The sequence below is a fragment of the Diadema setosum genome, chromosome 17 (genome assembly GCF_964275005.1).
Source record: "Diadema setosum chromosome 17, eeDiaSeto1, whole genome shotgun sequence".
NCBI classification, from domain to species: domain Eukaryota; kingdom Metazoa; phylum Echinodermata; class Echinoidea; order Diadematoida; family Diadematidae; genus Diadema; species Diadema setosum.
Window position 1 is genome coordinate 25097828 of NC_092701.1, and position 72089 is coordinate 25169916.

Genomic DNA, 72089 nt, shown 5'->3' on the forward strand with positions numbered 1-72089 from the left:
TTTGAAGTCGCTGCACACGATCCAATTGAGTTGAAGGAATGGAAGAGAGAAGCCCGTTACAATAATCTATACGGGATAGAACTAAAGAACGCACTGCGTTATGACATGCAGATTGATCAATAAATCTCCTAATTCTAGCAATATTTCTTAAATAAAACGTAACAGTACTACAAATTTGAGAAATATGTTGAGACATTAACATTCGACGATCAAAAATAACACCAAGATTTCTTATTGTTTCTGAGGGGGCTAATTAGTGTGCAACCAACATTGAGCTGAATGTTTGGAAGACCGCGCAGATTGTGGGCTGAAGCCGCAACAAAAAACTCAGTCTTCGAATCACTCAGTTTCAACTTATTTGCTACCATCCATTTCTTAATACCTAAAATACACGTTTGAAGTTTAGTAATGGCATTACAAGAAGCTCCTGCAATCTTCGGGTCATAAGAAATATATAACTGTATGTCATCAGCATAAAGATGGTAATTAACATCGTGATGTTGGGCTATCTCACCAACTGGAAGAGTACAAATTGAGTATCCTATGGGTCCTACTATTGATCCCGGGGAAGTCCAAACTCTAACATTGTGGGGTTTGACAAATTGCCGGCAATGTCAACTTGAGAAGACCATCCCAAAAGGTATGACTGAAACCAGGACGAGACTGTTGACCTAACACCTGTTCGTTTATATAAACGGGAAAGATAAATTTGATGGTCAATCGTGTCAAATGCGGCTGACAGATCTAAAAGTACAGCAAAAACAACCTTGTTTGAATCAATGGCAAACATAATATTATTTTTCACTTTTACTAAAGCTGACTCAGTACTGTGCCGAGACCTGTAAGCAGATTGAAAAGAATCAAAAAGATTATTAGACTCAATGTGATGAACTAACTGTTTACAAACTGCTTTCTCGATAAGTTTACCTAGAAATGTTAAATTTAACACTGGTCTATAATTTTTAAATTCGTTTTGGTCCAGGCTGGGTTTCTTCAAAAGTGGTTTTACTATTGCCGAGTGTGCTCCTTTGGGAAAAACACCTGTAGAAAGAGATTGATTGACTATATTTGTAAGCAATGGTAATACATGATTGAGGTTCTCTTTCAGGAGCCATGTTGGAATGGGATCAAGTTGACAAGATTTAGTAGCAGATGACATAATGATTCTGGACAAATCTGATTGTGTAAGCAACTGAACATTCTCAAAAAGAGGAATATTTACGTTTACAGTATCACAAAACTGGTTTACAGTGATTCTGTTGCACGCATCTACTTCATCTCTAATTTTTCTTATCTTCCCGACAAAAAACAAAGAAAATTGACTAGCTAATATGGATGCAGAATCATACAAGGGGAGATGACTTGCTTTCTTATTCAAAAGTGAGTGGATAATGCGATATACCTCCTTGACAGTGCATGAACTCAACTTGTCTTTCAAAAATTTCTCTTTAGAGACATTAATAACCCGACATGCATTTCTGTTTGCTGCAATGAACAGTTTACGATCTGAATCAAGTCTTGTTTTCCGCCATTTTCGTTCTGCTTTACGACGAAGTTGGCGAGCTACAAGTGTGGACTCATTAAACCAAGGCATACGTGATTTCAAAGGGCGAGATTTTGTCTCAGATGGAGCATAGGTATCGAGTACCTTAGTAACTCCAGAAACATACCAATCAAACAAGGACTCGCTATCTAATCCTGAGGGTTGAGACGACACTAAATCCTGCAAAGCATTAGCAAATTGAACTTGCGATAATTGCGTAATGAAGAAGTAATAGAAATTAACTCTGATTTCTGTTTAGCCAGTGAGAAACGGATCATATGATGATCAGAGATACATGTTTCAACTGTATTACAATCTGATATTACTAAATCATCTCGGGTAAAAACTAAATCTAAGGTGTGACCCAGATTATAAGTTGGACCTTGAACGTGTTGGATAAGCCCAGCAGATGCTATACTATTATTCATATGGAGCACATCGCTTTTAGACATGTCTTCCCAATGGATATTGAAGTCTCCTAATAACACCAATATCCCCGGATACAAGGATATCTCACTTACAAATTCATCGAATTCGTTCAGAAACTTAGAAGATGTGAGTCTATTTACTGAAGAGGGTGGTGGTCTATCACAATGAAAAAATTGACCGAACATGACAAATCAGTAATGTGTGCATACTCAAAAGTGGAAAAAGACAGAACAGAATTTTTCATCATCAACTTAAGAGTAGACTTGTACAATACACCAATTCCAACCCCACGTGTACTTGTATTTCGTGGTGAATTTATAAAAGAATACCCTCTAGGAGTCAACTCCCCAATTATCACATCGTCCATGGAGTTAAGCCAGGTTTCCGTGATAAACATGATATCGAAGTCATGTTCGTGAACATATTCAGCAATGCATATAGTTTTGTTTCTGACAGAATGTGCATTCCATAAACATATTGGACTCTACAAAAGAATTACTTAAATTTGGCACGACTTGAAGATTGTCGACATTCATCCCTCTCAGTTTCTTGTAGGTCAGTTTCCTACTTGATGAGGTGATCACTGGTATATGTGACGATGAAGGGGCACTTAGAATTGTGCTCACTCGTGTCCGTGGTGCTCACTCATGTCCGTGGAATCGAATGCAAATCTGATGAAATAAGGCGGGAAAACCTATATTAACCCCCTGCCTTCTGAAAGAGGCAAATCAAGTGGTCTTTTTAATGATGCGAGAAAAGTGAAAATATGTTGAAATGTCTTTATATTTTCTTAACATTGTTCTATTGTAACATCACTAGCTGTAATAGTCTTCTCACCCTGCAGTGACAGAGCAGAAACTTAACAAATTCAAAACTTTTGAACTGACTGTCCGATTTCCCCCAAACTTTCACTGATATGCTGTACTGCATGCATTCACTCAATCCTCATGAAGGTGGATTTGTCCTTTGATATTTCAAAGCCCTCAATTGTAAAAGAGCTTTATCATCCAGATTTGAATCCAGCACTCACAAAAGAAAAAAAAGCAAAACAGGCGGGTTCAGCTTCTTGCACCAATACTATCAAACATTTAAAATGATATAAAATGCACAGGCCAAAGAGATAGAGAGAGAGGGAGAGAGAGAGAGAGAGAGAGGGGGGGGGGAGAGAAAAAGAGATAATGCTTTGTGAATTTGTTAAGGGTCGAAATTAGTTATCCACCCTCAAGAGTTTTGCTTATCACTTTGGTTTACATATTTCGTGTTCAAAACATGCATCATAATACAGCACAATTCTTTATGGAGTCGTTCAGCTTGCTGGAAGCACTTAGCCAGTATAAATGTAGTCCGAAGTCATGAAAGTCTGTAACTATCACAGAAATATGATAATAGATCTATGATAGTAACATGACAACACAATATCTCAAACGATAGCGTGGGCGTTATATTACTGAAACTATAACGATTGGCATTCTCGAGTGGCTGTATGCTGTGGATCCTCCTGTATCGCTTCCTTGAAAGCCCAGACAACTTTATGAGATAATTACAATTTCATTATGCTCGAACGCATTCTTATCATGCGCACTCAGACTTTATAATACTCCAACGTCATCAATCAGTACCATCAACTGCAATCATCGTTCATTCCTATTCCACGTACCGGTTGCATGTAGGGTTTCAAGGGAACATTACACCGACTTTCAGACTTTCGTGTAATAGCGTGCTGCTATTTCGGAGTTTTCTGCAGTGGCTGTGCTATGATTCCCCCTTTTTTCGCGATGGAGGAAAGAATGATATTCCTTGTATGGATTTCTGCTCATTTCATGTTTTGCAATCCTTCTATGAAGTCCTCAGCATTGGGAACTAATACATGTAGGTATACCTTTCAATTTTATTTCCATCATTGACATATCTCGCACATTTCTCTTTTTCTCAGTTCTTATTGCATGTCAGTCTTTACACAAGAATGGAATGTTATATCAGATATGCTTGAACCTCTGTTCTAACAATTCCCACGAGTAATTAGGTTTTATTAAGTTAACCTTTATCATTTTTTTTTATCTGCTACGCTTTTGAAAGAAAAACATTATATAACTTATTGAATAATGAAGACGAATGCGCTCAAAGAATTTGGTAAGAAATACACGTAGTACATGATTCGGTGCTTTAAATCATGTCACCGAACTGACATCAGCTCGAATACTTAAGGAATGTTTCAGTGTTCCTTTTATTACTATTCTCATAATTCATTGATTTACGTGAACCCTTTGTTATCCTTATCATCACGCAGATTTCAGTCTAAATTGTTCGGGGATTCCAGAACGGGAGATAAGGTGTGACCGAACCTGCGCTGACAACCGTGATAGTTGGGTTCTGCAGGCACCCCGTGGAAGGAGAATCCTCTATACCCTCAATCCCATCAACAATGGAGTGGTGGGATTTGACAGACTTGACGAAATAGCAAACAAGAAATCTCGGAATCTGATAGTGAAAGACTCAGAGTATTCTCCCTTTTTATCGCTCACCCATCAGACGAAGCTACAGTTATTGTATATATGTCTACCCTGTGAGATTCAACATGAGCGTGAAGTGTTACGAAGGTAAGTGTAGTTTCCACATCATGAACACAACTGTTCACTGACTGTTACTTGCTCCAACACTTGTTTTCCCTCCGTTATTCGAAACCTGATGTTTCAATCTGCATGACAGAACATAAGATCTAGGGATGAGTTGACAATAATTGTAAAAAAGACGTGTGGTTTAATCATCGTGTTTTTAAAAGAGTGAAACATGAAAATCTACATCGAGGACACACTCCGTTGACACACATTACTATTAAAAACAATAAATTATTCAAGTCTTAAAACGTAAAAGACGCGATGAAACAGTGACATAAAATAGAAGTAAAGTGAAAGTATACAAAGTAATTGAATGCCGTGTCATATGCCTCATTTTCATCGAAGCCATACTGCAATGTATCAAAATGTCATTTTATGTACAGTATACAGATATTCAGTGATTGACAAACAATTATATATACAGGACAGAAATACTTGAACGATCTCCCAATACAAATTAAGACACAATTTATTGAATTATTACATTTGCGTAAGTCCATTGAAATTTCTCTCTATCTTGTTTATGCGCGTTTTGCTGCTGTACTTAGTTGTTGTCATTCAAATCAGTTGAGCCTCGCTGTTTGCGCTCTTTAATTCCTCCACATTAGTATACTTCTTCCTAATGTACAAACTTTGGAACTCATAACAGCTGGCTTTGTTGTACCAAGGAGGTTTTATACATTGGAGTTCCAACTGGCTGTGATTATTCAAGCAGTTGTCAGATTTCTATTGATGTACAAAGGAATTCCACAGGTGCACTTGTGCCTTTGATGATCGATGTTCCTTGCCACCGTCTTGCTCAGCATTCTGAAGATTAATTTTGAACGTTATCACAATTTTGGTCATATTTTGCTTATCTATTTATTAAATGAAATGAAATTTCAGTTAATGATAAAGCATGTAAAACAAAAGACGTTTCCGTCCAGAAATTTGCGCAAAAGTGTAAATCTGAGCTGTATCATGTGAAAATGTTTAGAACTGTACCATCCTGGAAAGCTGGTTTTATAACTTTTCCGCTTAGTTTCCACAAATGAAACTAATATGGAATAATCTTCAAGTATAATTCTTTATTGATAGATATATCAGATTAGTGCCCGCATATGCCCAGTCGAGTAATTTTCATCTCCATTTCAGCATTTTCTGCTCAATTTCTATTCGCGCATCCTCATGTCTGTACCACATACCTTTTATAAGAAGGGATAGCGAAAAGTAATTACCATCACAAAGAAATATCTTCCTTTGAAAGTTGCTGGTGATCATGCAATGAGACAGAAGTCAATTGTCTTCCTATCTGCGCGACAGATCCTGTTTTGCACATGCTTCAAATATTTTTGAGCGGCGGGTTCGAACATCTAGCAAAGGAAATAAGACGGTTGTGACTAAATTCTCTAGAACCTCCTTGGTTGTACTCACGTCATTGCAACTGGTACATGCATGTTCTCTCTCCCTTATTAAGGCTTCCCATGTCTCTTCTGAGGACCCACTTGTCGAATGTTTGCAGTACTGTTCAAATCGTATTATCACACCATAATACTATTGTTAACATCTCTAGAACAACTGTTCATATACGTCTGCAGAATGTGGTTATTTGTTTGTTTTCACCATATAAATTTGAGAAGAATCTGTTATTTCCCCGATATCCTTGCCTTTCAGTTTTGTTTTCTATATTTTGGTCCTATGTTGCAACCGTGCTCCTTATGCGTTTTTGTACCCTCTTTTCAGAATTTGGGACCTATAACGCTTGCTTTTAAGTAGGTTCCATCATTTTTCTCTAGCATTTATACAGAGAGCCAAATTTACGAAGAGTGACCGCCATGTTTTTTTTTTTTTTATGATTATGTTTACAATAATTTACTGTGCATCCTAGCTGGATAATTTTATTCACTTTATTTCATTATATTTGATGCACATTCCTACATTGAGAAATATGAAAATGAACTGAATTAAATTGAATTGAATTATTTCATGGGATTGTTATGGCTCAGGGGAGAGAAACATACGAAATATAATTTGCGATAGTAATTTGTCCTGGAAGATACTCGATGGCAATTACAATGCGGAGTATCGGCACATTTGACATTTTATTATTTTTTGAATACTTCGTTTGTAGATATGCTTGCCATTATTCTAACAAAAAAAAAATGCAAAACAGAAAGAGTTTATTAATGTCGTTGTACATGTGTTGTGTCGTTGCCCATGAGTGTTTCGAAAATCAGTTCACATAATAGCCATCATTCTGTATCCGTATCTGTCATAATGTATTATTGTACTGTATATTGTACTCAAATTGGTGCAAATTTTTATTTCAGTACCGGATGAACAGAAAGCCGTCAAGTAGGCTTACCGACTATTAGTTAATAGATTGATATCTCGACATTCGCTAATAATCTCTAGAATAATAAGCGTTATTATTGATCTTTAGGTCACGTATGAATTGCATGATGATGCCAGTTGACTCACGAAAGTTTATTCAGTTTCGTCATATTGTTCCCAAAATAATGTGGGGAGGAGAAATAAAGTAGACTGCGATCTGCGTAAAAAACAACAACAGAAAATTATAAATCGCATTGCTTCTTCTGTTCCTTTTGAGAAACCGTTAAGGGGAAACAGTGTATAACTCGAAGAAGGGTTTAGACCATAATTCTGATAATCGTCTTCACCTCGGATGAGCTACGACGTGAACATGGTGAATGATTGCTTATAGATTATTAGTTACCCCCAAACCATTTGCCAAGTAATATTTCGAACCTTGGTCATTAATTTTCAAGGGATACCAACAGTGAAACTGGTTGATGGATCCTCTCCCCTTGAAGGTCTGTTGGTCATCGAATCAGACCGATACGTCTGCTTGAAAGGATTTACCCCCAAAGCAGCTGAATTGGTCTGTGAAGAGCTCGGCTTCCCGACAGTAAAGGATTATACCGGTCAGAGTTTGGCGTCAATTGCGACGACAACACGAAAAAGACCTCAACTGCTGTCATGTGAAGGTAACAGCAGAAATTTAATGCTTGCAGATTAGAAGCTAATGAGGTATTATAAAGGCCTTTTGTCATTGCGATGGTTCGTTTTCTGAACGTGCAACAGTTTTAATTTCCCGATATTTCAAAACTCCTTATATAATAGACTCTCTTTTTAAACTATAATAATAGGCCTACTGCCAGTTTTCTTGCTATACAGACATACACAATGATGAAAAATAATACTTACAAATGACTACGTTCTTTGACGTTGAAATGTAGAAATCAAACGTTCATTAGAATAAGATTCGTCACAAACTTATTAATGCCCAATTGCGTTCATTATTGATATTGTCGTTATGTTTTGTATGTAGCTATTATCTTTTTACATACATATTACACATGAGAGCCGTTATCTGTGTATCAAACCTTTATGAGAAATGCGGCGTTCAAACTTTATCTATTTCATGAACGATTTGTACAATATCAATACACAGATTCGCTGCGTGTAATGGACTGCTTGACAGTAACCGAGTGTTTCTCAAACAGGATTGTTAGACTCCAATGCCGAGGTAAGAGATTCAAATGTCATATGAAAACATTTAATATATTCTGTATCATTCATAAAGTCCAGACGTTCGCAAACATATTGATACCTATTCTTATGCTTTTGTGTGACTCTATTATATACGTCGCATGGAAAGAGTGAATTAGTGTGTTTGATGTATGCGAACATAGTGTTCTTTTAGTCGCTAATTGTGTATGGTGGAATGAAACTAGACACTGTTAAGAACCATAGATGCCGCTGTCAACACACACACACACACACACACACACACACACACATATATGTATGTATGTATGTATGTATGTATGTGTTTGATATTCTCAGGCGCTAAAGATGTAAAGTAATTAACCTGTATTCAAACAGAAACACTTATCAAACTGTAATTTCAGGGATGATTTGTGACTAGTGATAGCTGTTGTTAAAATGTATTGGCTATAATGCACACTTCAAAGTATCAGGTATTGGAAGGTTGAAATAATCATAATATTCTGTCACTGCGTAGAGCCTGCATTTCTTGGGTGCTACAAAGACAACCAACCAAACTTTCAATCAGCATTTAACACCGGATTTGGCGTTGATTCGGAAAGCGAGTGCATGTCTACCTGTAGAAGACAGCCCGAAAGCAATGGCGTTGCTGTCATGCATGAAGGATTGTGCATTTGTTTTCAGTCTGAAACGTATGCGCAGATAATTTCTGGTGGAAACTTTTCTCACAATTGGGTATGTCCACTTGCGACAGAGGCTGACTCCAACCGACATCATTCATTTAACCGTGAGTAATCCGACAAGCAAAGATTTCTTGACATCAGAGAGTGAAATAAATGTAGGCAAGCATCAGTGATGATAATGACAACAGTATAATTTGTCAGCGACTGTTAATACCTGTAATATGCTTTGTCAGGTTCATATCTTTGACATGTTTAATAACAAAAATAAACTCCTATATATTTACTGTTATCGTATACAACCAATGTTTATAATTATGTTTACGTTCTGTGCTTGTCAGCTAGTCTTTTGATTGGGCAGATGAACAGGCATCTGAACCTTACCAAAAGCGATACAAAAGTTAATCTGTTTACATAATTATAGTATCTTTCTTCATAATGATTATTCCATGTAATATATCGCAATGATATGATTATTTCAAGTTTTCCCTCATGGCTCATGGGAATTCCCTGTATATGTCTCCTTTATTGAAAGTCTCTGTCGGATTTTGTGATCATCCTGGGGTTGTGCCCAATGGAAGTTGGGACTCGGATATCACGAGCTTCGGGTCGAAGATAACTCTCACCTGTGACAAAGGTTACAACGTCAACGGGAGTGCGATACTGCAGTGTGTGGGACTACCAGGATGGTCGACTTACTTCCCGGTTTGGAATGCTTCAGCCCCTTCTTGCCAAGCAGTCGAAAGTAAAACAAACGGCATCTCCTGAAATTAATTTGACAATATATTATCAGTGATTATGATTTTAAAAATCTCTGCTTTGTGCAATAGTTTAAGAGAAATAAAAAGACAGCATTTTACATTATACCTGAATGGGAGGAACTGCAAATGATATTCTATTTTTTTTTTTTGCGGATTTTGTTGTTGTTGTTGTTGTAAGCATTTATACTTTCCGAGAATTATCGTCATCTGTCATGAGTGCGGATGATAAAAATGTGTGCCATTTGAGCCTTCACCTAAAACACACCAGGTAGAACGCACCAGTGGGAATTAATACTGCCATATTTGATAGGCATGATAGGAGAAAAATTGAAAATGCCTAATTACTAGCAGTCATTCAAATGGATGGACATGAGACAATGCTTACCAACAAATTTCCCATTTCTCGGAATTATACACAATCGTGGCGTGAAGTAATTCAGGGAAATATCAATTTTTTTTTTTTTTTAAATAATCGGTCTATCTTCTTCGTGAGCATAATACGTGCTCTGAAATGCTCACTGCATGTCTTCCTTCTCTTAATTTGAAAATATGCCAAAGAGATGGACATTTTTACCACCTGATCACGTGAGATTACGACACCACAGGCACCACTGATTTCAACTCCATGAAGTTACTGAAATTCATCCTTTCTTTGCTGTACTTTCACACATCTTTTCATGAGTTTGTCATTGTTTTTGTGGATGGGAATGTTTGTTCACAGACGTAGAGTGGCGAGATGGCAATATCACCACGATGCCTACACAAAGTATAGAAAGCACTGCTCAGGGTATGTACTACATTAGCAAGTACGGTGTAACATATGAGCAAAACTGTGTGCAATGATAAAAATAATGATCGCAATGTTAGCAGTAATTGATATTTGGAATTTTCCGAAAGTGTAAGCTCGAAGGCTCCTACGTGCTTGGAATAAACATCAGCACCAACAAAAAAGATGTTAATTATGAAGTTCGCAGACATCGAGAGTAATGACGACTAGCTGCTTAAATTTCTGTTATCTGCAAAGCCTATCACTTCATTTTTTTTTTTTACTATATTAACAATTAATTTGGGACATACAATTACAAGACAATGACATGAATTCAATACAGTGCAGGGGCCATGTGACTGTATGTGTGTGCGTGCGTGTGTGTGTGTATGTGTGTGTGTGTGTGTGTGTGGTTGATAGGGCGATGACTGCGCCAAAGAGGGTCGAGGGTCAATTTTCTGTGTAGTGTATATTTCCCTTTGAGGGGAAGAATCTCATGGCGGAATTTTGGATTTTTCTTCTTTTGATTTTTGCTATCAGGATTTCTTAGTCGTCTTCCCCTTATTTTTGTTTCTGGAGAGCCAGATTTTTTTTTTTTTTTTTTTTTGGGGGGGGGGGGGATGAGGGTCGGCGACTTGTACAATGTCAACATCTCCATTATGAACATTCATGGTCTACAAATGTTCATACTTTTATTATCACCACGTACAAAAAGTCAGATGTCTTACAGATAAAGGAATTTATATTATGAACGTATTTTCCATCTTGAGAATAGGAGTTTAGGACATTATATCATCAGCATGTATACCATCAATAATTGCAGTGGGTTTATCTCGATGCACAGGGCAGACGCAGACTACCCAAGCAATTACGTCATTGCGAGCGACAACTGAAACGTCTCCGTCAGGTGAGTTTAGTAATTGATTCGACCCGTAGTAAAAATATTTTTGCTTCTAATGTTTCCACTTTTACCTCTTAACGCATTAATTGCATACGCATAATTACATTAGGACTACTTCGCTACTACTGCCTAAAATACATTATTTTTTCATCACTTTGTTTAGATGGAAACACACTAGATGTGGTTCTTCATCGTTTTTCATAATGAAATCATCATGAATCAATGAACTGGATTCAAGTTTTGAAGTTGTTACTGTCTCAGAGAGAAGAAGTGTTTAATTCTTATACAAGAATAACAAAAATGTCCATGAAGAAATGTTGCAAAGCACCGTTCTTCAACAGGAACTAAATAGAAAACTGTTATTCATTGATTATCAGTTTTTCGTGGTGATGTAACTATCATAACGCAAATATTCGTTGATCCAATGACATGATCCAAAGACGTTTTCCTGAAAAAAAAAACTTAATGAGGGAAAATAGGTTGCAAGTGCAATGAAATTACATCTTTGTCATTGTGCAAAAGGGCCAAGTGATACTGTGAAGTATAAAGTAAGCAATATCATTGACTATTTTTTATTTTGTTCCCCCGTTATTCTATCATTATTTTGGAAATTCTTAACCCGCTGCCTATAGATCAGATTTTAGTTTTCAATAGTTTATTTATTTCCATCATCACAAAGAAAAGAAAAGAAAAAGTTGACATAATCCAAAGTGATACATTTTTTTTTCATTTCTCTTACACTCGTCCGATAAAGGATTTTTTCAATACAATATAAAGTATATTATACACGAATGATGTCGTAAAAAAGAAACAATGCACTTTGTCATGACAACAAAAATAGTAAATAATCACAATGATGGAAAACAGTGTTCCACTAAAAAAGCCACGCTTGTAAAACGTGGAACACTGGAACAAAACAACAACAGATTTTGATGTAATACACTTACATTACTACTTTACTATCAAAAATATTTTTCATAGTATATGTATGTTTACATAATATGTAATTCAATTCAATATAGATGATTTATCAAACATTATAATTACATCATGTTCTTTAGTAATTGTATTGAAATAAAATGTGACATTAGGAATATACATATAAATTTTGTGTAGTTGTGAGCACTCATACTCTACAAGCAGTTACTGTTGTACTTTAATCACTATGCAAATAAGTCTGACAGATACAATAATTTTTCTGCATATGCATGTACGTATTGTCGATCTGGATAGTGTGAAAACTGTAATATTGCACAGAAAAGTGCTGTCACAAAAAGTACAAACTGATTAGGAGATTTTCCATCCACATGTAGGTCTACTAGTATACTGTCAGTATTGCCTGTGTTTTGATTAAAATACTCAGGGCACAGACGGAATATTCAAGTTCTGACGTCATTTGAAGAGACAACAGTTACTGTAAATTCTTCGTCACTTGCGTTTAGTAATATTGATTCAACCCATATAGCAAGTGCTTTTTTTTTTTACTGCATTTTCCCCTTCTCACTGGCAGTAATTACGTCAAAACTATTTTGCTGCAATTAATTGATCTACATTTTAGGGTAACCCTTTTGTTAACGTTTTTTATGGCAAAAGCAAACCATAGGTGACTATTCATGGTAAATTTAAAATCATTTTATTTGAAATTAAATTCAAGGTATGAAAGTGATACTGCTTTATGATGACAAAAGAGTCTGATATTGAAATAACATGGGAATCAATAAAACGTTTGCCCAGTTCCTTTCTAATGAAAGTTTGTGAGTTGCGTTCATGTTGTTACCACCAAAATCACACTGAGAATGATCGCACAAAAGAAACAATCAACTAATGTTCAGGCGGTTTATCTGGGTACAGACTCGTAATCGGTTTTCACATCAGTTCAATAATGATCAACAGAAACAATTATAAATCAGTAATAGAATCACTTACACGCATTACAGCCAAATCTTAAATCACATTGTCCATGTAATCCCCTGGAAATGTCCAAATACGATGTTTGATGCACAGACGAATGATCCTTGATGCACCGATGAATGATTCCTCCGACGTAAATCCAGAGGCACCGGTTACAATAATCCACGATATAGATCCAGGGCAAAGAACCAGGGTATATGTCCAGAGCGAAACGTGCAGAATCCAAATGTTATGACGACTGCGTCCAGTCGATGCGTTGAATGATGATTCACTCAATAATGTCCAGCTAGAAATCCAGCCCGTCACAGCTTTGCCGTGGCAATGTCCGTTGACATTAAAATATGGAGTCTATCTCCAATCTGGCAAATTAATTCTCTGCAGGCAAAATGTCTCCCAGGCCTTATCTCCACAAACATAGCAGGTCAGCAGGTAACACAGGACTGACTATAACAAGTCGCTTCAGAGCCAGGAGTGACGTAACTCTCAGAGCAGAGGTGCTGGGTACTCTGCCTACTGCAGAATTTCTCCGGCTTATTATGTCCGGCTTATATATGTCCATTTACCCCTTTCTTGAATATTCTGTAATTTGCTCCAACCCGGGGCTACACACTTGTATAACTAGCAAGTCCAAGACTGTTCCAGAAATCCTAGCTGACTCACTGCCTAACTATGTGCATAAACTTCCTACCAAAAATAACCACCAATCACATTGGGCTACAGGGACAGTGCATCACTCAGCCAAATATGTAAGCACTTCCAAGAACATTCTGGATTAGGTGAGATATCATCTTAGATTGAGTGAGGTATAATGTATTTCCTGTCACATGCATGTACAATTGTACCGGAGCTATACCAAATAGAAAATTCTACACTAATCTGGTCAGCCTGTATGTACTATATCTATACCAAATAGAATGTTCTCAATTAATCTGGTCAACCTGTGTACATAAACATTAAAACAACCATGCATACAGTACATCATACATGTACATAACTACTAGTGTGTACATTTGTGACAATGTCTAAACAATGAACGCATTACAAGAAGAAAGTCGCAGACAGTAAAGCAAGACAGACAGAAAGACGATGCATATCCAAAAGTCAGAATACCCATTGTCCATGAAGAAACGGCAAGTTGTAATGTGTTTTTTTCTTTCTCTCAACAAGGACTGAAGAAAACATATTATGTCTGGCGAGTTTATCAGGTCTTCGTACAGTAGTATCGTTACTGCCATAGAACACATTTGCGTTAGTCTAACAAAAATGCATTTTCTCGAAAAAGCTCCATTCGTGAATATGGCTTACAAAAGCCAAACGTCTGCCTATGCAAAGTAAACATTTACAGTATACAGAAGATGACTGGAGGGGGAGGGAACATACCGAAAGTTCCACCCGAAGGGTTTGAATGCTATTGAGGAAGGTTATAAGTCCCGAGACGAAGTCGAAGGACTTATATAGCCTCCCGAAATAGCATTTTAAACCCTGTTCCCGACAACAAAAGTCATCATTTGCTATACATGTATTATATGGGTTAGTCAAATCACCAGTACAACGCTTTCGATCGCTCGCGCCAGGGATGTGTTACACTGATGAAGTAGCAACTCTTCATAATTCATGCAAACACATGCTCGGGTTCAAAGCGTTGACGATGGGATGTCTAACATTCCACTACCCTTTTAAGTCATGCTCAGCACCGCTCTAGCTGCAAGACGAAGTTTGGAGACAACGAATGCATTTCACTTTTCATCGAATTACGAGCTATATTTCATCGTAAAATCTAAAGTGAAATGCTCGAATTGACTGAGAAGAGTTTAGGAAAGAATTCGATATTATAAACATATATTTCTAGTTTCTTCGTGATGTGCAAATCGACATGAAATGAAAATTTGGTCCTCTTAAAAACCTATGATGCGCACATTTGCGCATTTTATTTTTTAATCTTTCAATCTGGGATATTTTGATCTTTCAAATAAAGTCCTCTGCTAAAGCGTGTTCCAGCGTGCTTTTAAACTTCTTACTGTTAAAATTGTCACTTTACGCTGCATTTTGATTTGCTGCTCCAATTCAAGGCACACAAATTCATGGTTGCCATCACATTGAAAGAGGGAGCGAACTGCAGTAGGGGGAAGTCTTTCCTGGTGAGAGAGCCCTAGTTCCGATTATTGCATGCTCTCTTTTGTCAAAGCACCTGGTTCCCACCTGTAGTTAAGCACATAACTTCTCGGCGGTGCCGCGCATGACTTCAAAGGAGAGCGGGAGTTGCATCTCCTTCTCTCACACCTCCCTGCTCGCGCAGAGCCAAATTCACTGTGCGCGGGTCCTTCAAATCACACTTTCGTACGTATTACAATAATCCGTCATCTGCTTTTTCACATTGTATGGAATAGGCAAATTTATCCTATAGATGGCGTGGAAAATATGATCGTTCAATCGTTTGGTATCGTTTGTCATTTGTTACGTGAAAATGTTTTCCCATGGGAGAACATTACAAAAATGTTCTGCCCATGGGCGAACATAACCAATGTGCCTCCATCACGTGACTGTGTTTAGCCAATCACTTACCGGTATTTGACTAACCCATTTAATATAACATTTTGTTAATCCCTTATTCGTTTACAGTTTTGGTCAGGTCTGAATGCTCTGCCTTAATGTAAATCAGGGATTTAGGAACTGTTGTGATAAACATTATATTATTTTGTACTACAGTTATCACTACAAAATCTGCTTACGAATTTGTGTAATAATTCCCATATGCTCTTTACGTCAAGTGCGTGAACTTCTATGAGTACAACACTTCAAACCGGGCACGAATAATCTGATTTTCTGAAGTCTCTCATCTCATGCTATCTTAGCAGTCACTCGTCAACAGCAAAAACAATTCTTTTTTTTTTTTTTTAATGTTAGTATACTGCGATAATTCAGCAAAGTGAGAAATCTTGCCAGGTTACGGAATAGAACTCTTTCTCTTCATAATGATTTGATCTGATTATTAAAAAAAAAAAAAGTCATTTCTGCCTATAGTCATCATAAAAGAGAGAGAGAGAAAAAAAAAACTACGAGAGCAAATTCTTCCTCCATTGATTTTTAAGGTGACGATGGACTAACTAAATGATTTATCTTCCAGATACCGAACCAGATACCGAACTTTATGAGATGAATTTTATTACGTTAATCCTTGAAACCCTTCTCGGTGTTGCTTTCGCCGTGCTTTTCATACTGTCCATGATAATGGCTTGTTGGAAACATCAACAGAAAAGGTGACTTTTTTTGTTTTGATACAAACTATTATATGGGGAAAGGGAATGGGGGTGTGATTTATTTATATAGTGGTAACGGGTCATCACGAAAATATGATTAAAGTCGCCGAGAATCGAATTTCTGATTTTGGTAATTCTGTCATTATAACGACATTTTTGTTACTTATTTCGCAAAATCTCACCACCAATTGATTACAACGGTGAACACTTAACAAACATACCTTTGAGAAGACCGGTTTAGGAAATCACAATAGGAAAATCAAGGTATCAAATAGGGGAGAGAACATCTCGGCTAGATTTTGCTATTTTACCTATCGGTGCATTCTTCTGATGATGTTTTGTAACATACTGATAATGACAATAATCAAATCTAAACTGAAAATAAAAAGAGGAAAGCTACATCTCGATGGCATTCTACTTACATCAAAACTTTCAACAAAAAGTTAAAACTTTCTTTTGTATTAAACTATACTAGCTAATTTATGGTTACGTAGTAATAATGTCTCATAACTCTTTTATTTTTATCTTATTTTTTTAAGCGGTCTATAATTACATCTCCTCCAGTTTGACAGTATGGATTCACTTCTTACCGTTTTTCCTCTTTATTTTACGTAATGTAATACAGGCGTCCAGAGGCTTCTGGTCAGTCAAATGTCCACTCAAGTGAAGAACAGTCGCAGCTGAATCCTCTAAACACTTCGACTCTAAGCTCAACAGACGGTGTTGTTTCATTGCACTCTACCAGTATCGACACTTACTCAGCAGGTCGGGTTTTGCCTCAACATCCAGGCAACAAATCTGGAGGCGCTATCGGTCACCGAGAGAACACGTATGAGAACTCAGCAGAGGTGATTAACGACACATAAATTCGGGTTCGCAGGTTGTGGTTTTTACATGTGAAATTGTTATATATATATATATATATATATATATATATATATCTTAAGAGGGGTGAGCAGGCTTCAAAAAGGAACAGAAAGCAAGAAACCCCTCAACTTGTGTGTGTGTGTAAGTGTGTGTTTCAATTCAGAGCGTGTTGCGGGCTTTGGTATAGAGCAAATTCTTTTATCTCAGTCCATCGAGCAAACGTAGGTGATTACAGTGCACTGGACTCTCGTTATATCGAACACGGTTATGATACAATTCCGCAAAATTATCCACTATATGTTTTGTGTGTGTGTGTGTGTGTGTGTGTGTATTGTTTATCTGTTCGTTTACAACGAAATTTCGATATTACGAAAGAAAACTGCCGGTCCCGAGGACTTCGTTATAACGGGAGTCCACTGTATATTTCAGTCAGCGGTACCTTTGATATTTTGATATGATCATGCTAAACTAATGCAACTAAGTGCCCCGAGATCTACGTCTATCTGACAATCTGACAATCTGTACCTGTAGTTGCTTTTAGTTTTGAATGTCAACTTAGTCCACACACAAATCGTCGACATAAGTTGACTCATTGCACTCACTAGAATAGACGGTATTTTTCGGATCTCTTTTTCTCTAAAGCATCATTCCTGTTTGTTTTGATTTCCAATCATGTATTTTGATGATGAGGAAACATGAAAGTTTGCTGAGTAATGATATTTCCCTTTTCAGAAGCTATCCTCATATAGATATGCCTCCTGGCGATTTTTTGTGGGTTTCCTGATACAGGGTCATACGTCATCTTCAACGGACCGATCTCGTGAAACTAGACAGAGGAGCGGGAGAGGTTCAGCATACACTAGATCATGTCCTCATGACGTCATACACCAGGATGGTAAACACGAGTGTAATAATGAGGAAGCGGATAACCCGAAAGTACTATACATGGACATGTCAGGTTCAGAGAAGAAAGGGAAGAAGAAGGTAATATTTCTTCAATCCAGGCATTTTAATAAAGAGGAAGAAGATATTGATGAAGACGGCTACCTCCTTTCCAATGTCAGTCTGCACAGAGCTGCTAGATTTCAACCTGAAGCAAGTGTCTCACCATGTGGTAAAGAAATCAGCATAGCGTCATCTATTCAGTCCAGAGGTGTAGATGACTCTAGTCAATGTGGGAAATGCCAATCGTCAATTTACCACGAAATTCCCTCAGCTTCCGAACAATCCGCGCCTATTCCAGAACCACAGTACTGTCCTACCTACTGGAATATCGAAGGAAATGCAGAATTTGGCCCTTATGCAATGACCCGAAACGATCCTTTATATGCGGTATCTATCTATCCTAGCACGCCAAGAGTGGAGCATGAGGTGGATGAACATGGCTATCTCGTTTTAGAAGCACTTACTGATGAAAACGTCAATGATGGTTGTGAGAGCCACAACAGCTTGTCTTCCACAAAGATAGATTTGTACTAAAACAACATTTCCTCCCCAAAAAGATCACTTCAATTCAACAGTGTATGAGAGTATTCCTCATGTTCCTCGCGAACCAGAACTGTAAAGATGCCTTTATACTTATTTTGCAAACTGGTATATAATGTCACAGCAACGACGAATATACGATGGGAAATGTTCGTCATTCCGGATGTTCGTTATTCCGCAACACATAAATTCCCTAGAAATACATGTTTGTTATTCTAAAAATTAAATTGTGTTCCTTAATTCGAAAATTTGCGGAGTAATTCAGAAGGTTCGTTAGTCTAAAAATTATATGAAATTCGGTAGGTGGAAGGTTCGTTAATCCTAACATATAATAAGACTCGTTTGTCCGAAAATTAAATAAAGTTCAGATTTCCGAAGGTTTGTTGATCATAAGATTCGTTCGTCCGGAAGTTCGTCAATCTGGAAATCAAATTCAGTTCGATATTCCAAAGGTTCGTTAATCCAAAAATGATATAAGGTTTGTTATTCCGAAGGTTAGTTAATCCGAAAATAATAAGAAGGTGTGCACTAACAAAACTTCCAATATATCAGCTTATATTTTGGCTAAATTATCTGTGAACTAATCGTCATGGAGCGTTAGGGAATCATTTAAGCTGTATAAACCTAATTACAACCATGCAGTACAACCTGAAAGTATGAGAACAAATGACTTTTTGAAGAGAGCCTTCAAAGAGGATTCGACCTTCGTCTTTAACAGGTTGAATTCAAGTGAAAAGCAAAAGTAATATTTATGAACGAACGCAAAACAAAATAATCATAACCTGTGATGTTTATCATAATCCACTGATGAAAATTACACATGAAGCATCATTGTCATCATTCAAAACTCATTCTTTGCAATATTCATGTAAGTGACATATTCACTCCATTTTGTGAAAACTCATTGGTTGTGTTACTATAAGATAAATGTAAGATAAACTCGATTTGGAAATACACTGAGGACTTATAGCAGCAAGTGGGATCCTTGACAGGACAAATCACATTCAAATTTATACACTGTATTATTGGATGTTATTTTGGAGTGTTTTCTCGATACGCTGCAAAGGTACATGATCTATCTGTATACCTCATTGAAGATACCTGTTTCCTACCATGACGTTTGTGTATGCACGATGATCAGGTGTGTTGGGTTATAATTACCGAAGCACATTGGTAAATGAATGCAATTTAAGATTATAGGAACGCACGAACTTCATCATGTTTCTAGCTTGGACTGGGACATGTCATCATTTAAATAGTCTCATTTTTCCACCCTACTATTAAAAAATATATATAATATAATCTAAGGTAAATACGTCGTCAGACTTCAGTGGTATCAATGTAGACGGCACACGTATTTGCAAGTGAATTATAAAAAGGTTTTCTGGCATTTCGTTTTTCGTGCCAGGCTGGATTAATCAGATATCGCAAGTGCCTTGCTATATTTTTGAAGAAGCTGGTTTTGTGTATTGAAATAAAAAAACCCAAAACAAAACAAAACCCCAACAGCAACAAACAACCAAAAATGAGAAATATGCTTAAGAACATAAAATGAATCACAATATTTTAAAATAATGCATGATCTTTCGGATAATTCCAATGTTTATTAATGTTTACTATAAGTTATCATCATTACGGTGATATCTGTGAAACAAGTTACAAGTTAACAGGTTACGGTGAAAGGGAGCAAGTGAGGTAACATAAGAAATATGAGAAAGCAACGAACACTAGTGAGAGTTTTAATAGGACCTGCGAGGGACATTTGATAACTCAACTAACCCAGAATGTTGTATACACAATGTTCATTACTATGGTAATTGGTAATCTCAATGGGACATTGTATAAAGTAATTTCAGGTATGGATTTTACATGTAATATTGTCAAATTGAATTAAGGGCAAAGAAGTCATCGTTCTTTAGATTGAAAACAGAGGAAATAATAGTTTGTCTGATGTTATGCAGTACCGGAATTCGTGTTATCAGGAAATACCTGGCACAATTTCATTCATGACCAGAAGACATCCAGAGCTAAAATTCCGGACTTTGAATAATGAAAGCAACGCTGGTAATAAGTAATCATTAGATGATATTGTAACAAAGATAATTAGTGTCTGCAGTGCTACTTCTTAATGTCCTATAAAGATACTGAAAATACATTGTATCATATTCGTACAATTACAAGAAGCTTCATAACAAGAAACATTAGTTACTGATGCCGTTATTTAGTGGAAGTACACAGTATCAAGAAGAAGAAGAAAATAGTGCAGTTTAGTGTGTAACTTCTTCGTGTAACTTAGTGGCATTTTTTGAGTTGTTGACATTGTCAGTTTTCATAGTATTGTCTGTGCGCGTAAAGTAATTTGTGCCAAAATTAGCCCGTCTGATAGTGTTTCATTAATAGTGTTGTACGGATGATGTAGTGTAGATTTTTTCCCCTCTAATCTCCAGTGTGAGAAGTTGTCTAGCAAATGCTTGGACTTTAAAGGTTATTAAATGTGCAACACTGAACAGTATTCCGAACTAACTTATTTTTGATATATTGGAACATGATATCCAAATGAACTTTTGGTCAGAGGATTGCTACAAGCTTCCTGCTTCTATTAAAAACTATGTGTCTTTACATCCTCAGCCATGGTGTACTGGTGAATCTTTTCAGTTTATCAAATGTGTGTCTTAATTCCTCTTGACTTGTGACTGATATCATCTGTTTTCATTTGCACTTAGACAATGTATGGATGTGCAATACATTGTATTTGTGATTGTATGGATGTGTATATGCAAGCTACGCCTGTGTGTGAGAGAGTTTGTGTGCGAGTGTTTGAATGTATGTACACTTACACTGTACATGGTATTGAAGGGACCTTTCAAATAATTAACATATGCAATAACAGCAATTTTTATAATTACATGTACATAATATATTGTTTGTCAGGCAAGGTCAGAATCAGCTGTTGAGTTATTGCAAGAGGTTAGAACAGCAATTATATCATAGGGAAAAGAAAAAGGAAATAATGCTGTCACGAAAAGTAGGAAATGAGGAAATGGGAAGGTTTATTATTTGGTTCATTGACATTTGCTCCTGCGACAATTGCTGCCATGACATATTTGCACGGCAAGCCAAACATAAATTCTACCCACAAATATAACCCTAACCCTAATCCTAATCAAACCAAACCTAAAATACTATCACAACCCAAACCCGAACCCTAAGTCCTAGGAGATAATGAGACGGAAACAATTGTTGCAGGAGCGAATTTTGTGTCACCTCATAATTTACATAAGGGGGCATATACCATATTTTCCTTCAGATTGTAAAGACAATATATATATATATATATATATATATATATATATATATATATAATGTATTTGTGTGTGTGTGTGTGTGTGAATATAGCTGTCATAATCTCAATGTAAGCAGGAAGGTTTGATAAATATCAAGTATTAACTGAAGTGTAATAGATGTACGTGTGTGCATGTGTGTATTGATAGGTACAGGACGAGGGTGTGTGTGTTTGTGTGTGTGTGGGTGTGTGTGTGTGTGTGTGTCGTGGTAAAAACAAATTGAAAGATGATCGACATTGTAAGTACTCGCTCGTGCCACTTTCCTAAAAGCCTTGGGAATCGGCTAATACCTTGTACGCTTTCGATTGGACATCTACGCACGCGCAGGGAGTGGCCGATTAGCTGAAGAGGTCTCATGACGTGTACTCGAGCCCTTATCTTCCTCGACAATGACAGAGCAGGGATATTATATGTGTTCACATAACTCTACAGAGCAGGAAAGATCTGGAAACGTCATCCGTTCTGCAGAGATTTTCCATTTCGAGGGGGAACGGGCCTGAGTATCCTCCATATATTCTCATAAATTCAACATAATCATGCTAAAAATAAAACAACTTCAAACAAACTGGTACTACATTCATTCTGAATCTTGAATATCTCATAATTCTCAAGGATGCAAAAGTTGCTACATCCAGATGCAGGTTCAGCTAACTCGAGATAAAAAATGTAAAGAAAATCTTTAATTTTTGTTGCTCTTTTCAACAATTTAAAAGAAAATGTGGCAAGACGTCATTTTATGCGTCAATTTTGGCTACCATCTGTAAAGGACAAGTCCACCTTCATGGGCATGTGACGGGGGCTGATCCAGGAATTCTGTAAAGGGGGAGGGGGGCGCAAACAATATTTCTGGTGCTACTTCCGGGCTTCATCTCATTTTTTCTTCTTATTTCTTTTGTTTTAACTACAAATAAAGAGGTGGCGCGCGCCCGGTGCGCCCCCCTCTGGATTCGCCACTTTGTGAATTGAGTGAATGCAGCAATATTAGTGGAGAGCATTAGTGAAAGTTTTGGGGAAATCGGGCAATTCGTTCAAAAGTTTAGAATTACCAGTTTCAATTTCATTTATAGGAATACAACTTTAAAAAAAAAATCAAATTCAATCAACATAAGAAGTTCCCATGCATTTCTGCGGGTCCTTTCTGGTTTCTCTCTGCAATACATTGGATTGCTGTACACAATAAATTTCAAAGTTTCATTTTAGGATTCAGTTTTAGTCTACTGTATTTTGTGAATAATTTTGTCTTCCACGTTCAAATTACTTCCTTACAGTCTCGATGTAACATTAAGAGTATGGCTATATCTCAAAATTTGTCTACATTCAAATTTACATTTTGATTCCAGTCACACCTTCCCCGTGTCCATATCATAAGTTGCCACAGTCGGTTCAACTGTAGACCTGTTTCACCCAATGGTTTCTCCAGTGATATAGTCTTGCTGTAGTTGTCAAAAACTTCACCCATAAATTCTCTCCGTATTCGAGATATTCATGTATACGTGTACTCTTCTCTAGCAGCGTTAGGGTCGTGTATGAATGTAATGTACATAATAAGTGTTTCAATGAAGGGTTATACGAGCTTTCATAGGCCCTACACAAGGCAAAAGTCCCATTTCAGAATACATTAAGTGTGCATATTCAAATAGACGAGTACCTACAAAGGATATGAGAAACAACGAAAAAGACTGTCCATATGTTGTAAAAATTTTGCCTTATTGCTTATCGTAAATGTTTATTTGAGAAACTCATGAAATTGTATGCTGATTAAATTAGATTGAATAAACCAGTTATTTTCTTGAATGCTGATCTCCGTGATCATTCAAAAATTCACTCGAACTTGAATGATCACATTTTCAAATGGAATGAAAATCTGATGAAATTAGGCGGGAAAACCTGTATTATCCCCCTGCCTTCTGAAAGAGGCAAGTCAAGTGTTTTTTTTTTTTTTTTTTTTTTTTAACGATTCGAGAAAAGTGAAAATATGTTGAAATGTCTTTATATATTCTTCACATTGTTCTATACATGTGACATCACAAGCTGTAATAGTCTTCTCATCTTGCAGTGACAGAGCAGAAACTTTAAAAAATCAAAACTTTTGAACTGACTGTAAGATTTTCCAAAAACTTTCACTGATGTAATATTACTGCATTCACTCAATCCACATGAAGGTGGACTTGTCCTTTGATATTTCAAAGCCCTCAATTGTTAAAGAGCTTTATCATCCAGATTTGAATCCAGCACTCACAAAAGAAAAAAGCAAAACAGGCGGGTTCAGCTTCTTGCACCAATACTATCAAACATTTAAAATGATATAAAATGCACAGGCCACAGAGATAGAGAGAGGGAGAGAGAGAGAGAGGGGGGGGGGAGAGAAAAAGAGATAATGCTTTGTGAATTTGTTAAGGGTCGAAAGTAGTTTTCCACCCTCAAGAGTTTTGCTTATCACTTTGGTTTACATATTTCGTGTTCAAAATATGCATCATAGTACAGCACAATTCTTTATGGAGTCGTTCAGCTCGCTGGAAGCACTTAACCAGTATAAATGTAGTCCGAAAGTATCTCATGAAAGTCTGTAACCATCACAGAAATATGATAATAGATCTATGATAGTAACATGACAATACACTATCTCAAACGATAGCGTGGGCGTTATATTACTGAAATTATAATGATTGGCATTCTCGAGTGGCTGTATGCTGTGGATCCTCCTGTATCGCTTCCTTGAAAGCCCAGGCAACTTTATGAGATAATTACAATTTCATTATGCTCGAACGCATTCTTATCATGCGCACTCAGACTTTATAATACTCCAACGTCATCAATCAGTACCATCAACTGCAATTATCGTCAATTCCTATTCCACGTACCGGTTGCATGTCGGGTTTCAAGGGAACTTTACACCGACTTTCAGTCTTTTGAATAATAGCGTGCTGGTATTTCGGAGTTATCTGCAGTGGCTGTGCTATGATTCCCCCTTTTTCGCGATGGAGGAAAGAATGATATTCCTTGTATGGATTTCTGCTCATTTCATGGTTTGCAATCCTTCTATGAGGTCCTCAGCATTAGGAACTAATACATGTAGGTATACCTTTCAATTTTCTTTCCATCATTGACATATCTCGCACATTTCTCTCTTTCTCAGTTCTTATTGCATGTCAGTCTTTACACAAGAATGGAATGTTATATCAGATATGCTTGAACCTCTGTTCTAACAATTCCCACGAGTAATTAGGTTCTATTAAGTTAACCTTTATCATTTTTTTATCTGCTACGCTTTTGAAAGAAAAACATTATATAACTTATTAAATAATGAAGACGAATGCGTTCAAATAATTTGGTAAGAAATGGTACATGATTCGGTGCTTTAAATCATGTCACTGAACTGACATCAGCTCGAATACTTGAGGAATGTTTCATTGTTCCTTTTATTACTATTCTCATAATTCATTGATTTACGTGAACCCTTTGTTATCCTTATCATCACGCAGATTTCCGTCTAAATTGTTCAGGGATTCCAGAACGGGAGATACGGTGTGACCGAACCTGCGCTGACAATCGTGATAGTTGGGTTCTGCAGGCACCCCGTGGAAGGAGAATCCTCTATACCCTCAATTCCATCAACAATAATGTGGTGGGATTCGACAGACTTGACGAAATAGCAAACAAGAAATCTCGGAATGTGATATTGAAAGGCTCAGAGTATTCTCCCTTTTTATCGCTCACCCATCAGACGAAGCTACGGTTATGGTATATATAACTACCCTGTGAGATTCAACATGAGCGTGAAGTGTTACGAAGGTAAGTGTAGTTTCCACATCATGAACACAACTGTTCACTGACTGTTACTTACTCCAACACTTGTTTCCCCTCCGTTATTCGAAACCAGATGTTTCAATCTGCATGACAGAACATAAGATCTATATAGGGATGAGTTGACAATAATTGTAAAAAAGACGTGTGGTTTAATCATCGTGTTTTTAAAAGAGTGAAACATGAAAATCTACAGCGAGGACGCACTCCGTTGACACACATTACTATTAAAAACAATAAATTATTCAAGTCTTAAAACGTAAAAGACGCGATGAAACAGTGACATAAAATAGAAGTAAAGTGAAAGTATACAAAGTAATTGAATGCCGTGTCATATGCCTCATTTTCATCGTACAATGTATCAAAATGTCATTTTATGTACAGTATACAAATATTCAGTGATTGACAAACATTTATGTATACAACCAAAATGCTGGAACGATCTCCCAGTACAAATTAAGGCACAATTTATTGAATAATTACATTGCGTATGCTCATTGAAATTTCTCTCTATCTTGTTTATTCGCGTTTTGCTGCTGTGCTTGGTTGTTGTCATTCAAATCAGTTGAGCCTCGCTGTTTGCGCTCTTTAATTTCTCCACATCAGTATACTTCTTCCTAGTGTATAGACATTGGAACTCGTTAACAGCTGGCTTTGTTGTACTCACTTCATTGCTACTAGCTGGTAAATCTTTTTTGAATTGTGGGTACATGCATGTTCTCTCTCCCTTTATAAGGCTTCCCATGTCTCTTCTGAGGACCCACATGTCGAGTGTCTGCAGTATAGTTCAAATCGTATTATCACACCATGTTGTTAACATCTCTAGAACAACTGTTCACACGTCTGCAGAATGTGGTTATTTGTTTGTTTTCACTATATGTATTTGAGAAGAATCTGTTACTGTAGTATTTCCCCGATATCCTTGCCTCTCAGTTTTGTTTTCTATATTTTGGTGCTATGTTGCAGCCGTGCTCCTTATGCGTTTTTGTACCCTCTGTTCAGAATTTGGAACCTATAACGCTTGCTTTTAAGTAGGTTCCATCATTTTTCTCTAGCATTTATACAGAGAGCCAAATTTACGAAGAGTGACCGCCATGTTTTTTTAATATGTTTACAATAATTTACTGTGCATCCTAGCCTGCTAATTTGATTCACTTTATTTTATTAAATTTGTTGTACATTCCTTCATTGAGAAATATGAAAATGAATTGAATTAAATTAAATCAAATTATTTCATGGGATTGATATGGCTCAGGGAAGAGAAACATGGCGAAATAAAATTTGCGATAGTACTTTGTTCTGGAAGATACTCGATGGCAATTGCAATGGGGAGTATCCGGGAAATTTGACATTTTATTTTTTTTAATACTTCGTTGGTAGATATCCTGGCCATTATTCTTTAAAAAATGCAAAACAGAAAGAGTTTATTAATGTCCTTGACCATGTGTTGTGTCGTTGCCCATGAGTGCTGTGAAAGTCAATTCACATAATAGCCATCAATCTGTATCCGTATCTGTCATAATGTATTATTGTACTGTATATTGTACTTAAATTGGTGCAAATGTTTATTCCAATACCGGATGAACAGAAAGCCGTCAAGTACAATGGTACGCTTACCGACTATTAGTTAATATAGATTGATATCTCGACATTCGCTTTTTATATCTAGAATAATAAGCGTTATTATTGATCTTTACGTCACTTATGAATTGCATTTATGGATTCTATTGATGCCAGTTGACTCACGATAGTTTATTCAGTTTCGTCATATTGTTTCAAAAATAATGTGAGGAGGAGAATTAAAGTTGAGTACGATCTGCATTAAAAACGACAAAAAAATATGAATCGCATTGCTTCTTCTGTTCCTTTTGGGAAATTGTTAAAGGGAAACTATACAGTGTATAACTCGAAGAAAGGTTCAGACCATAATTCTGATAATCGTCTTCACCTCGAATGAGCTACGACATGAATGATTGCTTATAGATTATTAGTTACCTTAAATAACATTTCGAACCGTGGTCATTAATTTTCAAGGGATACCATCGGTAAAGTTGGCTGACGGACCGTCTCCCCTTGAAGGCCTGGTGGTTATCGAATCGGATAAATACGTCTGCTATGATGGATTTACCGACAAAGCTGCTGAATTGGTCTGCGAAGAGCTAGGCTTCCCGGCTGCAAAGGGCTTTACGGGTCATTCAAGTTTGGCCAGTATGACTACAGCAACACGACACAAGATTAAAGTGGTGTCATGTCGTAAAGGTAACCGCAGAATTACATGCATGCAGATCAGAATGTGTGAATGTATATGTATACCATATCCCAGAAAGAATAGCATGTATCGCATCAAAAAACTTGATCGCTACAAAGCACATTTTATGTCCGACGTAACTCTGCAATATATTTAAAGATGGAAATACATAAACTGAAGCTAATGAGGTAGGCCTTTTGTCATTGCCATGATTCGTTTTCTTAAAGGACAAGTTCACCTTCATTAACATAAGGATTGAGAGAATGCAGCAATATTAGTAGAACACATCAGTGAAAGTTTGAGGAAAATTGGACAATCGATGCAAAAGTTATGAATTTTTAAAATTTTTGTGTTGGAACCGCTGCTTGAGGAGACTACGAAGGCTCGTCATGTCATATGAGTACAACAGTATACAGAAAATGTAAAGAATATTCAACATATTTTCACTTTTTTCATATAATAAAAGAGCATTTGACTTAATGGTGTAAATGCAGCAATCAAACGTTCATTAGAATAAGATTCGTTTTCTCTTCACACAAACTTATTAATGCCCAATTGCGTTCATTGCGGATATTGTCGTTGTGTTTTGTTACTATGTAGCTATTTTCTTTTTACATACATATTACACATGAGAGCCGTTATCTGTGTATCAAACTTTTATGAGAAATGCGGCGTTCAAACTTTATCTATTTCATGAACGATTTGTACAATATCAATACACAGATTCGCTGCGTGTAATGGACTGCTTGACAGCAACCGAGTGTTTCTCAAACAGGATTGTTAGACTCCAATGCCGAGGTAAGAGATTCAAAATGTCTTATGAAAACATTTATATATTCTTATCATTCATAAAGTCCAGACGTTCGTAAACATATTGATATCTATTCTTATGCTTTTGTGTGACTCTATATTATATTCGTCGCATGGAAAGAGTGAATTAGTGTGTTTGATGTATGCGAACATAGTGTTCTTTTAGTCGCTAATTGTGTTTGGTGGAATGAAACTGACCATAGATTCCGCTGTCAACACACACACACACATATATGTATGTATGTATGTATGTATGTATGTATGTATGTGTTTGATATTTTCAGGCGCTCCAGATGTAAAGTGATTAACCTGTATTCAAACAGAAACACTTATCAAACTGTAATTTCAGGGATGATTTGTGACTAGTGATAGCTGTTGTTAAAATGTATTGGCCATAATGCACACTTCAAAGTACATGTATCAGGTATTGGAAGGCTGAAATAATCAAAATATTCTGTCACTGCGTAGAGCCTGCATTTCTTGGATGCTACAAAGACAACCAACTAAACTTTCAAACAGAGTTTAACACCGGATTTGGCGTTGATTCGGAAAGCGAGTGCATGTCTACATGTAGAAGACAGCCCGAAAGCAATGGCGTTGCTGTTATGCATGAAGGATTGTGCATTTGCTTTCAGTCCAAAACGTATGCGCAGATCATTTCTGGCGGAAACTTTTCTCACAATTGGACATGTCCACTTGCGACAGAATTTGACTCCGACCGACATCATTCATTTAACCGTGAGTAATCCGACAAGCAAAGATTTCTTGACGTCAGAGAGTGAAATAAATGTAGGCAAGCATCAGTGATGATAATGACGACAGTATAATTTGTCAGCGACTGTTAACATGGTTAATACCTGTAATATGCTTCGTCAGGCTCATATCTTTGACATGTTTAATAACAAAATTAAACTCCTATATATTTACTGTTATCGTATACAATCAATGTTTATAATCATGTTTACGTTCTGTGCTAGTCTGCTAGTCTTTTAATTTGGCAGATGAACAGGCATCTGAACCTTACCATAAGCGATAGAAAAGTGAATCTGTTTACATACTATAGTATCTTTCTTCATAATGATTATTCCATGTAATATATCGCAATGATATGATTATTTCAAGTTTTCCCTCATGGCTCATAGGAATTCCCTATACATGTCTCCTTTATTGAAAGTCTCTGTCGGATTTTGTGATCATCCTGAGATTGTGCCCAATGGAAGTTGGGACTCGGATATCACGAGCTTCGGGTCGAAGATAACTCTCACCTGTGACGAAGGTTACACCGTCAACGGGAGTGCGATACTGCAGTGTGTGGGACTACCAGGATGGTCGACTTACTTCCCGGTTTGGAACGCTTCGGTCCCTTCTTGCCGAGCAGTCGAAAGTAAAAACAAATGGCATCTCCTGAAATCAATTTGACTATATTATCGGTGATTATGATCTTAAAAATCTCTGCTTTGTGCAATAGTGTAAGAGAAATAAAAGGACAGCATTTTACATTATACCTGAAAGGGAGGAACTGCAAATTATACTCTTAACTTCTTTTTTTTTGCGGATTTTTTTTTTTAAAGCATTTATACTTTCCGAGAGTTATCGTCATCTGAGTGCGGATGATAAAAATGTGTGCCATTTGAGCCTTCACCTAAAACACACCACGTAGAGCGCACCAGTGGGAATTAATACTGCCATATTTGATAGGCATGATAGGAGAAAAATTGAAATTACTAACAGTCATTCAAATGCATTGACATGAGACAATGCTTACCAACAAATTTCCGATTTCTCGGAATTATACACAATCGTGTTGTATCCCGTGAAGTAATTCATTGGGAAATATCAATTTTTTTTTTTAATAATCGGTCTATCTTCTTCGTGAGCATGATACGTGCTCTGAAATGCTCAATGCATGTTTTCCTACTCTTAAATTGAAAATATGCCAAAGAGATGGACATTTTTACCACCTGATCACGTGAGATTACGACACCACAGGCACCACTGATTTGAACTCCATGAAGTTACTGAAATTCATCCTTTCTTTGCTGTGCTTTCACACATCTTTTCATGAGTTTGTCATTGTTTTTGTGGATTGGAATGTTTGTTCACAGACGCAGCGTGGCAAGATGGCAATATCACCACGATGCCTACACAAAGTATAGAAAGCACTGCTCAGGGTATGTACTACATTGGCAAGTACGGTGTAACATAATATGAGCAAAACTTTGTGTGCAATGATAAAGTGATCGCAATGTTAATAGTAATTGATATTTGGAATTTTTCTAGAGTGTGATAAGCTTGAAGGCCCCTATGCACTTGAATAAACATCACCACCAACAAAAAAAAAATGGTAATTCACTAATATGAAGTTCGCAGGCATCGAGAGTAATGACGACTATCTGCTTAAATTTCTGTTATCTGCAAAGCCTATCACTTAATTTTGTTTTTTACTATTACAATTAATTTGGGACATACAATTACAAGACAATGACATGAATTCAATACAGTGCAGGGGCCATGTGACTGTGTGTGTGTGTATGTGTGTGTGTGTGTATGTGTGTGTGTGTGTGTGTGTGTGTGTGTGTTTGGTAGGGCGATGACTGCGCCAAAGAGGGTCGAGGGTCAATTTTCTGTGTAGTGTATAATTCCCTTTGAGGGGAAGAATCTCATGGCGGAATTTTGGATTTTTTTCTTTGATTTTTGCTATCAGGATTTCTGAGTCCTCTTCCCCTTATTTTTGTTTCGGGAGAGCCAGATTTTTTTTTTTTTTTTTTTTTTTTTTTTTTTTTGGGGGGGGGGGGGATGAGGGTCGGCAACCTGTGCAATGCCAACATCTCCATTATGAACATTCATGGTCTACAAATTTTCATACTTTTATCATCACCACGTACAAAAAGTCAGATATCTTACAGATAAATAAAATTATATGATGAACGTATTTTCCGTCTTGAGAATAGGAGTTCAGGACATTATATCATCAGCATGTATACCATCAATAATTGCAGTGGGTTTATCTCAATGTACAGGGCACACGCAGACTACCCAAGCAATTACGTCATTGCGAGTGACAACTGAAACGTCTCATTCAGGTGAGTTTAGTAATTGATTCGACCCGTAGTAAAAAATATTTTTGCTTCCAGTGTTTCCACTTTTACCTCTTAACGCATTAATTGCTTTGATAATTACATTAGGACTACTTCGCTACTATTGCCTAAAATGCATCATTTGTTTCACCACTTTGTTTAAATGGAAACACACTAGATTTGGTTCTTCATCGTTTGTTCATAGTGAATTCATCATGAATCAATGAACTGGATTCAAGTTTTGAAGTTGTTACTGTCTCAGAGAGAAGAAGTGTTTAATTCTTTAATCGATACAAGAATAACAAAAAAATCCATGAAAAAAATATTGCAAAGCGCCGTTCTTCAACAGGAACTAAAAAGAAAACTAGTATTCATCGATTATCAGATTTTCGTCGTGATGTATCTATCATAACGCAAATATTCGTTGATCTAATGAAAAGACATTTTTCTGAAAAAAAAAGGCTTAATGAGGGAAAATGGGTTACAAGTGCAATGAAATTACATCCATATCATTGTGCAAAAGGGCCAAGTAATACTGTGAAGTATAAAGTAAGCAATATCATTAACCATATTTTGTTCCCCGGTATTCTTTTAAAATTTTAGAAATTCTAAGCCCGCTGCCTATAGATCAGATTTTCATGTAATACACTTTACTACTTAACTATCCAAAGTATTTTCATAGTATGTATGTTAACATAATCTATAATTCATTTCAATATAGATGTTTTATTAGACATTATAATTACATCATATTTTTATATAGTAATTGTATGGAAATAAAATGTGACATTAGGAACATATATAAATATTATGTATTTATATTAAATATGTCAATATAATAAATTTAATTTGAAGTTAATGCTTATCTTCCAGATCCTGAGAGTCAAGAGAATGATTATATTACGTTCATCCTGGGAACCTTTCTCGTTGTTTTTGCTGTGGTTGGCATACTGTCCATCGCTTGGTGTAGGCATCAACAGAAAAGGTGAATTTTTGTAACAACTAGTTTGTAAATCTAGGGTGTGGAATCATTGTATGCAACCCAGGAAACAAATAAAGCATATTCAGAAGTGAGTGTACATTACTGAATGCACATGAATGTTGAAGTAAGTTTGCTGATTTGTATTCTTCTTACATAACTATTGGTGGGTGGACTTGTTATCACGAAAACCCGAGTTTCTGGTCGCCAGACATTTTATCATGTTATTATTCCATCTGTCGCCCAAAACTTTCATTGATACAGTATTTTTTTTTCAACATATTTTACGAAAACCACTACCAAATCGATGGCAAGGAGCCGCCTATGTATACACAGTCAAAAAACTAGAGAAAAGGATACGGACAACACAGAAAAACAAGCAAAGACAAAATGATGTGGAGTTGAATTTTGGAGGCTGTCAAGCAAGTGTGAGTGGTTAGACTGCCAATTTGTGAATGCAGGCTTATCATACGAGATGAGTATCTCTCCCAGTCCAAGTCCAAGTATTGAGTCAGCCTTGTGGTATTGTTTTAAAACAATAAAAGACATTCATCTTGATTTGATTTGCTGATCTCGTAAATATGACTCTGATAATTTTTTGAAATAAAAATTGCATCTTTTAAAGACCCTGTTGCGACACGGATTGTCGCCCCTACACGGATTGTCGCCTCCTGCTCGGGGCGACAATCCGTGACGGGCGCTGGCGGCACGGATTGTCGCCCCCTACACGGATTGTCGCCTGGCGACAATCCGTGACGCTTGTGCAGTTCCCAGTTTTTGACCTCGAAGGCGACAATCCGTGTTGGCAAAAAAATTGTTGCGACACGGATTGTCGCCCCGTCACAGATTGTCGCCCCGGGCTCGGGGTGGTTCCTCCGGTGTTAAGCTTTGGTGGGATGGGTATGACTGGTAAGTTATGCGTATGTGTGTGTGTGTGTGGGTGTGTGTGTGTGCGTGTGTGTGCGTGTGTGTGTGTGTGTGTGTATTGTGAGCTGCATGATATGTGATGTGTATGATTTGTTGTGTGTGTGTGTGTGTGTGTGTGTGTATGTGTGTGTGTGTGTGTGTGTGTGTTTGGAGTATGATAATACAATATGTAGAAACTGTGCATGTGTGGTGGTCATAGTGGTAGTGGTTTGTTTGTCTGTGTGTGTACGTGTGCCTGTATGCTTACGTGTGTATGTGGAATATAGCGGCGCTACTGTGGCAATACAAACGCCTTCAGAGTGTATGAGCACGTGTTTAAAAAATTAACACCAGCGTTGATCTAAAAATAGTATGGGTGTGTGAACCAATAACAGCGGTGAGGCAGGCTCGGCGTGAGAGAGACCGAGAGAAATAAATACGAGGGAGGTACCCTCCCCAAATGTTATCTGTCTTTGTTCATTTTTCACTGCAGTCATTTTCTTCAATCAGTCTTATAAACTAGAACGTCCACACCACTATTCTTTGTCCCAGAATAGGTTTGGCATGCTTTATGCATGAGCGAATAATTTCCAGACGCCGTAAAAAATTTGTCAATCGTTAGTTGATTTTAGCACAAACGAACTGCCATTGCACACCACTAATACATACGTAATACAAACAAACACCAACAAACACTCAAACAAATCCTCATAATGCAAATAAACCAACTCAACACTTTTTTCCTTGATATTCATTGATTTCATTCAAATCATTCATAAATCGACTCATTCTGGGTGTAACATGAAAAAGAAAGTTACAAATGGCAATTCGAAACAGAAACAAATCCATTTGTCAATTTATACCACAAATAATCTCACTTCAACATAGATAACTCGATTATAGACCAACCCTACTAACAATTTCTTCACGAGAAAGTTTTGACATGTAGGGCCCTACCAAACCTATATTCCTTGAATACATTGGTTTGGATCATGTAACACCTTCTTACTTACAAGTGCATATACATAAAAAAAAACCCCCACAAATACATTACACGAATCTAGAATGAAATCAGTGATAAAAAACCCGACCACCCCCTCCCCTCCCCATCCGAAACAAATCTAGGGCCTACATCTATCCTAAATATTAAATCCTACCAACATCTGTCATACCATTTATAACTATCCTTCTTCAAATCCAATCCCCAACCCACCAACCCCTGATTAAACAAAACCTAAATCATCCCACACCCACATTCACCAACCCAAATACACACACGCACACACACACACACACACACACACACACACACACGAAGGTTCCGTTATTCCGAAGTTTCGTTTTTTCCGAGGCTTCATTTTGATATCCGAAACACACAATTCCCTATACCTAGAGGTTCGTTGATCCAAAAATGAAATTCGGAATAACGAACCTTCGGAATAATGAGCCTTCGGACGAATGAGCCTTCAGAGTAACAAACTTTTGCAATAACGAAATGTAACCCCCTTCCCACATACCGACGCACGCCCGAACAGATACCACATTCCTTCCTGATGAAACGATTTCCCAATGTTGATAAATAAGACATAATGGACCGTATGCAGAAAAGCAGCATCTGCCCGCACGCAAGCTCCACTCCGAATTCATAATTATACAAATCTGCCAAACAAACTCATCAAATTCAAAGCTGCTGATAAAATCAATATCAACGTTTATGCCAGCAACATCTTACTAGTTATCCCTCCCCACGCGCAGCTAAAAAACACATACGCAAAAAACTGACATAATAAACACATTCTTCCATCACACACACACACACACACACACACACACACACACAAACGGACACTAAATTATCATTTGCACGCGCACATACACACTTCCTTGAAACCTCACCATGACTTTTTACATGGCATGTTTGCATGGATGTAGCCATGTAAGTTATGTGTTAGTATTTCAATGATTATGTCCAGAACGATATTACCCAGCAAAATGTGCTTCGAGGGCGGGCGACAATCCGTGCCGCCAGCGTCCTACACGGATTGTCGCCAGACGGCAATCCGTGACGGGGGCGACAATCCGTGCCGCCAACGCCCGTCACGGATTGTCGCCCCGAGCAGGAGGCGACAATCCGTGTAGGGGCGACAATCCGTGTCGCAACAGACCCCGTATCGTGGGGATACATGAATTCGAAAGGTGGGCCCGGTTCGGGTATATTCGAAAATCCCCGTAACAAATCGTGCACAGTTTTATCACTGATCACTGATGTGCAAGTACATACTCAGCCTTAAAAAAAAAAAAAAAAAAAAAAAAAAAGAGGCGGGGAGAAGAAAAATCTTGACTAGAATCGTCCCTAAAACAACTGGCTGACGAGCACTATTCGTTGTTTCGAATATGCCTCGGTGGGCAGCGAATTAAAGGCCCAGTCCCACTGGCCGACGGACACTAAGCGTATGCAGAAAGGACACAGCGGACGAGCAAAATTTCGGGGATGGCTTCATCCGCTTTCATCCGCTCCAGAAATTGACAAAATTGGCGAAAATTGGCGGTAACAGAACGGAAATAGAACGGACGTGGGTAGTATGTAGCGGGGATGTTAAACGGATGTTCATCGGAAGCCTAGCGGATGAAAGCGGATGGAAGGGGATGACAGCTCCGAAGGGGTTACCGGAGATAATTGCGAAACGGACGCATAGCAGAAAAAGCGGATGCAGAGTGGATGCAGAGCGGATGCAGAGCGGATGCAGAGGGGATGCTTTCGAAATGCTTTATATACGAGATGCATACGCTTACATCCTTTCTATTAACGTGCTTTTAACGATGTAAAGACGTTCCACGTACCACATCTTTCCTCCCTCTTTCCGTTTTGAGCTGCAGCGGATGTGAGTTGCGAGGATGCCCAGAGGATGCAGAGAGGATGCAGCGGACGTTTAAGGGATGCCGCACGGACATACAACGTTTGTTGCTCCTATGTCGCGGATTTACACGGTACACAGCGGAAAGTTCATCCGTTCTAAAAGTTTTAAGCAGCTTAAAACTTTTTGCGCGGATGAAATCACAGTGGACGGATGCTCGATGGATAGAGCGGATGAAACACGTATGCGATGGGTACACAGCGGATTCGTAGCGTTTTCCAACGGATGGCAAGATTTTTTGTACGCTTTACATCCTCTTTGCATCCGTAAGTGCAGTGGGACCGGGCCTTAAGACCGATTCAATCGGACACCGACATTTTCCAGTGGGGGGGGGGGGGGGGGGAGGGGAGAAGAAAAATCTTGACTAGAATCGTCCCTAAAACAACTGGCTGACGAGCACTATTCGTTGTTTCGAATATGCCTCGGTGGGCAGCGAATTAAGACCGATTCAATCGGACACCCACATTTTCCAGTGCTACCGAGTCTTTAATTATTGAAAATTCCCACCAGTCGTCTGAATAGTGTGCAGGGAGAAAGCCTCGAATGATATAACAATAGGAAGTCAAGCTTACTAGACCTTCAAATTGAAATGAACCTAATCAAAAGTAAAGTGGCACGGGTGAACACGAAGAAAGGGCAAAATGAATACACCACTTTTTGTCAGCTCTAGGATTTTCGACTTTATTACGCTTAACTACATGGTCACGCGGCAAGCGCTGTCGATACAACGACACTATACTATGTGATTTCGCACCATGATTCTTTTGCAGTTTTTCAAATACTTTGTTTCGGTCTGATGTAGGCTTTCTCAGATTTACCGATTTAAAACACTAGAAACCCTTCAAACAGTTTTCATCTCTAATAATTGAAATTACACTAATGTTGCATTTGAAGTTTATATTGGCCATAAATGTAACGTACTTTAATGATGAGCAAACTTTCAGTTTAGTTAAATAACCACTTAATTGTGATTTTCATGGAAATTTATATATTTTTTCTTTGTTCTATTCATTACAGACAGCTGGGGGAAATTACGCATTTGCCTATAGACCCTAAAGTTTAAAGCCTCTCTTTTGAGTACACACTTTTGCAAAGTGTGCCTGTCTTTACTGTTTGCACTGACGTATGTTGCGACACGGATTGTCGCCCCCTGCTCGGGGCGACAATCCGTGACGGGCGTTGGCGGCACGGATTGTCGCCCCCGTCACGGATTGTCGCCCCCGTCACGGATTGTCGTCTGGCGACAATCCGTGACGAGGGCTGGCGGCACGGATTGTCGCCCGCCCGCGAAGCACATTTTGCTGGGTATCGTTCTGGACATAGTCATTGAAACACTAACACATAACTAACATGGCTACATCCATGCAAACATGCCATGTAAAAAGTCATGGTGAGGTTTCAAGGAAGTGTGTATGTGCGCGCGCACATGATAATTTAGTGTCCGTTTGTGCGTATGTGTGTGTGTGTGTGTGTGTGTGTGTGTTGTGAGCAGCATGATATGTGCCGTGTATGATTTGTAGGTGCGTACAATAAGTGACTTGTGTATGAGTTTCCGTATTGTTGTGTGTGTGTGTTTGGAGTATAATAATACAATATATAGAAACTGTGCATGTGTGGTGGTTGTATAGTGGTAGTGGTTTGTTTGTCTGTGTGTATACGTGTGCCTGTATGCGTACGTATGTATGTGGTAAATAGTGGCGTATGTGTATATCAAAGGGTATGTGATGGTGCGTGTTTGTGGGCGCAGTTTTGCGCCTGCATGAGTATCTGAGGGGTTTGGTGTTCGTGGGCTACGTAGGCCCTACGTATGTGTGTTGTGTGTGAGCGTTCGTGTGTCTACTTAAGGCCCCAGTCACATAATGCTCTGCGTCCGGCGTTACGTCCAAATAAGTCTTTTTTTTTTTTTTCTGCGGACACCCGGGGATCTCTTGCTGTCACCAGAGCATTTTTACAAAACATACGGGAAAAAATTATGCGGGCGATACGGAGAGATGCGACCAAATGCGAATACTTGCGTCCACTTGCGGATATTCTTACGAATTGGCACGTAATTTTGTTCTTTCAACTTGCATAAACTTCCGAATAGTTTGGAACACTTGCGGAGAGTTGCGACTATTTACGGAGAGTTGCGGATATTTTCGGATAGTTACAGATTGTACAATATGACGATCCCTGCCAAGTCAATGTATTATGACAGCAAATTTATCACATATTGGACTGTCTTACATTGTACAGTGGGGAAAACTGAAATTGAATTTACGTACAAGTTGTGAAAAGTTTTCGCATTTCTTTAATTTGCTTTACAGTAATGAAAGATATATGAAATTTTGAACTTGAAGTTTGAATTTTATTTGTGCAGCTCAAATATGGATAAACATCATAAATGTAAAAACTACATAACATAATCATACCACAAATAGAATACTATCTAGATCGATAAGTTAAACAGAGTAAGAAAATATTACTTACAGTCATGGAATAGACAAACTGTGGTTACGCTGTCATTGTGCAGCGATATTCATGACTTCCTGGGTTATGTTAAGGAGATTGTTATAATAAAGCAATGCCTATTACATTTCCGGAAAAAAAAACAACAACAAAATTAGGACATTCGGACACCCCTCCGACACCCAAGTACAATATATAAAAAAAAAATGTAATATCCATGGAGCGTAAAGTGGGTAAGACTATAGGGAAATACTAAATTCGTTCTCATTTTATATAATTTATCGCTGTCCCACACCTTCCCGGCCAGAAAAGTGAAAACAAAATGCTGTCACCTCATCCCCAACCCAAAAATTGCCTTCCGAGTTTCGAAAAATATACATTCAAAGAGTACAAGGAAAAAATGTTCAGCATCAATGGTCAAGCGATGTCATGCGTTTATGGGTGCCACCTAAAATGACCATAAATCTTCTGCTGCAGGCGCTACAACCTGTGGCAATGAAAATGCCTTCAGCGTGTGTGAGCACGAGTTTAAAGAGTTCACACCAGCTTTGATCTAAAAATAGTATGGGTGTGTCAATTTCAGCGGTGAGGCGGGCTAGGCGAGAGAGAGACCGAGAGAAAATACATACGAGGGAGGTACCCTCCCCAAATGTTATCTGTCTTTGTTCATTTTTCATTGCAGTCATTTTCTTCCATCAGTCTTAACTACAAATCCATACCACTATTCTTTGTCCCAGAATAAGTTTGGCATGCTTTATGCATTAGCGAATAATTTCCACACGCCGTAAATAATTTGTCAATCGTTAGTTGATTTTAGCACAAACGAACTGCCATATGCACACCGCTAATACATACGTAATACAAACAAACACCAACAAACACTCAAACAAATCCTCATAATGCAAATAAACCAATTCAACACTTTTTTTCTTTGATATTTATTGATTTCATTCAAGTCATTCATAAATCGACCCATTCTGGGTGTAACATGAACAAAAAAGTTACAAATGGCAATTCGAAACACAAACAAATCCATTTTTCATTTTATACTACAAATAATCTCACTTCAACATAGATAACTCGATTATAGACCAACCCTACTAACAATTTCTTCACGAGAAAGTTTTAACATGTAGGGCCCTACCAAACCTATATCCCTTGAATATATTGGTTTGGATCATGTAACACCTCCTTACTTATAAGGGCATATACATAAAAAAACCAAGCAAATACATTATACAAATCTAGATTGAAATCAGTCATAAAAAACCCGACCAACCCCCCCCCCCCCCCAACCGAAACAAATCTAGGGCCTACATCTATCCTACATATTAAATCCTACCAAAATCTGTCATACCATTTATAAACTATCCTTCTTCAAATTCAATCCCCAACCCACCAACCCCTGAATAACCAAAGCCTTAATCATCCCACACCCACATTCACCAACCCATATACATACACACACACACACACACCCACACACACCCACACACACACACACGCGCGCGCGAAGGTTCGTTATTCGGAAGGTTCGGTTTTTTTCCGAAGCTTCATTTATCCGAAACACACAATTCCCTGTACCTATAGAGGTTCGTTGATCCAAAAATGAAATTCGGAATAACGAACCTTCGAATAAAGAACCTTCGGACTAAAGAGTCTTCAGAATAACGAACTTTTGCAATAACGAAATGTAACCCCCTCCCCACACACACACACACACACCCGAACCGATACCAAATTCCTTCCTGATGAAACGACTTCCCAATGTTGATAAATAAGACATAATGGACCGTACGCAGAAAAGCAGCATCCGCCCGCACGCAAGCACCACTCCGAATTCATAAACAAATCCGCCAAACAAACTCATCAAAGTCAAAGCTGCTGATAAAATCAATATCAACGTTTATGCCAGCAACAGCTTATCCCTACCCACGCGCAGCTAAAAAACACATACGCAAAAAGCTGACATAATAAACACATTCTTCCATCATACACACACACACACACACACACACGCACAAACGGACACTAAATTATCATGTGCGCGCGCACATACACACTTCCTTGAAACCTCACCATGACTTTTTACATGGCATGTTTGCATGGATGTAGCCATGTTAGTTATGTGTTAGTATTTCAATGACTATGTCCAGAACGATATTACCCAGCAAAATGTGCTTCGCGGGCGGGCGACAATCCGTGCCGCCAGCCCTCGTCACGGATTGTCGCCAGACGACAATCCGTGACGGGGGCGACAATCCGTGCCGCCAACGCCCGTCACGGATTGTCGCCCCGAGCAGGGGGCGACAATCCGTGTCGCAACACGGTCTATAATTACATCTCCTCCAGTTTGACAGTATGCATTCACTTCTTAACGTTTTTCCTTTTTATTTTATGCGATGTGATACATATAGGCATCCAGAGGCTTCGGGTCAGTCAAATGTCAACTCACGTGAAGAGCAGTCGCAGCTGAATCCTCTAAACACTTCGACTCAAGGCTCAACAGACGGTGTTGTTTCATTGCACTCTACCAGTATCGACACTTATTCAGCAGGTCGGATTTTGCCTCAACATCCAGGCAACAAATCTGGAGGCGCTATCGGTCACCGAGAGAACACGTATCAGAACTCAGCAGAGGTGATTAACGACACATAAATTCGGGTTCGCAGGTTGTGGTTTTACATGTGAAAGTGTATATATATATATATATATATATATATATATATATATATCTTAAGGGGGTGAGCAGGCTTCAAAAAGGAACAGAAAGCAAGAAACCCCTCAACGTGTGTGTGTGTGTTTGTGTGTGTGTGTGTGAGTGTGTTTCAATTCAGAGCGTGTTGCGGGCTTTGGTATAGAGCAAATTCTTTTATCTCTGTCCATCGAGCAAACGTAGGTGATTACAGTGCACTGCACTCTCGTTATATCGAACACGGTTATGATACAATTCCGCAAAATTATCCACTATATGTTGTTTTTTTTAATTGTTTAACTGTTCGTTTACTACCAAATTTCGATAAAGACGAAAGAAAACTGCCGGTCCCGAGGACTTCGTTATAACGGGAGTCCACTGTATATTTCAGTCAGCGGTACCTTTGATATTTTGATATGATCATGCTAAACTAATGCAACTAAGTGCCCCGAGATCTACGTCTATCTGTAAATCTGTACCTGTAGTTGCTTTTTAGTTTTGAATGTCAACTTAGTCCACACACAAATCGTCGACATAAGTTGACTCATTGCACTAGAATAGACGGTATTTTTCGGATCTCCTTTTCTCTAAAGCATCATTCCTGTTTGTTTTGATTTCTAATCATGTATTTTGATGATGAGGAAACATGAAAGTTTGCTGAGTAATGATATTTCCCTTTTCAGAAGCTATCCTCATATAGATATGCCTCCTGGCGATTTTTTGTGGGTTTCCTGATACAGGGTCATACGTCATCTTCAACGGACCGATCTCGTGAAACTAGACAGAGGAGCGGGAGAGGTTCAGCATACACTAGATCATGTCCTCATGACGTCATACACCAGGGTGGTAAACACGAGTGTAATAATGAGGCAGCGGATAACACGAAAGTACTATACATGGACATGTCAGGTTCAGAGAAGAAAGGGAAGAAGAAGGTAATATTTCTTCAATCCAGGCATTTTAATAAAGAGGAAGAAGATATTGATGAAGACGGCTACCTCCTTTCCAATGTCAGTCTACACAGAGCTACTAGATTTCATCCTGAAGCAAGTGTCTCACCATGTGGTAAAGAAATCAGCATAGCGTCATCTATTCAGTCCAGAGGTGTAGATGACGCTAGTCAATGTGGGAAATGCCAATCGTCAATTTACCACGAAATTCCCTCAGCTTCCGAACAATCCGCGCCTATTCCAGAACCACAGTACTGTCCTACCTACTGGAATATCGAAGGAAATGCCGAATTTGGCCCTTATGCAATGACCCGAAACGATCATTTATATGCGGTATCTATCTATCCTAGCATGTCACGAGTGGAGCATGAGGTGGATGAACATGGCTATCTTGTTTTAGAAACAGATCCTGGTGAAAGCGTCATTGATGGTTGTGAGAGCCACAACAGCTTGTCTTCCACAAAGATAGATTTGTACGAAAACGAAATTTCCCACCAAGATCACTTCAATTCAACAGTGTATGAGAGTATTCCTCGCGAACCAGAACTGTAAAGATGCCTTTATACTTATTTTGCAAACTGGTAAATAATTTCACAACAACGACGAATATACGATGTTGGTCATTCCGGATGTTCGTTATTCCATAACACGCAATAAATACATGTTTGTTATTCTAAAAATTAAATTGAGTTCCTTAAGTCGAAAATTTGCGGAGTAATTCAGAAGGTTCGTTGGTCTAAAAATGATATGAAATTTGGAATTTGGAAGGTTCGTTAATCCTAACATATAATAGATTCGAATATCCGAAAATTGAATAAAGTTCAGATTTCCGAAGGCTTGTTGATCATAAGGTTCGTTCGTCCGGAAATTCGTCAATCTGAAATTGAAATACAGTTCGATATTCCAAAGGTTCGTTAATCCAAAAATAATATAAGGTTTGTTAATCCGAAAATAGTAAGAAGGTGCGCACTAACAAAACTTCTAAAATATCAACTTATGTTTTGGCTAAGTTATCTGTGAACTATTCGTCATGGAGCGTTAGGGAATCATTTAAGCTTTATAAACCTAATTACAACCATGCAGTATAACCCGGAAGTATGAGAACAAATGACTTTTTGAAGAGAGCCTTCAAAGAGGATTCGACCTTCGTCCTTAACAGGTTGAATTCAAGTGAAAAGCAAAAGTAATATTTATGAACGAACGCAAAGCAAAATAATTATAACCTGTGATGTTTATCATAATCCACTGATGAAAATTATATATGAAGCATCATTGTCATCATTCAAAACCCGTTCTTTGCAATATTCGTGTTAGTGACACATTAACTCCATTTTGTGAAAACTCATATTGGTTGAGTTACTATAAGATGTGTAAGATAAACTTGATTTGTAAATACACTTAGGACTTATAGCAACAAGTGGAATCCTTGACAGGACAAATCACATTCATGTTTACTGTTACGGGTCCGACCACTTCTCGAACACATAAGAACGAAACTTGTATATAAAATACAACCATCTCCAGATATGAACGCCGTTTATTGTAGGAAAACGATCACCATCCCGTTGGTCACACGTCCGCATCCATCTTGCTTCAGAGTCTGGAATGCCACATAACACCCACATAACACCTCCCTCCTAAAGAGAGAGATCCGTAACAATTATATTGTAGAGAAGGATCTCGTGTCTAAACTACATAACAACCTACACGAACTACAGTGTACATGTATAATAAAAAGCATGACATCAAATCTTCTGGCACTTACATCTCCTTGTTACAGTATGTTTGTTTCTAGCTCTAGACTGTGTATATATGCAACTTGTAAGACATATGTGATGTAAACTTGACCGTGTACAGTATCATGCATATAGTTTGAACACATAAAATATATTGAACCTGCCTGTAATCAACTCCTTCTCAATCCTGTACATGCATACAGTCACAAAAATTCTGAAAGGATAAATGCTATGCAATTTACAACAGTGGCACAACAACACGTGTGCCTATAAAGAGGCACAAACAATCGAAAGCTTTTAGCAGCACTGCTGTCTAACAAATTATGTACATGTAGCATATTCTGTGTCTACAGTCTTGCATGTGACTTCACATGATCAGATAGTCTTCACACTGTACAGCGGTACTGATAGCTGGATAATATTCCCGAAATTGAAACCATAAATTTGAGTAAAAGTTTGAGTTGTCTCTTTAACCCTTGACAACAGTAACATTCTGGAGCTCGTCAAAGCAATCATATAATCTGCACTCAATAGAATACAATAGGTGTACAATGTACATGCACTTGGTATTATTTTTTGAAAAGCAGATTAACACAACCGTTTCAACTCTCATCTTTATCACTGTTTGTACAGAATGTACTCAACGTGCGTTTTGTGAAACTATCCATACATCATTTGTACACTGTATCTTTGTTTCTTTTCGTTTTGTTTTGTTTTTTTCCAACAAAAGAATGTTACACATAACCATGATGCAACCTGTGCTTTACGACAGGAGCTAGGTAGCTCAACAACCAAAATACTGTTTTGATTACATTTGTATTACCTGCTCTCAAAATGCTTGCTTCACAATACACATACTAAAGCTGTAATCAAGAAGCTTAACCTCTCAAAAATTACTTTTGCAAAGTGCTTCACTATGTACATACATGTATGTATATAACATCGTGCTGGCTTGGTTCCGACCACCCTGGTTCTATTAACCAGTAAACAAATTAACACACAGAATACTCCAATCTTAACATGTGTGCATTTACACTGTAAGTCATATTAAAGCACAAACGTTTTCCATACGGCTAAACCTTATATTCTGTGAACCACTATCACAAAGTTATAGCATAAACATGCATACAGCATGCATGAAAGCTTGACCACAATCATTATTTTGAAAACTGTATAACCAAACACTTAGGAATGCGCTTCTTTCTTTTCTTTTCTGTTTTTTTTTTGTTAAAGATAAAGATCCCATTGCATTATCAAATGCTTTTGTCCTTTTTGTGTTTGTATAAATCATGTTTTATACAATGTGGCAAGGCTTTGAACAGAACAATTTTCCATAATGATGGTACAGAACATGAATTTGATCACTCACATCTGTCACGTGAAACAATAAAACAACAAAATAAATGTGTTAAATTCCACACAAGGTATCTACATGCGATTCAGTTAAAGAGCACATTTCAAAGTTCCTCATAGAGTTCAATCAGTTTTTCGTGCATTTACTGTTCTCGTGAAAACTTGAATGGCTCCTTTAGAGTTCAAACTCGTTCATGAACTTCAAAGTTGTAATTTTAACGCGAAATTAGCATGTGTTCATGGTGTCACATTTCACACAAAGATTTTCCTTTGTCACCAAAGCGTTCATTTATTGATGTCGCTCCTCGGGTCATATTTCACACAAAGATATGCCTTTGCCAGCAAAGCGTTCTTTCATCGCTTTCAACATTCAAAATATAAGTCATCTACAAAGTTCACACGCGAGATAAGGCATCTGCAACAAGGTTGTCTTTTCCTGGCACATGACGAATGTCCAAATTGTACTCCTGGAGTAGCAAGCTCCAACGCGTCAGTCTCTGATTCTTATTTCTCATCTTGTGCAGGAAAGTCAGAGGGTTATGGTCTGTGAACACAGTTATTTGGGCACCACTCACATACACATCAAAGTGTTGCAGTGCCAGGACCAACGCAAGTGTTTCTTTCTCGACAGTCGAGTAGTTGCGTTGCGTTCGCGAGAACTTCTTGGAGAAATAGGATACCGGTTTATTGAGTCCATCGGTATCCCGCTGAGTCAGCACAGCACCTGCACCAATGTCGCTGGCATCCACCATCAAGGTGAACGGCTGGTTGAAGTCTGGCGCCCTCAGTACCGGACTGGTAGACAGAAGAGCTTTCGCCTGGTTGAAAGCGTCCTCACAGTCGCTGGACCAGATGAACTTCACCTCTTTGCGCAGTAGGTTCGTCAGGGGGGCGACAACATCAGAAAAATTATGACAGAACCGCCGGTAGTATCCAGCCATCCCTAGAAACCGCATCAGCTCCCTTCGGTTGGTCGGAGTAGGGAAGTTTACCACTGCTTCCACTTTCGCTGAAATTGGTCGAACTTGACCATGACCAACGACGTGACCAAGAAACTGCACTTCACCATACCCAAACTCACTTTTCACCAGATTAACTGTGAGACTTGCTGCTGACAACCGCTTGAACAACTCTCTCACCGTTTTCACATGGTCATCCCAAGAATCGCTGTAAATCACCACATCATCGAGGTACACCTCACAGCCATCCAATCCACGAATCAACTCATTCATCATTCGTTGGAATGTAGCCGGGGCATTCTTCATGCCGAACGGCATCACGGCATACTGGAAAAGGCCCTGTGGAGTTACAAATGCAGAAATCTCCTTTGCTCTCTGTGTTAAAGGTATCTGCCAATAACCTTTCAGCAGGTCAAACTTGCTTACATACTTCGCTTTGCCTATTCTATCGATGCAGTCATCGATGCGCGGGATCGGATATGAGTCGGTTTTTGTGCAAGAGTTTATTTTTCTGTAATCTGTGCAGAAACGGTATGTTTGGTCTTGTTTTGGTACCAGAATACATGGGGACGACCATGCACTATTACTTGGCTCTATGATGCCATTGCGCAGCATGTATTCTATCTCATTGTCCATGTGTTTCATTTTTGTGGGATTTGTTCGATATGGTGGTTGTTTGATTGGATCAGTGTCTCCAACATCAACATCATGTTTCACCACATCAGTTCGAGAGGGAACGTCAGAAAACAACTGAGGATATTCATCCAATACTCCTATCACATCATCCCTCTGAGTCTCACTCAAATGATTCAGTTTGTCATCTATGTGAACAAGAACATTTGAATTCTTCAACTTCACACATGGATCTTGTTTTTCGATTTCACAGATTTCTTCTGCCTCCTCACACTGCGAGTCACCTGCTTCCACAACACTCAACACGGATTGTGCTGCAACCCCATTCTCCCTCCGAACATATGCTTTCAGCATGTTCATATTGCAAATGCGTTTCTTTTTGTGTCTATCTGGAGTTTGCACCACATAGTCTACCTCTCCTACTTTCTCAGCAATGGTATACGGCCCAGAGAATCTAGCCTGCAGAGAATGACCAACGACTGGTAGCAAGACTAGCACTTCATCACCTGCCTTGAAATGTCTTTCTTTGGACTTTCTGTCATACCATGTCTTCATTCTATCCTGAGAATCCAACAAATTGTGTCTTGCAAAATTCCATGCCTTGTGTAGTCTTTCTCTGAAAGTGCACACATATTCCAACACATTTGTTTGTGTGTCATCAGACACCAGTCTCTCCTTCAACAACTTCAATGGCCCACGCACTGCATGACCATAGACTAGCTCAAATGAACTAAATCCAAGTGATTCCTGTACTGAATCTCTCACAGCAAACAACAACATGGGAACTCCTTCATCCCACTGCTTCTCTGTTTCCATGCAATATGTTTTCAACATATTCTTCAATGTTTGGTGGAATCTCTCTAGTGCTCCCTGGGACTCTGGATGGTATGCACTAGAAGTCACATGCTTTATGCCTAGTTCTTGCAGTACCTGTTTGAACACCTTAGACATAAAGTTCGATCCCTGATCTGACTGTACTATTTTCGGCAGTCCTACAGTGGTGAAAAATTTCACCAATGCTTGTGTTACACTACGCGCTGTAATGTTTCTCAGTGGAATTGCTTCTACGTATCTTGTCGCAGCGCACATGATTGTCAACAAGTATTCATGCCCTGTTTTAGTCCGTGGCAAAGGACCTACACAATCCACTATGATCCTTGAAAAAGGTTCGTCGAAAGCTGGTATTGGCTTCAATGGAGCTGATGGGATTTTCTGGTTTGGTTTGCCTACAACCTGACATGCATGACAGCTTCTACAAAATTTTGCAACGTCACTCTGCACTCCCGGCCAAAAGAAATGGGAAAGAATTTTCTCCTGAGTTTTGTGAACTCCCAAATGGCCTGAAAGTGGGGCTTCATGAGCAAGACTGATAATGTCCCGTCTATACACCGCAGGAACGACAATCTGATGGACTTCTTTCCATACTTCATCCGCCTGAACATCTGGTGGCCTCCACTTTCTCATCAGAACACCTGATTTCCTGTAGTAGCACACAGGCATAGTCAGTGCCTCCTCCTCAGATACAGCTCTCTCACTCAATGAAATCAACTGAGGATCTTTCTGTTGTTCCTCCAACAACCTGGTCTTATTCAAAGTCACTGGTTCAGATTTAACATCCGCACTAAGATTATGCACAGCCTCATTCATACTAGAAACAGGCTCATCATCAACCAAGCGACAAAAGAATGAGTCTCCTAGATCAATGTCTAACTCAGCAGTCTTCTCCTCAGACTCCGCATTCCTTGCCATAGAACGCGTTACAGCACATGCTGGGAACACATGAGGAAATTCCTCAACCAAGCGATTTGTTTCATCACTTGCACACGGTCGTTCAGTCACGATTGGGGAAGACACAACTCTCTCACCAGCAAGATCATTGCCCAAGATGACTGAAACATCTTTCACAGGAAGAGACGGTCGAACACCCACTTTCACTTTACCAGAAACGAGGTCTGATTTCAAGTCTACTTCATGAAGAGGAGCATTCACATATCCACCTTCAACACCATGGAGCAGAACACTTGCACCAACTGAAGACTCATCACAGAAAGACAGCACGCTTTCTAAAATCAAGGACTGAGACGCTCCAGTATCTCTGAGCACTTTCACTTTCCTTGCCTCATCACTACCTGGTAAAGATACATATCCAACCGATACAAATGGTTCATACTGTTTTTGTACTTTTTCCATGTCAGCAGGTTGAATTTTCTCTTTTAGTGATTGTGTCACATTTTTCACAAGTGCATTTGGGTGAGCACCTGAGTCATGTTTCTTTTGTTGGAGCAGTGGACATTTTGGTTTGATGTGCCCTGGTTTCTTACAGTTGTAACACACAATAGGCCTTTTTGTGCTAGTATCGCCCTGTTGTGATTGTTTGACAGGTGCACTGTCATCTTTTTTTGCTTTTTGCTTGCTTTTGTGCGTGAGTGCATAATCATCAGCAATTCTTGCCGCTTCCTCCAATGTATCTACGCGCTGTTCTTCGAGATGCACGCGCACCTCCTGGCGCACACTGCGCTTGAACTCTTCCAGTAAGATAATTTCACGCAACTGAGCATAACTCTCCGCCTGAACAGACAAACACCACCTGTCAAACAACTGCTCTTTCTCTTTAGCAAACTCAGAGTGTGTCTGTGAGTCCTGTTTGCGTGTACTACGGAACCGTTGGCGATACGCTTCGGGCACGAGTTCATACGCCTTCAGCACTACCTTCTTCACCTTATCATAATCACCAACATCACTCAACGACATAGCTAAGTAAGCGTCCCTCGCTTTACCAACTAGCTTACACTGTACCAAGGAAGACCACTTCTCCCTAGGCCAAACCATGCTTTGGGCTACCTTCTCAAAGTGTGGGAAATACTTCTCCACTCCATCCTCTTCGAAAGAAGGAACCATCCTTGCAAATTTTGCAACATCGAAATACCTCTCATTCTCATAGTGGCCACTTCGATTCACATTCATAGCAGCTATCCTCTCCCTCTCAAGGTCTATCCTAGCTTTTTCTAACTCCAGCTCTTTAATCCTCACCTCATTGTCTGACACCCTACATTCTCCAGCCTGAGAATCTTGACCAGGGGACTTACATGTAGATCGAGGAGTTACAGAAATTTCCTTAGCTGCCTCAGGAGGAAGGACTTCCTCCTCCACCAGAAATTCTACAATGTCACGCAAAATCTCTGATTTGCGCATATAGCGCTTTACACCTGGCACTTCGTAGTGACAAGCAACCTGAACTAGTTCATACTTCTTGCACAGGAGTAATTTCTCTATTGCTGGATCTCCTATAAATTCTCTCAGCGAAAATTCATCACCTTCCATAATTACAACAAACTCACTCACTGCAGACACTAAACTGTAAGGTTAGAACCTATTCAGAGCACTTAATCATGTTAATACTCTACCACTAACAGTTTAGACTCTAATTACCACATGTGCCACTACCAGTCCAATCCCTGCACACGTTTGATGCAGAAAACCACGGGTACGAATCAAATTCCACCCGCTAACCCGCAGATTTATTGATACTCAACAAACCGCGCACCCCGTGTAATAGTATACACGTTCATTCGCGTACAGTATCTACAATACCTATGCAATACATATACGCAGCGTATGCAGCACTGCATGCATACATGCTCTACCGATAATACACGGTAAACGAAGCCGTCGCGCTTTACTTGCACGACCATGCCCAAACGGTGTGACATTTCCTTACCAAACCAATTTTCCTGGTTTCTTTGTCCATATCTGTTCCCGGCGCAAGCCCCCAACTGTTACGGGTCCGACCACTTCTCGAACACATAAGAACGAAACTTGTATATAAAATACAACCATCTCCAGATATGAACGCCGTTTATTGTAGGAAAACGATCACCATCCCGTTGGTCACACGTCCGCATCCATCTTGCTTCAGAGTCTGGAATGCCACATAACACCCACATAACATTACACACTGTATTAATGGATGTTATTTTGGAGTGTTTTCTCGATACGCTGTAAATGTACATGATCTATCTGTATACCTCATTGAAGATACCTGTGTTGCGACACGGATTGTCGCCCCTACACGGATTGTCGCCTCCTGCTCGGGGCGACAATCCGTGACGGGCGTTGGCGGCACGGATTGTCGCCCCCTACACGGATTGTCGCCTGGCGACAATCCGTGTAGGGGGCTGGCGGCACAGATTGTCGCCCGCCCTCGAAGCACGTTTTGCTGGGTAATATCGTTCTGGACATAATCATTGAAATACTAACACATAACTTACATGGCTACATCCATGCAAACATGCCATGTAAAAAGTCATGGTGAGGTTTCAAGGAAGTGTGTATGTGCGCTTGCACATGATAATTTAGTGTCCGTTTGTGCGTGCGTGCGTGTGTGTGTGTGTGTGTGTGTGATATGGAAGAATGTGTTTATTATGTCAGTTTTTTTGCGTATGTGTTTTTTTAGCTGCGCGTGGGGAGGGATAACTAGTAAGCTGTTGCTGGCATAAACGTTGATATTGATTTTATCAGCAGCTTTGAATTTGATGAGTTTGTTTGGCAGATTTGTATAATTATGAATTCGGAGTGGAGCTTGCGTGCGGGCAGATGCTGCTTTTCTGCATACGGTCCATTATGTCTTATTTATCAACATTGGGAAATCGTTTCATCGGGAAGGAATGTGGTATCGGTTCGGGTGTGCGTCGGTATGTGGAAAGGGGGTTACATTTCGTTATTGCAAAAGTTTGTTACTCTGAAGGCTCATTCGTCCGAAGGCTCATTATTCCGAAGGTTCGTTATTCCGAATTTCATTTTTTGGATCAACGAGCCTCTAGGTATAGGGAATTGTGTGTTTCGGATATTAAAATGAAGCCTCGGAAAAAACGAAACTTCGGAATAACGGAACCTTCGTATGTGTGTGTGTGTGTGTGTGTGTGTGCGTGTGTGTGTGTGTGTGTATGTATTTGGGTTGGTGAATGTGGGTGTGGGATGATTTAGGTTTTGTTTAATCAGGGGTTGGTGGGTTGGGGATTGGATTTGAAGAAGGATATGGTATGACAGATGTTGGTAGGATTTAATATTTAGGATAGATGAAGGCCCTAGATTTGTTTCGGTTGGGGAGGGGAGGGGGTGGTCGGGTTTTTTATGACTGATTTCATTCTAGATTCGTGTAATGTATTTGTGTTTTTTTTTATGTATATGCCCTTGTAAGTAAGAAGGTGTTACATGATCCAAACCAATGTATTCAAGGAATATAGGTTTGGTAGGGCCCTACATGTCAAAACTTTCTCGTGAAGAAATTGTTAGTAGGGTTGGTCTATAATCGAGTTATCTTTGTTGAAGTGAGATTATTTGTGGTATGAATTGACAAATGGATTTGTTTCTGTTTCGAATTGCCATTTGTAACTTTTTTTTTCATGTTACACCCAGAATGAGTCGATTTATGAATGATTTGAATGAAATCAATGAATATCAAGGAAAAAAGTGTTGAGTTGGTTTATTTGCATTACGAGGATTTGTTTGAGTGTTTGTTGGTGTTTGTTTGTATTACGTATGTATTAGCGGTGTGCAATGGCAGTTCGTTTGTGCTAAAATCAACTAACGATTGACAAATTTTTTACGGCGTGTGGAAATTATTCGCTCATGCATAAAGCATGCCAAACCTATTCTGGGACAAAGAATAGTGGTATGGACGTTCTAGTTTATAAGACTGATGAAAGAAAATGACTGCAGTGAAAAATGAACAAAGACAAATAACATTTGGGGAGGGTACCCCCCTCGTATGTATTTTCTCTCGGTCTCTCTCTCTCGCCTAGCCTGCCTCACCGCTGATATTGGTTCACACACCCATACTATTTTTAGATCAACGCTGGTGTGAATTCTTTAAACACGTGCTCATACACTCTGAAGGCGTTTGTATTGCCACAGTAGCGCCGCTATATTCCACATACACACGTAAGCATACAGGCAAACGTATACACACAGACAAACAACCACTACCACTATGACCACCACACATGCACAGTTTCTACATATTGTATTATTACACTCCAAACACACACACATACACACACTTACACACACACACACACACACCCAGACACACACACACACACACACACACCCAGACACACACACACACAACAAATCATACACATCACATACCATGCAGCTCACAATACACACACACACACACACACACGCACACACCCCCCCCCCCACACACACACATACGCATAACTTACCAGTCATACCCATCCCACCAAACTTAACACCGGAGGAGCCACCCCGAGCCCGGGGCGACAATCTGTGACGGGGCGACAATCCGTGTCGCAACAATTTTTTTGCCAACACGGATTGTCGCCTTCGAGGTCAAAAACTGGGGACTGCACAAGCGTCACGGATTGTCGCCAGGCGACAATCCGTGTAGGGGGCGACAATCCGTGCCGCCAGCGCCCGTCACGGATTGTCGCCCCGAGCAGGAGGCGACAATCCGTGTAGGGGCGACAATCCGTGTCGCAACATACCTGTTTCCTACCATGACGTTTGTGTATGCACGATGATCAGGTGTGTTGGGTTATAATTACCGAAGTAAATAAATGCAATTTAAGATTATAGGAACGCCCGAACTTCATCATGTTTCTAGCTTGGACTAGGACATATCATCATTTAAATAGTCTCATTTTTCCACCCTACTATTAAAAAAAATATATAATAAAATCTAAGGTAAATACGTCGTCAGACTTCAGTGGTATCAATGTAGACGGCACACGTATTTGCTAGTGAATTATAAAAAAGGTTTTCTGGCATTTCGTTTTTCGTGCCAGGCTGGATTAATCAGATATCGCAAGTGCCTTGCTATATTTCTGAAGAAGCTGGTTTTGTGTATTAAAAAACCCAAAACAAAACAAAAACCCAACAACAACAAACAACCAAAAATGAGAAATATGCTTAAGAACATAAAATGAATCACAATATTTTAAAATAATGCATGATCTTTCGGATAATTCCAATGTTTATTAATGTTTACTATAAGTTATCATCATTACGGTGATATCTGTGAAACAAGTTACAAGTTAACAAGTTACGGTGAAAGGGAGCAAGTGAGCTAACATAAGAAATACGAGAAAGCAACGAACACTATTGAGAGTTTTAATAGGACCTGCGAGGGACATTTGATAACTCAACTAACCCAGAATGTTGTATACACAATGTTCATTACTATGCTAATTGGTAATCTCAATGGGACATTGTATAAAGTAATTTGAGGTATGGATTTCACATGTAATATTGTCAAATTGAATTAAGGGCAAAGAAGTCATTGTTCTTTAGATTGAAAACAGAGGAAATAATAGTTTGTCTGATGTTATGCAGTACCGGAATTCGTGTTATCAGGAAATACCTGGCACAATTTCATTCATGACCAGAAGACATCCAGAGCTGAAATTCCGAACTTTGAATAATGAAAGCAACGCTGGTAATAAGTAATCGTTAGATGATATTGTAACAAAGATAATTAGTGTCTGCAGTGCTACTTCTTAATGTCCTATAAAGATACTGAAAATACATTGTATAATATTCGTACAATTACAAGAAGCTTAATATGATAACAAGAAGCATTAGTTACTGATGCCGTTATTTAGTGGAAGTACACTGTATCAAGAAGATGATGCCGTTATTTAGTGGAAGTACACTGTATCAAGAAGAAGAAGGAAATAGTGCAGTTTAGTGTGTAACTTCTTAGTGTAACTTAGTGGCATTTTTTGAGTTGTTGACATTGTCAGTTTTCATAGTGTTGTCTGTGCGCGTAAAGTAATTTGTGCCAAAATTAGCCCGTCTGATAGTGTTTCATTAATAGTGTTCTACGGATGATGTAGTGTAGATTTTTTCCCCCTCTAATCTCCAGTGTGAGAAGTTGTCTAGCAAATGCTTGGACTTTAAAGGTTATTAAATGTGCAACACTGAACAGTATTCCGAACTAACTTATTTTTGATATATTGGAACATGATATCCAAATGAACTTTTGTTCAGAGGACTGCTACAAGCTTCCTGCTTCTATTATAAACTATGTGTCTTTACATCCACAGCCATGGTGTACTGGTGAATCTTTTCAGTTTATCAAATGTGTGTCTTAATTCCTCTTGACTTGTGACTGATATCATCTGTTTTCATCTGCACTTAGACAATGTATGGATGTGCAATATTTGTGATTGTATGGATGTGTATATGCATGCTATGCCTGTGTGTGAGAGAGTTAGTGTGCGAGTGTTTGAATGTATGTATTACATACACTGTACATGGTATTGAAGGGACCTTTCAAATAATTAACATTGGTTTATGCAATAACAGCAATTTTTATAATTAAATATTATTGTTTGTCAGGCAAGGTCAGAATCAGCTGTTGAGTTATTGCAAGAGGTTAGAACAGCAATTATATTACACGGAAAAGAAAAAAGAAATAATGCTGTCACAAAAAGTAGGAAATGAGGAAATGGGAAGGTTTATTATTTGGTTCATTGACATTTGCTCCTGCGACAATTGCTGCCATGACATATTTGCACGGTAAGCCAAACATAAATTCTACCCACAAACATAACCCTAACCCTAATCCTAATCCTAATCCTCACATCATGCTAAACCTAAAACACTATCACAACCCTAACCCGAACCGTAAGTCCTAGGAGATAATGAGACGGGAACAATTGTTGCAGGAGCGAATTTCGTGTCACCTCATAATTTACATAAGGGGGCATATACTATATTTTCCTTCAGATTCTAAAGACATATATATATATATATATATATATATATATATATATATATATATGTATGTATTTGTGTGTGTGTGTGTGTGTGTATGTGTGTGTGAATATAGCTGTCATAATCTCAATGTAAGCAGGAAGGTTTGATAAATATCAAGTATTAACTGAAGTGTAATAGATGTACGTGTGTGCATGTGTGTATTGATAGGTACAGGACGAGGGTGTGTGTGTTTGTGTGTGTGTGTGTGTGTGAGTCGTGGTAAAAACGAATTGAAAGATGATCGACAATGTAAGTACTTGCCCGTGCCACTTTCCTAAAAGCCTTGGGAATCGGCTAGTACGCTTTCGATTGGACATCTACGCACGCGCAGGGAGTGGCCGATTAGCTGAAGAGGTCTCATGACGTGTACTCGAGCCCTTATCTTCCTCGACAATGGCAGAGCAGGAATATTATATGTGTTCACATAACTCTACAGAGCAGGAAAGATCTGGAAACGTCATCCGTTCTGCAGACATTTTCCATTTCGAGGGGGAACGGGCCTGAGTATCCTCCATATATTCTCATAAATTCAACATAATCATGCTAAAAATAAAATAACTTCAAACAAACTGGTACTACATTCATTCTGAATCTTGAATATCTCATAATTCTCAAGGATGCAAAAGTTGCTACATCCAGATGCAGGTTCAGCTAACTCGAGATAAAAAATGTAAAGAAAATCTTTAATTTTTGTTTCTCCCTTTTCAACAATTTAAAAGAAAATGTGGCAAGACGTCATTTTATGCGGCAATTTTGGCTACCATCTTTAAAGGACAAGTCCACCTTCATAGGCATGTGACAGGGGCGGATCTAGGAATTCTGTAAAGGGGGAGGGGGCGCAAACAATATTTTTGGTGTTACTTCCGGGTTTCATCTCATTTTTCCTATTTATTTCTTTTGTTTTAACAACAAATGAAGAGGTAGCGCGCGCCCGGTGCAACCCCCTCTGGATTCGCCACTGTGTGAATTGAGTGAATGCAGCAATATTAGTAGAGAGCATCTGAAAGTTTGGGGAAAATCGGGCAATTCGTTCAAAAGTTAAGAATTACCAGTTTCAATTTCATTTATAGGAATACAACTTCGCACTTTGAAATTTCAAATTCAATCAACATAAGAAGTTCCCATGCGTTTCTACGGGTCCTTTCTTGTTTCTCTCTGCAATACATTGGATTGCTGTACACAATGATACATTTTAATTTCAAAGTTTCATTTATTCAGTTTTAGTCTACTGTATTTTGTGAATAATTTTGTCTTCCACGTTCAAATTACTTCCTTACAGTATCGATGTAACATAAAGAGAATGGCTATATCTAAAAATTTGTCTACATTCAAATTTACATTTTGATTCCATTCACACCTTCCAGTTCACAGTTTCCAGTTCAACTGTAGACCTGTTTTACCCAATGGTTTCTCCAGTGATATAGTCTTGCTATAGTTGTCAAAAGCTTCGCCCATAAATTCTGTCCGTATTCGAGATATTCATGTATACGTGTACTCTTCTCTAGCAGCGTTAGGGTCGTGTGTGAATGTAATGTACATAATAAGCGTTTCAAAGAAGAGTTATACGAGCTTTCATAGGCCCTATACAAGGCAAAAGTCTCATTTCAGAATACATTAAGTGTGCATATTCAAACAGATGAGTAACTACAAGGAATATAAGAAACAACGAAAAAGACTGTCGATATGTTGCAAATGTTTGCCTTATTGCTTATCGTGAATTTGAATTCCTTAACATTCTTCTAACGCCCTTTTTACATGTTTATTTGAGAAACTCATGAAATTGTATGTTGATTAAATCAAATTGAATAATAATAATAATAATAATAATAATAATTGCATTTATATGGCGCTTCATACTGACGTTTCTAAGCGCACTATTGCTACTCATACAAATAGACTAGAAAACACAATAGCATTAACAAAATCAGCGTTAATAGTAACAAAAGAAGAAGAAAGAAAAGAAAAGAAAAATACATGTGATGCAATGGTACAATAATTGATAACTGTGTGCGCCTCCAGAAAAAAGAATACAACTGATTAAACAGGTGAGTTTTGAGAAGAATTTTAAATGATTCGACAGATGAGGCATTCTGAATATAAAGAGGGAGTTTATTCCATAGAGTGGGAGCAATGGAAGAGAAGGCTCGGTCACCATAACGGGTTTTTGTACGTGGGCCATGAAGTAATTGGAGAGAGGAGATGAACGGAGGGGTCTGGCAGAAGAGGAGGAGCGGAGAGAGACTAGGTTTTGAAGATATGTGGGTGCAGGATTACGTGTGATTTTGTACGTCAGAAGAAGGATCTTCAAAGTAATACGGGAATGGACTAGAAGCCAGTGGAGTGAGCGGAGAACAGGAGATATATGGTCATGTCTCCTACAAAGGGAGACTAATCTAGCGGCTGAATTTTGGATACGTTGGAGAGGGGATATGACCATTGTGAGAAAGAGGGAGGGGGAGTTGCAGTAGTCCAGATAGGAGGAGACGAAGGCATGGACGAGCCGCTCAGCTGATGATCGATCAAGCAGACGCCTGAATAAACCAGTTACTTTCTTGAATGCTTATCTCCGGGATCATTCAAAAATTCACTCGAACTTGAATGATCACATTTTTAAATCGAATGGAAATCTGATGAAATAAGGCGGGAAAACCTATATTATCCCCCTGCCTTCTGAAAGAGGCAAGTCAAGTGGTCTTTTTAATGATGCGAGAAAAGTGAAAATATGTTGAAATGTCTTTATTTTCTTAACATTGTTCTATACATGTAACATCACTAGCTGTAATAGTCTTCTCACCCTGCAGTGACAGAGCAGAAACTTAAAAATTCAAAACTTTTGAACTGACTGTCCGATTTCCCCCAAACTTTCACTGATAATTACGCTGTACTAATATTACTGCATTCACTCAATCCACATGAAGGTGGATTGGTCCTTTGATATTTCAAAGCCCTCAATTGTAAAAGAGCTTCATCATCCAGATTTGAATCCAGCACTCACAAAAGAAAAAAGCAAAACAGGCGGGTTCAGCTTCTTGCACCAATACTATCAAACATTTAAAATGATATAAAATGCACAGGCCAAAGAGATAGATAGATAGAGAGAGAGAGAGAGAGAGAGAGAGGGAGAGATAATGCTTTGTGAATTTGTTAAGGGTCGAAAGTAGTTTTCCACCCTCAAGAGTTTTGCTTATCACTTTGGTTTACATATTTCGTGTTAAAAACAAATGCATCATAATAGTAGAGCACAATTCTTTACGGAGTCGTTCAGCTTGCTGGAAGCACTTCGCCAGTATAAATGTAGTCCGAAAGTATCCCATGAATTTCAGTAACTATCACAGAAATATGATAATAGATCTGTGATAATAACGTGACACAATACAATATCTCAAACGATAGCGTGGGCGTTATATTACTGAAACTATAATGATTGGCATTCTCGAGTGGCTGTATGCTGTGGATCCTCCTGTATCGCTTCCTTGAAAGCCCAGGCATCTTTATGAGATAATTACAATTTCATTATGCTCGAACGCATTCTTATCATGCGCACTCAGACTTTTTAATACTCCAACGTCATCAATCAGCTCAGTACCATCAACAGTAATTATCGTTCATTCTTATTCCACGTACCGGTTGCATGTAGGGTTTCAAGGGAACATTACACCGACTTTCAGTCTTTTGTATAATAGCGTGCTGGTATTTCGGAGTTATCTGCAGTGGCTGTGCTATGATTCCCCCTTTTTCGCGATGGAGGAAAGAATGATATTCCTGGTATGGATTTCTGCTCATTTCACGTTTTGCAATCCTTCTATGAATTCCTCAGCATTGGGAACTAATACATGTAGGTATACCTTTCAATTTTCTTTCCATCATTGACATATCTCGCACATTTCTCTCTTTCTCAGTTCTTATTGCATGTCAGTCTTTACACAAGAATGGAATGTTATATCAGATATGCTTGAACCTCTGTTCTAACAATTCCCACGAGTAATTAGGTTCTATTAAGTTAACCTTTATCATTTTTTTTTATCTGCTACGCTTTTGAAAGAAAAACATTATATTACTTATTATATAATGAAGACGAATGCGTTCAAAGAATTTGGTAAGAAATAGTACATGATTCGGTGCTTTAAATCATGTCACCGAACTGACATCAGCTCGAATACTTGAGGAATGTTTCATTGTTCCTTTTATTACTATTCTTATAATTCATTGATTTACGTGAACCCTTTGTTATCTTTATCATCACGCAGATTTCAGTCTTAATTGTTCGGGTATTCTAGAACGGGAGATACGGTGTGACCGAACCTGCGCTGAAAACCATGATAGTTGGGTTCTGCAGGCACCCCGTGGAAGGAGAATCCTCTATACCCTCAATTCCATCAACAATGGAGTGGTGGGATTCCACAGACTTGACGAAATAGCAAACAAGAAATCTCGGAGTCTGATTGTGAAAGACTTAGAGTATTCTCCCTTTTTATCGCTCACCCATCAGATGAAGCTACAGTTATTGTATATATGTCTACCCTGTGAGATTCAACATGAGCGTGAAGTGTTACGAAGGTAAGTGTAGTTTCCACAGCATGAACACAACTGTTCACTGACTGTTACTTACTCCAACACTTGTTTTTCCCTCCGTTATTTGAAACCTGATGTTTCCATTTGCATGACAGGACATGAGATCTAGGAATAGAAGTAAAATGAAAGTATACAAAGTAATTGAATGCCGTGTCATATGCCTCATTTTCATCGTACAATGTATCAAAATGTCATTTTATGTACAGTATACAAATATTTTTTTTTCAATTCATTTATTTTCATTCTTCTTTTTTTTTTTCTTTCAACAAAAACATAACACAAGATAAATCAGGTACTACATCATAAACAAAAAACATTTGCCTTTGCAATAGATAAATGATATCGGTAAACATAAGAGCGCATACTGGTAAAAAAGAATAATACAAAGTCATGCTTCAGTTGAAAAAAAGGAAGAAAGAATAAAAGCAAAGCTTGTAGATTGTGAACCACTGATAAAACTTATGAATTACTTATTTACAAACACTTGTGACAAATATGATATACGACAGGACGGGACAAAACAGAAGAAACACAACAACATGACACAACTTGCCAGAATAGATGAAAAGTTTGGAAGGAAAGAAAGAAAAAGAGAGAATGAGAGAATGCCTACACGCTGAACAAGGGAAATGGAACAGGGGATGGTAGAGAATGTGCCTCATAGAGTTGGCGCTGCATGCAGCTGTGCAAGGATTGTGATGGCTACTTCTTTACGTAATAATGAATTCATGTTGTTAACATCTCTAGAACAACTGTTCATATACGTCCGCAGAATGTGGTTATTTTTGTTCGTTTTCACTATACATTGTATGCATTTGAGAAGAATCTGTTATTTCCCCGGGTATCCTTGCCTTTTAGTTTTGTTTTCTATATTTTAGTGCTATGTTGCACCCGTGCTCCTTATGTGTTTTTGTACCCTCTGTCCAGAATTTGGGACCTACGCTTAACAAGCTTGCTTTTAAGTAGATTCCATCATTTTTCTCTAGCATTTATACAGAGAGCCAAGTTTACGAAGAGTGACCGTCATGTTTTTTAATATGTTTACAATAATTTACTGTGCATCCTAGCCGGATAATTTGATTCACTTTATCTTATCATATTTGATGTACATTCCTTCATTGAAAAATATGAAAATGAATTGAATTAAATTAAATCAAATTATTTCATGGGATTGATATGGCTCAGGGAAGAGAAACATACGAAATAAAATTTGCGACAGTACTTTGTCCTGGAAGATACTCGATGGCAATTGCAATGGGGAGTATCCGGCAAATTTGACATTTTATTTTTTTTTAATACTTCTTTGGTAGATATCTTGGCCATTATTCTTTTAAAAAATGCAAAACAGAAAGAGTTTATTAATGTCCTTGACCATGTGTTGTGTCGTTGCCCATGAGTGTTGTTGTGAAAGTCAATTCACATAATAGCCATTATTCTGTATCCTTATCTGTCATAATGTATTATTGTACTGTATATTGTACTCAAATGTGTGCAAATGTTTATTCCAATACCGGATGAACAGAAAGCCGTCAAGCCAGGCTTACCAACTATTAGTTGATAGATTGATATCTCGACATTCGCTAATAATCTCTAGAATAATAAGCGTTATTATTGATCTTTAGGTCACGTATGAATTCCATGATGATGCCAGTTGACTCACGAAAGTTTATTCAGTTTCGTCATATTGTTCCCAAAATAATGTGGGGAGGAGAAATAAAGTAGAGTGCGATCTGCGTTAAAAACAACAACAGACAATTATAAATCGCATTGCTTCTTCTGTTCCTTTTGAGAAACCGTTAAGGGGAAACAGCGTATAACTCGAAGAAGGGTTTAGACCATAATTCTGATAATCGTCTTCACCTCGGATGAGCTACGACGTGAACATGGTGAATGATTGCTTATAGATTATTAGTTACCCCCAAACCATTTGCCATGTAATATTTCGAACCTGGGTAATTAATTTTCAAGGGATACCAACAGTGAAGCTGGTTGATGGATCCTCTCCCATTGAAGGCCTGTTGGTCATCGAATCAGACCGATACGTCTGCTTGGATGGATTTACCCCCAAAGCAGCTGAACTGGTCTGTGAAGAGCTCGGCTTCCCGACGGCAAAGTATTATACCGGTCAGAGTTTGGCCTCAATTGCGACGACAACACGAAAAAAAGCTCAAGTGCTGTCATGTCGTGAAGGTAACAGCGGAATAATATGCATGCAGATTAGAAGCTAATTACCAATTGGAAAGGCCTATTGTCATTGCGATGGTTCGTTTTCTGAACGTGCAACAGTTTTAATTTCCCGATATTTCAAAACTCCTTAGGCTATATAATAAACTATCTTTTTAAACTATACGCAAGTTTTCTTGCTACAGACATACACAATGATGGAAAATAATACTTACAAATGACTACGTTCTTTGACGTTGGATGACAGAACTTAATGGTATAAATGCAGCAATCAAACGTTCATTAGAATAAGATTTGTTTTCTCTACACACAAACTTATTAATGCCCAAATCATTACTGATATTGTCGTTATGTTTTGTTACTTTGTAGCTATTTTCTTTTTACATACATATTACACATGAGAACCGTTATCTGTGTATCAAACTTTTATGAGAAATACGGCGTTCAAACTTTATCGATTTCATGAACGATTTGTACAATATCAATGCACAGATTCGCTGCGTGTAATGGACTGTTTAATGACAGCAACCGAGTGTTTCTCAAACAGAATTGTTAGACTCCAATGCCGAGGTAAGAGATTCCAAATGTCACATGAAAACATTTATATATTCTTTATCATTCATCAATCATAAAGTTCAGACATTCGCAAACATAATTATTGATATCTATTCTTATGCTTTTGCGTGACTCTACATAATCATACGTCGCATAGAAAGAGTGAATTAGTGTGTTTGATGTATACGAACATAGTGTTCTTTTATACGCTAATTCTACTTCGTACAGCCTAATTATTCGGAATCATGTCTGGGTTGTACACCTGCCACCGATCAGAGAACGCCACACATTCAAAGTATTGTGTCCTTATTCAGATGCAAATAAGTACATGTTCATGTAGTGTGTATAAGTAGCCTGCTCACATCCGTACACGTCAGTGTACATTTTGTGGCCGACCAGAAGAACTACTAGAGATGGAAGACCTGCAAGGCGATATTGAGCGGCTGCTCAACGAACCATGCTCTCCAATACCGGGCAACATGCAGCTGGCGAACGACAACCCAGGCGGCAAGCTGAGAGGTCCCAAGGGCCGAAGCAAGAAGACGCCACGCCCACAGGCAGGGGCGCATCCCCCCGAAGCATCCGCTGTAACTACAGCGGCAGGCGCTATCCCTGCCCCATCCCTTTCAGCAGGCGTGATCCCTGCTGGCTCCCTGGCGGGCGCGATCCCCGCCCAGATGACGGCACCAGCGGCGTTGGGCGCACCCCCCAACGAGTCCTGCTCCACGTCTCGCTTCTCGGAACTCGCTACTGCCGTCTCCACACTGCAGTCCACGGTCATGTCCTTGCTGGACACCCAAGCCCCTCCAGCTCCGCAAGAGCAACCACCCCGTGACGACGATATCGACATGGAAATTGAAGAGCTGGTTCAGCAGGACAGCGGGGTTCTCGGCGAGTTCTCTGATATGGTGGAACACCAGAGCGAACCCGTGGGAGCAGCAGTAAGCGACAAGCTCGCTAACATTGTGAACAAGCTCATTCGGCTGAAACTTAAAGAGCCCACTCTGAAATCTAAGCAGGAGTCATATCCAAGGCCTGCCAACTGCGAGGCCGTTGCCACTTGCAGGGTTAACCCAGAAGTATGGCACGTACTAAAAACCGAAACACGAGTGACAGATTCGAAGCTACAAAAGGTGCAGACCCTTTTTTTTACGGCAACGACGCCCCTTGCGCGAGCAGCGGATGAGCTGCTATCGCAAAATACAACCCCTTCCTCCCGGGCGGCCAAACTCATTCTCGACGGTATCGCCCTAATCGGAGCAGCAAACGTCGAGCTGAATGCAAAACGCAGGGACTTCATCCGACCCGAACTCAGCCCGGCGTTCCGCCCGCTGTGTTCCGAAGACATAGCGCAGAAACCATCCACGTTTCTGTTCGGGGACGACCTCCCACAATAGTGTAAAGAACTTCGCGACACCGATATGCTGGGTCTGAGTGTTCGCAACACCAGTCTCCCTAAGAGGAGCTTCAGGCAGGCGTATAGGGGCGCCTACCCGAGGAGACACCCCGGGCACCCCGGACGATACGATCCGTACCCGCAACGGAGGAACGACGGTCCCTCCTCTTCGAGTTTTCGACCCAGGCAGCACCCAAACTTCAGCGGCCGACGGGCGCCGACATATCGCGGCCGTCCATCCAGAGACAACCCGAGGTCGGACAAGTAACTCGTCCACAGGACGGAGTGAGTAAATTGCCTTCAAAGACTTCGACTCCCCCGGTTGTGGGAGGTAGGCTGGCTCAATTTGCGGATAGTTGGAAGCTGATTACGTCTGACCACTGGGTCTTAGACGCTATACAACACCACCATATTGAATTTAACCATTTGCCTTTTCAAAATTCTGTTCCAAACGAAATAAGTTTTTCACCCCGTGAAACTACCATTATCGACCATGAAATTACGAAGCTTCTCAATAAGAACGCAATTGAGCCATGCCTCCACCAAGACGGGGAGTTCGTATCTAACATTTTCATAACGCCTAAAAAAGACGGATCTTTTAGGCCCGTCATTAACCTGAAAGACCTGAACAAGTTTGTTTCATATCACCATTTCAAAATGGAGACTTTTGAATCGGCACTCCTCCTTGTTGAACCAAATTGTTTTTTTGCTTCTATCGATTTGAAAGATGCGTATTTTAGCATACCGATAGCACTAGAACACAGGAAATTTCTTCGTTTTCAATGGAAGGGAAAATTGTTTCAGTTTCGCGTTCTGCCCTTTGGACTGAGCAGTGCCCCCCGAGTGTTCACAAAAGTGCTAAAACCTCCAATAGCTGCCCTCCGTAATTTAGGATATGTATCATGTAACTACATCGATGACGCCCTACTAATCGCTCGTAGCTACGACGACTGCACGGCGAGCGTTAAGAATCGAATTGAACTTTTCGAGTCACTTGGATTCGTCATTAACAAGGAAAAGTCCGTGCGCGAGCCCCGCACCAATATTGAATTTCTGGGCCTCATTATAGATTCAGTAACTATGACAATCAGCCTCCCAGAAAGAAGGAGCGACACCATTATCCAAGCATGCATTTCTTTGGTAAAGAAACGGACAACGAAGATACGCTTGCTATCTCGCGCTATTGGGCTCGTCCTTGCAGCGGAAATCGCTGTTCCTTATGGGGCAATTTTTCGGAGAGATCTTGAAATTGAGAAAAATACTGCTTTGCAATGCAATCAAGGGGTTTTTGAAGCTATCATTTCCCTGTCAGATAAGGCACGTCTTGCCCTCCAGTGGTGGGCATCAAATTCAAGTAACTCATTTTCACCTATCATGCGAAATATTGACCTGGAATTCGAGACAGACGCATCTCTCGAAGGCTGGGGCGTCTACTGCCCCACTAACAAGCGCAGCACGCACGGACGCACGGAGCTCCGGAGAAAGGAATCTCCACATTAACAATCTCGAATTGCTTGCAGTCCTTTTTGCCCTCCAATCACTATGTTCAAACGAATCCGGCATTAACATTCGCGTTAAATCAGACGATGTCTCAGTAGTGTCGTGCATTAATCACTTCGGGACTTGCCATTCCCCCGAGTTACATAATATCTCGCGCACAATCTGGCTCTGGTGCCTAGACAGAAACATCTGGCTGTCCGCCGTACACATTCCTGGCGTTGAGAACTCAATAGCAGACGGCTACTCGCGCACATTTAATCTGAATACTGAGTGGATGCTCGCAGCACATATTTTCGACTCACCCTCTGAACTATTTTTCACACCAGAGGTAGATTTATTTGCATCGCGCCTGAACTTCCGCATGGCTCCTTTTGTTTCTTGGCGCCCTGATCCCGAAGCCATGGCAACCGACGCATTCTGTCTCGATTGGGGGCGCTTTCGCAGCTACATCTTTCCCCCTTCTGCCTATTGAGTAAAATTCTACGGAAATTATCTAATGATCAGGCCCAGGCCATCATAGTTTTTCCCTTGTGGAAGACACAAAGTTGGTATCCCAAGCTAATGAGTATGCTAGTAGACTACCCAGTGATTCTGCCTCCTGCTAACCAAATTTTATCTCTCCCTTCCTCCGACAGCCAACATCCGCTATCATATCACCTGACGTTAGCGGCATGTCATGTGTCCGGGAACGCCTACGCATCAGAGGCCTTTCACATGCAGCTTCCGAGATCATCATGCGGTCATGGAGACAGTCAACTCAGAGGTGCTATAACTCGGCATATAGGAGATGGCGCCGTTTCTGTTGTACGTGGAAAAGCGATCCACTTTGCTCGGATGTAAGCATCGTTCTTAATTTTCTGGCGGAGGAGTTTCACGCTGGCGCAGCATACAGCACTCTGAATAGTTTACGCAGCTCAAGTTATCTTCGTTTCTACTCCCGTGTGACGGCCATCCAGTGGGATCACACCCACTCGTAACGAGATTCATGAGAGGGGTCTTCAACTCTAGACCACCGCGACCTCGATACAACTCTACCTGGGACGTCGCTGTGGTTTTGAATTACCTTCGCACGCTCAGTCCTAACGACAAGATTTCACTAGAACAGCTGTCTCACAAACTCGTCATGCTCATTGCCCTCGTCTCCAGTCAGAGAGCACATACTATAGCCTACATAGTTCCACATGACTCATCGGTCTCGAGGTCATCAGTCACCTTCTCAGTCAACCACATCACTAAAACTAGCAGACCCGGGAAACTCGCTACGGCGATACAGTTGTCAGCATACCCAGAGGACGACCGCATCTGCGTTCTCCAAACGTTACGCGAATATCTTCGCAGGACGGCAAGCTTTCGAAGCGGGAATCGGTACCTCGTCCTCTCTGTCAATCGCCCTCATCGCAACGTTTCCCCCCAAACGATTAGCCGATGGCTTAAAGGCGTCCTCCAGTCAGCCGGTATCGACACAACTACATATAAAGGGCACAGTACTCGCGCCGCCTCTACGAGTGCCGCTCTAAGAGGCGGGACGGATATAGACACAATACTGTCCACAGCAGGATGGAGTTCTGCTAGAACTTTTGCGAGATTTTATCAGAAGCCTATCGAACTGAAGAAAAAGTCATTTGATATTTCATCTCTCGAGTAAGAGTCATGTTATTTTTTGCTTTGCTCAATCTCACGAGGAGCCCCTGCATGAATAAAGTTTGATCATGCCCGAACAAATTACTCGGCTTGTTGAGTCTCATTCAACCATCGTCTTTGAAATCCCAGACATGATTCCGAATAATTAGGCTGTACGAAGTAGAATTAACAGATTAAACGAGATTTAAATGAAATTTAACATTGAAGTTTAATCATAATTCTACGAAGTACTAAGCATAATATGAGGAATCATGTCCCACCCGATGATACGGTTCATCCCGTCTCCTGACGTGAATGAGTGCTACGTAATTCATGAATGGGATCGAGTTGTGACTGCGAGAATGAATTTCTTGCCCGCCCCTTTTACTGTGGTTGAATGAGTCTGACTTTAAATACTGACGTGTACGGATGTGAGCAGGCTACTTATACACACTACATGAACATGTACTTATTTGCATCTGAATAAGGACACAATACTTTGAATGTGTGGCGTTCTCTGATCGGTGGCAGGTGTACAACCCAGACATGATTCCTCATATTATGCTTAGTACTTCGTAGAATTATGATTAAACTTCAATGTTAAATTTCATTTAAATCTCGTTTAATCTGTTAATTGTGTACGGTGGAGTGAAACTCGACACTGTTAAAAACCATAGATTCCGCTGTCAACACACACACACACACACACACAGACACATGCACACATATATGTATGTATGTATGCATGTATGTATGTGTTTGATATTTTCAGGCGCTACGTAAAGTGATTAACCTGTATTCAAACAGAAACACTTATCATTTATCAAACTGTAATTTCAGGGATGATTTGTGACTAGCTGTTGTTAAAATATATTGGCCATAATGCACACTTCAAAGTATCACGCATTAGAAGGTTGAAATAATCATAATATTCTGTCACTGCGTAGAGCCTGCATTTCTTGGATGCTACAAAGACAAGCAACTAAACGTTCAAACAGCATTTAACACCGGATTTAGCGTTGATTCGGACGGCGAGTGCATGTTTACCTGTAGAAGAAAGCCCGAAAGCAATGGCGTTGCTGTCATGCATCAAGAATTGTGCACTTGTCTTCAGTCTGAAACGTATACGCAGATCATTTCTGGCGGAAACTTTTCTCACAGATGGGCATGTCCACTTGCGACAGAATTTGACTCCATCAACCGACATCATTCATTTAACCGTGAGTAATTCGACAAGCAAAGATTTCTTGACATCAGAGAGTGAAATAAATATAGGCAAGCATCAGTGATGATAGTGACGACAGTATAATTTGTCAGCGACTATTAATACCTGTAATATGCTTTGTCGGGTTCAAACCTTTAACATGTTTTATAACCCCCCCCCCCAAAAAAAAAATCATCATATATATTTACTGTTATCGTATACAATCAATGTTTATAATTATGTTTACGTTCTGTGCTAGTCAGCTAGTCTTTTAATTTGGCAGATGAACAGGCATCTGAACCTTACCAAAAGAGATACAAAAGTGAATCTGTTTACATAATTATAGTATCTTTCTTTATAATGATTATTCCATGTAACATATCGTAATGATATGATTATTTCAAGTTTTCCCTCATGGCTCAAGGGAATTCCCTATACATGTCTCCTTTACTGAAAGTCTCTGTCGGATTTTGTGATCATCCTGGGGTTGTGCCCAATGGGAGTTGGGACTCGGATATCACGAGCTTCGGGTCGAAGATAACTCTCACCTGTGACGAAGGTTACACCGTCAACGGGAGTGCGATACTGCAGTGTGTGGGACTACCAGGATGGTCGACTTACTTCCCGGTTTGGAACGCTTCGGTCCCTTCTTGCCGAGCAGTTGAAAGTAAAAACAAACAGCATCTCCTGAAATCAATTTGACTATTATCAGTGATTATGATCTTAAAAATATCTGCTTTGTGCAATAGTGTAAGAGAAATAAAAAGACAGCATTTTACATTATACCTGAAAGGGAGGAACTGCAAATTATACTCTAACTTTTTTTTTGCGGATTTTTTTTTTGTTGTTGTTGTAAGCATCTATACTTTCCGAGAGTTATCGTCATCTGAGTGCGGATGATAAAAATGTGTGCCATTTGAGCCTTCACCTAAAACACACCACGTAGAATGCACCAGTGGGAATTAATACTGCCATATTTGATAGGCATGATAGGAGAAAAATTGAAATTACTAGCAGTCATTCAAATGCATTGACATGAGACAATGCTTACCAACAAATTTCCCATTTCTCGGAATTATACACAATCGTGTTGTATCCCGTGAAGTAATTCATTGGGAAATATCAATCTTTTCTTTTTTTTTTAATAATCGGTCTATCTTCTTCGTGAGCATGATACGTGCTCTGAAATGCTCACTGCATGTCTTCCTTCCCTTTATTTGTAAAATATGCCAAAGAGATGGGCATTTTTACCACCTGATCACGTGAGATTACGACACCACAGGCACCACTGATATGAACACCACGAAGTTACTGAAATTCATCCCTTCTTTGCTGTACTTTCACACATTTTTTCATGAGTTTTTCATTGCTTTTGTGGATGGGAATGTTTGTTCACAGACGCAGAGTGGCAAGATGGCAATATCACCACGATGCCTACACAAAGTATAGAAAGCACTGCTCAGGGTATGTACTACATTGGCAAGTACGGTGTAACAATAATATGAACAAAACTTTGTGTGCAATAATAAAGTGATCGCAATGTTTACAGTAATTGATATTTGGAATTTTTCTAGAGTGTGATAAGCTTGAAACAAAAAAGATGGTAATTTACTAAAATGAACTTCGCAGGCATCGAGAATAATAACGACTAGCTGCTTAGATTTCTGTTATATACAAAGCCTATCACTTCATTTTTTTGATAACCATTACAATTAATTTGGGACATACAATTACAAGACAATGGCATGAATTCAATACAGTGCATGGGCCATGTGACTTTGAGTGTGTATGCGTGTGTTTGTGTGTGTGTGTGTGCGTGTGTGTGTGTTTGATAGGGCGATGATTGCGCCAAAGAGGGTCGAGGTTCAATTTTCTGTGTAGTGTATATTTCCTTTTGAGGGGAAGAATCTCATGGCGGAATTTTGGATTATTTTCTTTTGATTTTTTTTTTGCTATCAGGATTTCTGAGTCCTCTTCCCCTTATTCTTTTTTTTTTTTATTTCAGGAGAGCCATATTTTTTTTTTTTTTTTTGAGGGGGTGGGGGGGGGGTGAAGGTCGGCGACCTGTGCAATGTCAACATCTCCATTATGAGCATTCATGGTCTACAAATTTTCATACTTTTATTATCACCACGTACAAAAGTCTGATATCTTACAGATAGATAAAATTATATGATGAACGTATTTTCCGTCTTGAGAATAGGAGTTCAGGACATTATATCATCAGCATGTATACCATCAATGATTGCGGTGGGTTTATCTCAATACACAGAGCAGACGCAGACTACCCAAGACATTACGTCATTGCGAGCGACAACTGAAACGTCTCAGTCAGGTGAGTTTAGTAATTGATTCGACCTGTAGTAAAAAATATTTTTGCTTATAATGTTTCCATTTTTACCTCTTAACGCATTAATTACATACGCATAATTACATTACGACTACTTCGCAATTATTGCCTAAAATGCATCATTTGTTTCACCACTTTGTTTAAATGGAAACACACTAGATTTGGTTCTTCATCGTTTGTTCATAGTGAATTCATCATGAATCAATGAACTGGATTCAAGTTTTGAAGTTGTTACTGTCTCAGAGAGAAGTGTTTAATTCTTATGATACAAGAATAACAAAAATGTCCATGAAGAAATGTTGCAAAGCGCCGGTCTTCAATAGGAACTAAATAGAAAAC

At 39.1% G+C, this 72089-nt stretch overlaps 2 protein-coding genes and 1 pseudogene across 2 annotated transcripts; all 3 read left to right on the plus strand.

Moving 5' to 3' along the window:
- The first annotated feature begins 8691 nt into the window (after positions 1–8691).
- Positions 8692–18719, plus strand: LOC140240916 (uncharacterized). Its single transcript, XM_072320689.1, has 7 exons — positions 8692–8884; positions 9313–9534; positions 10260–10325; positions 12569–12637; positions 16241–16373; positions 16999–17221; positions 18030–18719. Exons 1-7 carry the CDS (start codon positions 8707–8709, stop codon positions 18717–18719), a joined length of 1581 nt encoding a protein of 526 aa, XP_072176790.1. The 5' UTR covers positions 8692–8706.
- Positions 18720–28017: 9298 nt separating this feature from the next.
- On the plus strand, positions 28018–43453 carry LOC140240560 (uncharacterized). The gene is made up of 8 exons (XM_072320323.1): positions 28018–28132; positions 28845–28919; positions 29400–29669; positions 30106–30325; positions 31035–31102; positions 32882–32993; positions 41674–41896; positions 42692–43453. The coding sequence occupies exons 1-8, from the start codon at positions 28084–28086 to the stop codon at positions 43451–43453; spliced, it is 1779 nt and encodes a 592-aa protein (XP_072176424.1). The 5' UTR covers positions 28018–28083.
- Positions 43454–64357: 20904 nt separating this feature from the next.
- On the plus strand, positions 64358–65344 carry LOC140240915 (uncharacterized; annotated as a pseudogene).
- The last annotated feature ends 6745 nt before the right edge of the window (positions 65345–72089 follow it).

Coding starts and splice junctions, on each gene's coding strand:
- LOC140240560 (XM_072320323.1), top strand. CDS start 28,084: ATGACTACAGCAACACGACACAAGATTAAAGTGGTGTCATGTCGTAAA. Junction 29,670..30,105: donor CCGACATCATTCATTTAACC/GTGAGTAATCCG, acceptor CTTTATTGAAAG/TCTCTGTCGGATTTTGTGAT. Junction 30,326..31,034: donor GCAGTCGAAAGTAAAAACAA/ATGGCATCTCCT, acceptor ATGTTTGTTCAC/AGACGCAGCGTGGCAAGATG.
- LOC140240916 (XM_072320689.1), top strand. CDS start 8,707: ATGTCTACCTGTAGAAGACAGCCCGAAAGCAATGGCGTTGCTGTCATG. Junction 8,885..9,312: donor CCGACATCATTCATTTAACC/GTGAGTAATCCG, acceptor CTTTATTGAAAG/TCTCTGTCGGATTTTGTGAT. Junction 12,638..16,240: donor TACTGTAAATTCTTCGTCAC/TTGCGTTTAGTA, acceptor TTTATCTTCCAG/ATACCGAACCAGATACCGAA.